The sequence below is a fragment of the Humulus lupulus genome, chromosome 9 (assembly GCF_963169125.1).
Source record: "Humulus lupulus chromosome 9, drHumLupu1.1, whole genome shotgun sequence".
Lineage (NCBI taxonomy): Eukaryota > Viridiplantae > Streptophyta > Magnoliopsida > Rosales > Cannabaceae > Humulus > Humulus lupulus.
Window position 1 is genome coordinate 144,169,292 of NC_084801.1, and position 72,089 is coordinate 144,241,380.

Consider the following 72,089-nt stretch of genomic DNA (forward strand, 5'->3'; position numbering starts at 1 on the left):
TATGACACCTCAGTGACACAGAGAAAAAGATTGCTTATGCACCATGTTGGTTAAAGGATCTGACCAGAACTAAAGTAGAATTTCTGGTGGGCCAAGTGGCCAGTTTTATGTTTGAGATTATTATTTTGGAAAGGATATAAAAAATAAGAGATGACTAAGTGAACCACAAATAGGAAAGATTGAGTGGGAAATCTTAGCTGGATTAGCTAAGGGTTTTGCAGTATCAGGTATGGGCTTAATGTGGTGTAAGGATCGGACTTGGGATCCGATGGACACTAAGATGAATTGGGAGATTCTGGATGAATCTCATGTTACTCTTTTAATTTCTTCGTTCAGGCATCATGGGAATGTGACAGGGTATGAAAGCTTCATAGTGATTGCCTGAGATGGAGAAGGGTGTAATGGTTTATGTGGTAAAGTTCTTAGCCTGTTAACAGGCCAAGTCAGAGTATCAGAATTTGGAGAGGCCATTGTAGCCTTTGAGTATTTGATAATGGAAATAAGATAGCATCGCGATGGGTTTTGCAGTGGGATTGCCCAAGTTAATGGGCCAGTATGAGTTGGCATTGAGACATTGTGGACCAATGTTTTAAGAGAGTTTATTTTTGTCAGCAAGGACGAATAACACAGCTGATCAGTACTCAGATCTCTTTGAGAGAGGAAGAGAGTTATCCAGTGTTGAAAAGGTACCTTTTGAAATAAGGTATGGTAGAGCCTGTTCGTCACCCATTCATTGGAATGAGATGGGTGAGATGTTATATCTGGATCATGAGATGGTTCGAGGGACCATTGAGACTATTAGAAGTTAGAGCTCACACAACTATTTAGTCCGAGAATTAACCCTTAAAAGAATCATTATTCGATCCGTTAGGAAATCATGGATTCATTTATTGTAAAATTATGTTCCCAGCCAGTCTTTGTAACACCCTGATTTCTCGATACATCACATTATGAAGTCCATTTAAAACAATAAATGATAAATACCTTTAAAACTCATTTATTGAAATAAATTGGGCGTGAGATCTCATTGTTTAAAACAAAACATTTTTAAACCTTAAACCATAAACAACAAAAATTGTTCAATATCTTTAGAATACTACCATAACCATTTTCAAGAAAACATAAATACTTTTAAAAACTCTAAAAAAATGTTGTGACCCTCCCACTAACATGTGAAATGCACGCCTCGAGCTTGCCATACTCACTATTTTGCCTTGGCTTTACCTGCAACAAAGATTATCCGTGTGCTAACACCCAGTAAGAAGAGCTATATAGGACACAACTCCCCCAACCAGATAATAACATATCATTATAAAAAGCCACATGCGATATAAACAAAATACCACAGTAAAAATCCAATGAGTGATGTATTCACACACATAAATCACAGTCTAGTATCACACATTGTACTCACATACGATAATCAACACACATCCATGTTGATTAGACATGAAATGTAAATTTTCCCTACCTTGTGCTATGCTTACACATGGCATTCACATGGGGCCTTTCTTTACCATGAATTGTACTCAACCATGATAATACATGCAAGTGTTGTGCTCACACAACCAACAAAAGAAAACATGCATAACATTCATACACCTCTAGCACTATACACATGCCATTTTCACTTAAATACACAAACATAACAAGGAGAACAAGGTTGTATGTCTCAACATACACCCTGCGCGCATGTATCCATTCTTCTTACCTAAGTTGATGCGAACTCCTTTTTGCTTTCTCCGTACTCCTTGCTGAGTTCCTTTGTTAAGGACAAGACCCCAAACACTCAACAATACAATGATGCACTAAAAATACATTCAACAACTGAGGTTTCAGACATACAAACCCTAGTCTCAAAGAAAAACCCTAGGCTGAAACATTATTCATACATATATTCCAACATAATAACCACTATCACACACAAGCTCAAGCATACGAATATATACCACACAAACTTTATTTTAATACAATTATACAAAATCACCAACTTTACATAAACACATTAATATGAAACTTTTTGACATATTCTAATATGTAAATAATTAGTTTTGAATCAATAAATTTATGCATGTGACCATAATAAATCCATAGCCCCTATGGTTATTTTATCCTTATAAACTCACATTAATGCTCAAATTTCACTTTAATTTTCTATTTGCAATAATTTACACTTTAACTAGACATAATTCACAAAATAAATAATATTCTATAAAATATATCAAGTCAATATCGAACATGTTTCTAAAATTACTTATACAGATTATAAAACATAACTCTTTATTTTAGAAACTATCACCAACTATTATAGTTATTTGCACATAATAAAATACAAAATAATTATCCATAAATTATAACACAACCTAATCATGTTTCTAAATCAGTTCTAAATAGTTTAACATTATTTCTAAATCATATAAACAGTACCCAAATTGAGAGCAATAATTTATTTTGTTTAATTTAATTTAAACCCATTTATTTCACAAGTATCAATAATCAAATTCTAAAAATTCCTTACTTTATAATGTAAGCTTCAAACTCAGTTCCAAATTACTTTATGTTGTACCCTGATTTTAGCACGAGTTCATTTACTCAGCTCGGGTACAACAGATAGATAAATACATGGAGAAATGACTAAGGGAAATAATATCCGCTTATTATCCACGTGGACTACTCGAGATTCATGGTGGTCATACGTGGTGTAAGGCGTCTTGAGTTTATCTCGAACAAATGATGCAATGGCTGTGAAGCACAAGCTTGAAGGAGATATCTAGCTCGTGGTAATTCTAGTATATTGCATACCCGCGGATCCCCAGAGACTCAGGATCCCTTTATACGTTTATTTATGACTAGACTGTGATATTTATTATCCGAGATAGCGGGAACCTGTTTTATTATCAAATCATATCCCAATATAAATGAGAATTATTTGTATTAAATGTAATTATTATATAAATGCGAGATTGACTCACGTGGTTACCCAAACTTGTCCATGGAATTCCCTTATAAATACTGGGAATATTGGACAAGAAAGGGGACCATTATTCTGTAAAACCAAAACTCTGCCAAAATAGATAGAGAAACAATAATAATATTAACTCGTGGACTAGGTAGATTTTAACCACTGAACCACGTAAAAGTTCTGTGTTCTTGAGTGAATTTATATTATTTTTCAATACGGTTTACTATTAAGCACTAATCTACCCTATTATTTCTTAATACACTGATGGCGAAAAACCGCGTCAAAATTTGGTGCTTTCATTGAGAGAAAATTAGTGCTTCATCAAAATCCTAGTCGATTCTCATCATGGTGCTCACTCGCTCAATGCACGATAATGAGATAGAATTGCCTGGTGCGCAAGAGGCCCATCATACCGCTATTTAGAACGAGCGTGGCCCTGAGATCCAGCAACGTCCAGGAAAACAACCGGTGGGTCATGGCGACATTGGGAGTTCAGCATCATTGCCACCGAATCCAAATCCATACTACCTAACTGTCGTTGAATTGGAAAACATGCAATTTAGAAGCCATCTTGCTAAGGTAAACAGGCAGATTGAGGAGGTTTTGGCTTGGTTACCCCCTTTTGCAACCAACATTAATGTTGGAAAGAGGCAAAGTGGGTCTCACAAGTCCCACAGGAATAATTGATCCAGGACAAAACGATAATTCAGAACTACCACCCCAAATTCTGTACCTACAGGGCAAGATTGCCAGAATGTTCAACCCAGTGGCCCTCATAGGGATCATCAGTATGCCAGTCGGTTAGTTAGAACTGCAACCCCAAGTTCGGTGCCTCCTTCAAAGGTCCCTAGAAATGCCCATGGCAATCCACGAGGAGGGGTTGGGACAAGCTCACAAAGATAATGTTCCAACAAACCCTCCTACGTCGCGATCGGGTCGTCAGGTGCAGAGAGCTAGAGACAATGGAGTGGAACATAGGCAGGCTACTTTAGTCTACCCTGATGGAACAAGGATTGCCTCACCAATAAGGCATCCCCCGTCACCTATAAGACATCCGACGCCACCTCATCCTACACGGGAAATTCCATCTTATAGAGACAGTAGGAGAAATCCTTCCCCATCTGCCAATACTTACATCCCACGGACACGTGTTGAAAATCCAGATCCTCGCCCTCAACCGTGAGTTGTAAGCTTCTCCAATGGGAGTTACTGGACCAAAATTCATCATAGTGGTAGGTTCGAGGGCGACCTAAGAAATACGTTGAGTTCAGCACAAAGCCCTCAGTACAATCCACACCCCGATTTGCACGATCGTCTGAATTCGTAAAGGAGGAATCCAGCTCGGAATGAAGATGTTAGTTATACTCGATAAGAGGGTGGTCCATCCATAGTAAGTGGTAATGGGAATAATGCCCCACAAAACCAAGCTTGAGCATGGAGGGACAATAACCCATCAAACATATACGATAGGATGGGAGCTGTTGAACAGCCCCCAGGTAACCTAGGGACTAGAGGCCAAACCCTAGAGAGACTAGCTCTGATGGAAGAGCAAATGAAGAGTCTTTTATCTGGAAAAGACAAAGATGATTGTGACTCAGAGGAAGAGCTCTAGCCTTTCGCTCCAAATATTGTAGCAGCCACATATCCGGTAGGCTTCAGAATGCCACACTTGTCAAAAGTTGATGGAGATGGAGATCTGTCAGAACACATCAGAATGTTTAACACCATGATGATTGCCCACAATGTCAGACTCGATCTAAGGTGTATTTTATTCCCGAAAACTCTGGTCGGGCCAGCCAGACAGTGGTTTAAGCAATATAAGTGGCATTCCATAAGCTCGTGGAAGAATTTTTCTTCTGTGTTCAAAAAAACATTCCAAGCTTCACACGCAGCTCGGGTTGATATCGATTCACTGGCCAATGTAAAGCAACAACCTGGTGAGACGTTGAAGGCATATCTAAGTAGGTTTGCTAATGTTGTTGCATGAGCTAGGGATGTTGATGACAGCTCCAAGCTCATGGCAATGAAGATGGGAATCCTTGTTCGGGGCGACCTGTGGCAAGAATTACAGAGAAAAGGAGTTAATAGTGTGGACGAATTCTTGGCCCAAACTCAAGAGTGGATTAACCTAGAGGAGGCGCGGGCTTCCGTAGCGGGAACCAGCCAGACCCATGTCCAGCCCGTTGGAGCGGTAACGGACATTGCAGCTATGGCTCAAACTGTTACCCAGAATAACCACGGGGGAAATAATAAGAGGAAGGGAAATAGCGAGGGCGACCAGATTGGGATAAATTAAAATAAGTCTGGGGAGAAATTCAAACCTATTTACACTACTTATACCGACCTAACGGACACTAGGGAGCGCATCTTCCTGGCAAATTCTACTCGCCTTCCATGGAAGAAGCCAGAGCCATTGAAGAACCAGAGGGTGAAGAGGGATTCTTCAAAGTTTTTTTGATTCCATAATGACACTGAGCATAACATTGATGACTGTCGACAGTTGAGGGAGGAGATTGAAACTCTCATTAGAGCAGGACCTTTGGCCCATGTAGAGTCCAAGAATTTTACTTAGCTAGTTAGATAGTAGTAGTAATAATGATAGTTAGTAGTAGTTATAGTATGTTTATTACTGTGGATTTTGGTTCAAGCCGAGACTTAGTTGGACACTCGTAGCAACACTTGTAGATTTTATAAGTTTAACCTATAGTTTAAGAATATTAATTATAACCTAAGGTTTGATTAATATGACTGATTATGAAGATGATATTTATTATACTATAAGGTTTAAATAGACCCAATAAGATAATGACATTTGTCATGTGCATGTTTAATGAGAAATTAAGTTTGTTTGAGGAATAGTTTATTAAGAGTGATATTTGAAAATCCCAGAGTTTTCCAGCAGCTTTGAAATTGTTATTAGACTCAGTCAAAGCTGTTTACTCAATTCAAATTAGGTTGAAAAAGTGTAATTACGTGTATAATATTTAAGCGTATGTCGATATATCGCAGCTCTAGAGGGCGATATATCACCACACAGGGATACAAAAAACACATAACTTCGCATGACAACTTCGACGAGCCTTGGGAATATCAGTCCAGGCGATATATCGGCTGCAGTACACGATTTTTGAATAATTTTGAAATCGAGCTCATTTTCATCCTTAACCTCTTGATTAGTCCAGAATCTTTTTGACCGAGTCTTCAGCCTCTGCTGAACGATTATTCAAATGTTTTTCAATTAAAAAGCCATTATTTTATTCAAGCTAAATGAAGATCTTTTAATTCTTGAACTTTATAAATAGGACATAGTACTCAACCATTTCTTCATTCTTCAAGTTGAGTTCAGAGCCTACAAGCTGCTAGGTTTACTTTAGAGTGTTAAACACTTGGGTTGGGGTTATAAGCTTTATCATTATAAGCTTATCAAACACTTGGGAAGTAAGGTTTATAGTGTATTTATATTTTGAGGTGTAGTTCGGTCATAAAAGTATTCAAAGGTATTCCTATTCTTAGTTCATTTTAGTATTGTTTCATTAGTTTTTATAGTATTTCTCTACTCAAACCCTAACTCAGTATTCTTTATTCTTGGTTAGGCATCTAAGTTCTTTGAACTTGAGGTTCTTGTTGGTAAATATCTTTTCGATAGTGTAGTTCATTCTTTTCATCTCTTTTCTTTAGAATACTCACCTCTCTATTAATGGTTTTTAAGAGTGTTCCAAAATCCCGACCTTGTTCTCATCATTCCAGTATTTTTGTAAGGTAAATAGGATAGTTCTTATGTGATATGTGCTATGTTTATATAAAAGTGTTATGATTATGCTATAGTATGATTTTATGTGTTATGATATATGCATGTTTTGGGGCTTATAGTTGTTATATAACAAACCCTAACACTTTTATGTTTTGGGCTTATAGTTGTTATATAGCAAACCCCAACATTTTTATGTTTTTGGGGCTTATAGTTGCTTAACTAGCAAACCTCATTATAGTTTGAGGCTTATAGTTGCTTAGTTAGCAAACCCCAATAGTTACCATGTGCATGGGTTAGAATTATGATATAGTATATGATATATGTTTATAGTTTATGTGTATGATTATGTTTCATGCTTGTAGTAGATTTTCCTTGCTGGGCATTAGGCTCATTCCTTTATGTTTTATATGTGCAGTTAAATAGTTATGGCGGCGGGAAGGTTCCTGGCAACTTGGAAATGTGTATTGAGGGAGAATGGAATCGGTGGACTGCGTGAACAATTCAAGGATGAAGTTGTTTCTAGTCATTTAAAATTATGCTTTACATGTATTTTCCACACTTTGTTTTGTAACGAATTTTAAGATTTAAGTCATGTTCTATTTTATTTTCAAAACAATGGGATCCCATATCCTACTATGAATTTTATGTTAACCTTTGTTTTACAATTTTAATAAAGTTATGGTTATTTCATATGTATGTTTTCTTAAGATTAGTGTCTATTTATAGTAGTAGTTTTTAATGGTCCAAGGTCTAGAATAGTTGGGTCGTTACAGCCCAGTACGCCCGAAATCGGGTGGTCGCTAATCAGCCTGCTGGACCAAACCCTATATCAATCCCCAAAGCTCTAGTAAGTCAAACAAGAGCTCAAGAAAATCAGGTCGACCCTCCTCCGAAAGTAGGGGGAGAGATAACTACAATTTTGGGAGGACCTCATTTGGCAGGCACGAGCAACGGGCCTAGAAGAAGTACATTACCGAATTGAAGTCCCATAATGGAGTGGAGTTCATCCCGGAGCAGAGGTTATCAAAATAGCAACGATTGGAAAAGCAACCAATCATTTTCACAAAAGAGGATGCTAGACACGTCCAATTCCCACATAATGATCCATTGGTCATAACCGTTTAGCTCGCCAACCGGAGAGTCCGAAGGACACTGGTAGATAACGAAAGTTCTGTGAATCTACTTTTCAGGTTCACCTTGGAAAAAATGGGGTTGTCTATAATAGATTTGAAGGTGACCTCAATGACTCTGTATGGGTTTTTTGGTGAATGGTCGGCAGCCATCAGAACAATCGGATTGGTAGCGGCATTGAGAGAAGACTCACGAACTGTTTCCAAGTTACTTGAGTTCGTGGTAATCAATTGTCCAGTTGCATACAATGCGATTTTGGGCCGACCTGCGCTGATGGCATTTGAAGCCATAACCTCTATCCGCCACCTAGCATTAAAGTTCTCCTCAGCTACGGGAATATGCACCGTCAGAGGTGATCAGTGTCACGGGCCGCCAACTTCAATAATCGAATTGACGGAATGTGCGACACTTGTTAGCACTCTTAGCTAGCAAGTCAGCCTAGAATTCACACCTGCAGCAAGCAAACTCAATGGTTAGCCACGTTACAAGTCTCACACAAGTAAGGGCAATTATGAAGCGGGAGCAAGCATGAGGCAAGCATTCCAGAGACAACACCCCACACCACAATCAGAGCGTACAACACAGTCAAGTGGCACGCAATGGCCCAACGAAGGTAACAAACAAGCAACACATAGACCGTAAAGAAAGCATACACAAAGGGACATGGAAAAGCATCGTTTTATTCATATAAGGTCTTGATAGGGCAAGGGAGTACACAGCTTAAGCCTCTGTCTGTTGGTGGCCATGGTGCTTCCTTAAGTCACCAGGTCACCCCCCCCCCCCCCCGAAGGAGCTTTCTAAGGAAATGAAGTCTTCCTAGGAATATATATGATTTTTGTCTGGGAGACATGCATAATTACAAAAGTGCCATTCCATACCCCTGTGGTTACTTGGTGCAAGACTTGACTAATGATCAAGCACCAAGGCATGCTCATACATACAAAATGGCACCCTGGAGATGTGTCATGACGCAGCACGTCACACTCTCCCCCACTTAAATCTTCGGCGTCCTCGACGAACCTGCCCCTTGCTGATCTTCAATCTTCTGCGTATGCTTGTGCAAGTCCTCCGCCCTTTCCCAACAAATTTCTTCATCTCCGAGCCCTTTCCACTTCACCAGAAACTCTTTCTTCTTCTTTCTGTCCACAACCACGGTCCTCTCTGCTAGGATTTCTTCAGGTTGTCTGCTGCTTCGTGGCTTGACGCTGACTCCTTCTCTGGTAGACTGGTTGAGCGCTGGATCTTCATGATACGGCTTGAGGTTGTTGACGTGCAAGATCGGGTGTATCTTCATCCATTCTGGTAAGCTGACTTTGTAGGAGGTCAGGCCCACTTTCGAGATGACTGGAACAGGACCCTCGTATTTACGGACGAGTCTGATGTCCTTATTCCCTCAGAATCTCAGTTGTTCGGGCCTCAGCTTGATCATCACTAAGTCGCCTGTTTTGAATTCCAGCGGTCGTCTATTCTGATCTGCCCACTTCTTCATTCTCTTTGATGCCTTCTCCAGATAGGCTCGGGCAATCTCGGTGGTTTTCTTCTAGTCTTTTGTGAAATTAAAGGCTCTCAGATTTCTTCCCCGACACTCATCCACTGTGTGGGGTAACAGCGGTTGCTGACCGTTAACAACTTCAAAAGCGCTCTTGTTTAAAGAAGAACTCTTCTGAGAGTTGAAACAAAATTGAGCTATGTCTAGTAGCTGTGGCCAATTCATTTGGTTGGCACTAACGAAATGCCGCAAATACTCTTCCCGCATCCCATTGAATCTTTCAGTCTGTTCGTCTGTCTGAGGATGGTAGCTCAAGGAAATATTTAGATGTGACCCCAAAAGGTTGAATAATTCGGACCAAAAGGTCCCTGTGAATCTTCCATCACTGTCACTAACTATGTTTTGGGGTACTCCCCAATACTTAACTACATACTTGAAGAAAAGTCTCGCTGTCTCTTCTGCCGAGCAATATTTCGACACCGGTATGAAGGATGCATACTTTGAAAATCTTTCCACGATCACCAAGATCACACTGATGTCTCCCGTCTTCGGTAAACTAGTAATGAAGTCAAGCGACACACTCTCCCATGGTCAGCTTGGGACTAACAAAGGTTCCAACAACCCTGGCGTCTTGTGTCTCTCTACTTTGTCTTGCTGGCAGGTGAGACAGGTCTTGGTGTACTCCACAATATCGTCGTGCATTTGTGGCCAGTAGTACCCCTACTTTAGTAGGGCATGAGTTCTCTGCCACCCTCGATGACCCACCCACAAGGTGTCATGACACTCACTCATTAGTGTCCTCCACAAATCTCTCGTCTTTGGAACATATAAGTGGCCACCTTTGGCCGACAAAAGATCGTCTTCTACCCAAAATTGGCGAGTCTTCCCCTCTTTTATGAGATTCATGATGGTCTTCACCACCGGGTCTTTCACCAGATTCTCCTTAATGCGCTCTCGGAGTGGAGTGGTCACCATGCTAGCTGACATATTTGCTAGCAATTTTAGAGCCGCTAACTCAGCTTTGCGACTTAGGGCATCAGCTGCCTGGTTTAGACGGCCCGCCTTGTGTTCGAAATGAAAGTCAAATTCTGCTATGAACTCCTGCCATCGTGCTTGTTTAGGGGTATGCTTTGGCTGGGTGAGGAAATGACTCACCGCGACATTATCTGTTTTCACCATAAACTTCGACCCCAACAAGTAGTGCCTCCACACACGTAGACAATGAATTACTACGAGAAGCTCCTTCTCTTGTGCAGTGAACCGCCTCTCCACCTCCGTGAGTTTGCAGCTTTCATAAGCTACGGGGTGGCCCTCTTGTACAAGCACCCCTCCCAAAGCATAATCAGACGCGTCTGTCTGCACCCCAAAGGGCCTACCAACATCTGGTAAGGCGAGGACAGGATCTCGCATCATGGCTTCCTTCAGACTCTTAAATGCTTCGACACACCTATCGGTCCACGTCCAAGTTACACCCTTCTTCAAAAACTCGGTCAAGGGTGCCACCCTTCTTGAATATCCCTCCACAAATCTTCGATAATAGTTGGCTAAGCCAAGGAAATAGCGTAATTCCTTCAAATTGGTGGGGGCCTTCGCCGATCCGACCACGTTCGACTATGTGGCCTAGGAACTTGATTCTCTCTTGTGTGAAGGAGCACTTCTCTCGCTTCACATAGAGTTGGTTCTCTCTCAATTTCTGAAACACTTGAGATAAGTGTCATTGATGTTCTTCTATTGTGGAGCTATAGACCACAATGTCATCCAAGTAGACTACCATGAACTTGTCTAGGTATTCCTGGAAAACTTGGTTCATCAACGTACAGAATGTGGCTGGTGTGTTTGTCAACCCAAACAGCATGACTCGGAACTCGTATGCTCCATATCGAGTCACACACGATGTCTTCGGCTCATCCCCTTCTGCTATCTACACTTGATAGTAGCCTGATCTCATGTCCAGTTTCGTAAAGAATTTCGCTCCACTCAACTGGTCGAATAAGTCGGCAATCAAGGGGATGGGGTACGTATTACGCACTGTCACCTTATTGAGAGATCGATAATCAATACATAGTCTCCAGCTCCCGTCGTGCTTTTTCTGAAATAGCACGGGTGCACCATATGGTGCCTTCGATGGTCTGATGAAGCCTGCCTCTAGTAAATCCTTCAACTGCTTCCTCAGTTCTGCTAGTTCAGGGGGTGCCATCCTATAGGCCGCCTTTGCAGGTGGTTTGGCTCCTGGCACTAGCTCAATCTGGTGATCAATCCCTCTTCTAGGTGGTATGGCTCTGGGGAGTTGGTCCGGCATAACATCCCCATACTTCTTCAAGTCCATTCAAATTTCTGGTGGGATGACTTCATCCACCGTATCCTCGTAAATTGTGGGTAGGATAATATACGTGGGCTCTTGTCTTCTCACGCCCTTGTTCAATTGTAAGGCTGACAACAACTTGGTTTCTGGGGGCTGTTCTACTTTAGCAGGCACCATTGCAGGTGTCTCCCCCATTATGAGTAAGCTTCCCGTAGCTGGGATGGGAATGGCTCCCTTTTCCGTAAGGAAGTCCATACCCAATATCACATCAAAGTCATCCATTCGCACGACCACCAAGTTAGTCTGCCCCTTCCACGAGCCGATCTTCATGTTCACCTTTTTAGCCACGCCGGTTGTGGCCAAGGCTTCTGAGTTAACCGCTTTCATGCGGCCATGGTCCTTCTCCCATTTCAGTCCCAGACGTTTAGCTTCGATCTCTGAAATGAAGTTGTGAGTGGCGCCCGTGTCGATCATCACACTTCTGGCCATCTTACCGTTTAGAGCGGCGTCCACATACATTAGTCCCTTTCCGGGGGTCTTCTTCACTTTTGCACCGTGTTTCTTGAGAGCATTCAGCATCCGGAGGGCACCCATGTGCGTATACTCCTCCTCCTCCTCTTCGTTGGTTTGTTCTCCTTGAGCAAATGTCGCCTGGAGGGCACTCATCTTGGATCTGTGAGGACACTCTGTCGACTTATGAGGTTCGGTACAGATCCAACATGTAAGAAGCTTCTTGAACGGGGGGTTACTACCTTTTCTAGGAGAGTTAGGCTCCACACTCCTTTTCTCTCCTCCCCCACTCTTGCTTTGCCAAGACTTCCCAAAACTTTTACTCCCAACATTACTTCTACTAGTCGACGGATCGGTCTTCTTGGATTGAATGTTCCCTAATGAGTAACCAGTCAGTCGTTCGGCAGCAGCTTGAGCAGTGGCTAGGTCAGCCACTCATTGTCTCTCGAGCTCTTGCTTTGCCCAAGGCTTCAGACCTTCTAAGAACGCGAAGAGTTTGTCCACTTCGGACATGTCCTTGATATCCAACATCAACCCAGAGAATTTATTCACGTATTCTCGGATTGTTCCGGTGTGCTTCAGCTCTCTCAAATGGCGTCGAGCTATGTAAGCAACATTCTCAGGGAGAAACTACATCTTCAACTCTCTCTTTAGATCTTCCCACGTTGTTATGGTGCATCTGCCATTCTGAATATCGTCGTACTTCGTCCTCCACCACACTTTGGCATCTGCATACAAGTACATCGTTGCCATGGCGACCTTGCCATCCTCTGATTCAGCTCTCACAACTCTAAAGTAATGCTCCATATCAAAGAGGAAGTTCTCTAAGTCCTTCACGTCTCTAGCCCCTCCATAGGGCCTCGACTCAGGGACTTTTGCTCTCCCATATTCCATGCCAATGGGTACAGTTGCAGCCTGATTCCCAACTACCCTCATGGTGAGGTTAAGCTTGGTGTTCATCTCCAACATTTCATCCTTCATTGCCTCAACTGAGCCCCGACAATTCTTTATGAGGTCATTTAATGCTTCTTGTACGTTCTTCACCGCTCGTTCCACTGCCTCAATACGTTCTTCCCTCGGAGGACTATTGGATGTGCTAGAAAGGTTTTCTCTCCGCTCGATTGCCGTTATGCAGGCTAGTAGATTGGTCATATCCCGCTCCAATGCAGCCACGCGGTTTAGTGCGTTAGTCATCTCCGGTTCTAGCCTGACAGAGCCAAGATCCCTGACTCTTTCGTCCATGCCATCTAGCTCTCCAACGCGCCTCTCCAGCGCTTCAATCCTTTGAGTGTTGCTCACCATCCTGCAGGGTCACCAAGATTTTTCAAACTTAGCTCTGATACCAACTGTCACGGGCCGTCAACTTCAATACTCGAATTGACGAAACGTGCGGCACTTGTTAGCGCTCTTAGCTAGCAAGTCAGCCTAGAATTCACACCTGCGGCAAGCAAACTCAATGGTTAGCCACGTTACAAGTCTCACACAAGTAAGGGCAATTATGAAGCGGGAGCAAGCACGAGGCAAGCATTCCAGAGACTATTAGATAAGCTTATACAGGATCTTTATTTATTTTCATGTATATCTAATATTAAACAAATTAATACGAGATAGCCTAAAACATGTTTCTAAAATTGAATTCAAAGAGAAACAAATACTATCATACTTACAGTATATGGAGCGGAATTAAAGAGTCCTTCCTTCAGTTTCTCTAACTCTTGTATCCTTTCTGTCGCAGAGTATTATCAAGAAACTGAACCGATCTTCTATTTTCTTCACGATCTTCCAGTGTATCCTTAGAACCACCTAGAATAGTGTGGGCAATTCTCAACACATGAGATAGATATATAGAGAAGAAGAGAAAATAACAAAGTGGCTTAGAAAAGGACTTGTGTTTAGAGAGAATATAAAACTATCAGAAAATCTGACTTGTGACTTATCTGTCGTCTCTGAAATCTTCTCTCTAAGCACTCCTTTTATAGACTCAATTAGGCCATTTAATTTAATTAAAAAATCAATAAAATAACAGCCATTTTGAAGCCCTAGGTCGAAATTATCATGGGCTATAGGCCCGTGAAATTTCCCATTTGATTATAAGCCCATTGGACTTAAAATCAAGGCTTGTATTATTTTTATTGATTTAATTAATTAAATAATTATTTAAATCCTTTATCAAATTAATTATTTATAATTTGAACCTTGATTTAAATTTATTTATTAATTTAGATACCAATTTATCTTAATTAATAAATCTGCCATAATTTCTCTTTTCTTCTCAAAATTACACAACTCTGTGAAACTATCCAAAATTGACCTGGTCAACTTTGATAATTCTAATTGATGATTAAATCAATTAATTGAGACTATCTAGATGATTTTATCCAAGGTACAATGGGGACCATGGGCCTATGAAATCAAGCTCTAATAAGTTATCATAAATCTAACAAATAAATTTACTAACTTATTAATTCCTCGTGACTCCACTATAGACTTGGAATTGCACTCTTGAATTCATAGAACACTCTATAACAAATATAGATACGCTATTAATTATCCATTGTTACAACCATAATTGTCACTCAATCCTCTATAGACGGTCTACAATGAGATAGGACTAAAATACTGTTTTACCCCTCATTGTATTTTATCCTTAAAACACTTAGTTCCTTGTAAATGATATTTCAGTAAACTAATTTAATTACTGAAATAAGATCTTTATCATTTAACACCTTGAACCAAACTAAAAGGAAACCATCATTTCACTTCTTCATCAGAAGCTATAGATGTTCATATCTATGATTAACACTCCCACTCAATTATACTACCGAGTTCCCAAGATGTAAGTATGGGCTAGTCCGTAGGGTAAGCTGGTAACGAACAAGTCAAAGAACTCAAATAATACAATCAGTTAGAATATTAACCACTCAGAATTGAGATTGAATTGACCTATGGTCAACTATATGATATGACTAGAATAGATAATAACGGCATGTTTACTTATCTTATCAACTGTCAATATCGGTCCTGTCCGATGTAACATATACATCCGATCTTATCTACTTTGCTAATGTTCTGGAAAGAACATAACACTGTAATGTGTAAGTAGATCATATCGTAGATTGGCAAGTCAGTGTAAATCCGGTGCACTGACTAATCTTAGGACTAACTTATTTTGAACATATAATCATATTTATATTCCACTGTGATTACGTCACTATAAATAAGATTAGCTATATGCTCGGGATTTAATAGAAGTTTATATTAAACAAATAATCATGAAAATAAAACATGTGAGCAAAGTGATTGACCAAGTCAAAAAATGATTTCTATTCTTTTATTGATAATAAAATGAGATTACAAAGAATTTGGGTTTTAATTAGGGCATAAAACCCCAACAGAGACAACATCCCACACCACAATCAGAGCATACAACACAGTCAAGTGGCACGCAATGGACCAATGAAGGTAACAAACAAGCAACACATAGACCGTAAAGAAAGCATACACAAAGGGACATGGCAAAGCATCGTTTTATTCATATAAGGTCTTAATAGGGCAAGGGAGAACACAGCTTAAGCCCCTATCTGCTGGTGGCCATGGTGCTTCCTTAAGTCACCAGGTCACCCCCCCCCCCCCCCTAAGGAGCTTTCTAAGGAAATGAAGTCTTCCCAGGAACATATATGATTTTTGTCTAGGAGACATATGCATAATTACAAAAGTGCCATTCCCTACCCCTGAGGTTACTTGGTGCAAGACTTGGCTAATGATCAAGCACCAAGGCATGCTCATACATACAAAATGGCCCCCTGGAGATGTGTCATGATGCAACACGTCACAATCAACTCACTGCCAAAGAATGCTATAACATTTCTATGAAGGGAAAATCACAACCCGGGTGGCAAGGGTGAGGAGTCCCAGGAAGTAGAAGTTACTTGTGGGACAAAAGAACCTCAACAAAAAGAGGATAATGACATCGTCCAGCGCGATGGCATTGATCCACAGATGGGTGAAGACAGGTAAAAACTCCAAGCCATAGAGGAGCTCGAGGAAGTAAACATTGACCCTAAAGATGCTTCAAGAGTCGTAAAGGTTGGGAAGAATCTTGATGATGAAAGGAAGAAGGAGGTGGTAAATTTCTTACAGGAGAATCTGGAAATTTTTGCTTGGTCACATGAAGATATGGTGGGAGTAAGTCCGAGTGTAATCATGCACAATCCCCAAAATGGAGACACTTGTGATTGATCCGAGCTGAAGCTCTTGAGGAAGAAGTAGCTCGACTATTAAAGTGCAGGTTTATCCGCGAGGCAAAATACTCGATCTGGGTCGCCAATCCCGTGCTAGTTGCAAAGCCAAATGGGAAATGGAGGACCAATATCGAATTCTCCGATTTGAATAAATCTTGTCCCAAAGATTGTTTCCCACTACCAAGGATTGATCAGTTGGTAGATGCCACGGCAGGTCATGAGCTCATGTCCCTCATGGATTCGTATTCTAGATATAATCAGATCGCAATGAATTATGCGGACTAGGAACATACTAGCTTCATGACCCAAAATAACGTATATTTTTATAAAGTTATGCCCTTCAGGATGAAGAATGACGGAGCAACATATCAGTGCTTGGTCAACAAGATGTTCGCTAATCAGATCAGGAGAAGTATGGAAGTGTATGTCGATGACATGCTTGTCAAATCAAAGACTGTCGATAACCATGTATCCAATCTAAAAGAATGTTTTGGAATATTGAGGAGGAATAACATGAAGGTGAATCCTGAGAAGTGCACTTTCGGAGTGGCATCTGGAAGATTTCTGGGGTTCATAGTCAACACGAGGGGGATAGAGGTGAATCCTGAGAAAGTCAGATCATTGTTAGAAATGCCCTCGCCTAGGTCGTGTAAAGAAGTTCAAAGCCAGACTAGAAGGGTACCAACTTTGAATCGTTTCATTTCGAAATCTACTAACAAGTGCCTGCCATTCTACAACTTGCTCAGAGGAAACAAAAATTTGAGTGGACTGACGAGTGCGAACAAGCATTCCTCGACCTAAAAATGCAACTGGCCGAGCCCCTAGTGTTATCTAAGCCTATATCTGGAGAACCTCTATTCCTTTATCTGTCTATGACAGAAAAAGCAGACAATGTCGTGTTAGTTCGAGAAGAAGAACGTGCTCAAAAACCAGTATATTATATAAGCGAGAGACTTCTCGGAGCTGAGTCACGATACCCACTGATAGAGAAACTGGCATTCTGTCTGATATTGGCTTCCAGGAAGCTCTGGCCATATTTCCAGTCCCATTCAATCAACGTCATGACTGACAAACCTTTAAGGCAGGTTTTGCAAAAGCCTGAAATGTTGGGGCATCTTTTAAAATGGGCTATCGAGCTTAGCTAGTTTGAGATATTATACGTACCATGGGCATTAATCAATAGTCAGGCCTTTGCTCATTTTATGGCTGAATGCACTGGATTTCAAGAGCTCTTGAAAGAGCTGATGTAGGATTTATGGAAAATCTTCATGGATGGATCATCAAACGAGAATGGATCGAGAGCTAGGATCATCTTAATTTCACCAGAAGGGCATCAATTTCATACAGCTCTGAGATTCGGATTTGATGCATCCAACAACGAAGCTGAATATGAGGCCTTACTAGTTGGGCTGAGAGTGGCAAGGGAGGTCAAGTCGAAAGCCATCTATGCTATAGTGATTCTTAGCTCATGGTCAGTCAGGTATTGGGAGAATATCAAGCTGGAGGTACCAAGATGGTGGCCTACCTAGATACGAGCATAATTCTAATGCTGACGCTTTGGCGCGACTTGCCACCACTAAAGAAGCTGAGGCATTGAATGTAGTTCCAGTGGAGTTCTTGGATATCCTGAGTGTAACAGAAGAAATGATAGAGGTTGAAATGATCAACACAAGACCGAACTGGATGACTCCCATAATGGAATACCTCACAACAGGAAGGCTACCTGACGACATAAAGGACGCAAGAAAAATACTTTATCAAGCTCCGCCGTGGATGGAACCTTGTATCAACGTGGTCATTCGTTGCCTCTCCTATGATGCGTACTGCCCGAGGAAGCCAAAACCATTTTATGAGAAATACACGAAGGCTTTTGTGGAGATCATGCTGGGGGCAAAATCTAGCACTGAAGATATTGAGGCAGGGCTATTTTTGGCCCACTTTAATGAAAGACTCAATCTCGTATGTTCATAAGTGTGACAAATGCTAGCGTTTCACTATGATTGCCCGATTTGCTTCGGTCGAGCTAATGATGATTTCATCCCCATGGCCATTTGCGGTATGGGGAGTCGACCTAATAGGCTCCCTACCTATGGGAAAGGGGGGATTTTGTTACGTGGTGGTGGCGATTGACTATTTCATGAAGTGGGTAGAAGCCGAGCCTCTGGCAACCATCATTTGAAAAAGAGGCCTGGACTTTGTGGTGGAGAGTATTATATGTCGGTTTGGGCTTCCTAAAAAGATCGTGTCAAACAATGGGACACAGTTCGACAACGATCTCTTCGCTGACTTTTGTGGAAAATATGGTATCACTAACAGCTGCTCCTCAAGAGCATATCCGCAGGCCAACGGGCAGGTCGAGACTGTAAACAAAACCCTTAAGGCAAGCCGGAAGAAGAGGTTAGATGAATCCAAAGGATTATGGCCCGAGTAGCTCCCGCAAGTACTTTGGGCCTACCGACCCGAACTTCACACAGAACCTCCACGGGGCATACTCCTTTTTCCCTGACTTTCGGAAGCGAGGCCATGCTTCAAATTAAAGAAATGGTAACTACTCACAGGCAAAGAATGTTTGATCAAGAACATAATAATGGATTACTTAATGCATCCCTCGATCTGATCGAAGAAAAATGAGAGGAATCACAACTACAACTCACCCATTATCAACAAAAGATCACTTGCTATTTCAATTCAAATGTCAAAAGTCGTAGACTAGGGTTAGGCGACCTAGTTCTCCGAAGGGTCTTTTTGGAAAATAAAGATCCCAAGGACGGTGTATTAGGCCCGAACTAGGAGGGATCATATCAGGTCGTTGAGGTTTTCCATGAAGGAACTTTCAAGATAGCTCGGCTGAATGGGTAAGTAGTCCTGCGGACCTTGAATGCCCTACATTTGAAAAAGTATTATCAGTAGTACCCCCATCAATGTAAGGCTTATTTATAAAACCCAATTGATTAAATAATAGATGGATTATTAAATATATTTTTTAAGGTTATATTAGTTCGTGTTCTAATATTTGTAAAAGCAACCAAGAAAGTTTCTACTTTCTTGGTTACTTAGGGGGGCACATAACCCGAGGTTCAAAAAATTAAGTCTGCTTGATAAGATTAAGAAACTTAGAAGCTTGGAAAAATTGATTATTCAACGACTTTTTAAAGCTCGAGTTTTCAATAAACCCAGCACGAACAAAGTTTAAGTCATTTAAAACACTGGACGTAACCAGGTCCAAAACTTAGAAGCTTGGAAAAATTGAGTATTCAACGACTTTTTAAAGCTCGAGTGTTCAATAATCCTAGCGCGAACTAAGTTTCAATCATTAAAACCCTTGACAGAACAAGGTAAAAAACGTGGAAATTTGGGGAAATTGATTATTCAAGGGCTTTTTAAAGCTCGAGTTTTCAATGAACCTAAACTGAACTAAGTTTAAATCATTAAAAAAACCCTGGATATAACTAGGTTCGAGGCCTGATTCTTAACAGGTATGATGCAAATAATCAAACAAAAACTTGGATATAACCAAGCTCGATAAAATCTATTCCGATCTAAAAATCGATTCCAAAAATCTCGAATGTACAATTCTATGGATTCATAAGCATGAGAGATAATAAAGGAAAGATAAATGGATCAAAAGTTAGATATATATTAAAATAGGACAAATCTTAAATTGAGCTCGAAGGAAATTATTTAATATCCAAGAAACTAATAAACAATTACAAAGAAAAACAAATACAAAGGTGATATCATTGGGCTCCATTAGCTCGCCCCGAAGATGTTACCTCCTCGCCATCTCCCTCCGCCATTCTGGATGCATCACCAGTCTCTGATGGTTCTTGCAAGAGCCGAGCCTTGAATTTGGTAAGGTGTGGATCCCACAGCCCGGGTTCCATGAAAGAGAAGTTCCCATCCGGGTTGAAGGCCTAGCAATGGGACAACATCTCCTCCATGGTCGATGATGACGCCGTCTTTTCTTCTTTGGCTGTGAATTTGGCCTCGAGCAGTTTTGCTTTGACCTCATCAATCTCGACCTGAAGTTGTGCAGTTTGAGCTTGGGAGGCAGACAATGCATTCTTTGCCGCCTGCTCTTTTTCTTGGGTTGAGGCGAAATCCACTTTGGCATCATGCTCATTCTTCTGAGCAGCTGTCAAGGCAGCTTTGGCGGCCTGCTCACCTTCTTGAGCAGCAATCAGGGCGGTTTTGGCAGTGTTCAGCTAAGCCTAGAGCTCCTCATTTCTGGCCCTTGCACGAGCTCTGCTGCGGTACTGAGCCAGGGCAAACTACAAAATAACAAAACAAGTCAGAGATGTACACCTAGTCACATAATTTTTTTTTCACCAAGTAAGGAGAGAGAACTCACTGTGAGATTCATCCCCATGGGGAATTCCATAACATTCTCCAGGCTGTGTTCCTTGATGGTCCTCAGGTCCCTCACGTTGGCTTTATAGGAGTACCCCACCATATGGTCGCAGTCTCATAGATGATACCCTGAAAGGCTTCAGTGATCTTCTCAAGGTCCTAAGGATCTACTGGTATCCAAACGATGGGGGCCTCGGCTTGAATGACTTTGGGAGGAGGAAGCTTCCCAACAGCGACATTGGCCACCAAAGCTGGCTCCATAGTCGAGCTTGTGTCCTTATTGTTGGCAGGGGACTTTGAAGTGTTCCCTGTTGCAGGGGTGGTCTTCTTCACCACCCTGAGCCTCTTCACGATGGGGCTCGCGCTTACTTTCTTAGCCTGGAAAGCAGTTCAGAGGTCGAGAGTTCCTGGTTATTCCATCTCTTCGCCTAAAAAGAACAAAAAGAATTAGTTCACAAAAATAATGTTTCGAAAAGCATTTATAAAGAAAGAACTAAAACAAAGATCCTACCCTCCGGGCTCGGGGAGGAGTCTATTATCACCAGCTCAGATGTTTTGACCTGGATAGGCACGACCTCCGGCCTTGGAACTAATGGAGGAGAAGGGGATTCTACAGTTAATACTTCTTGGATTCTAAAGGGTTTAGGTTCTTCCTCGGTGCTGGAGTCATCTACATATTGTTTGAATCTAGGGGAAAATGCACACTAGAGCAGTGAAGGCCAGGTCCTACAGTTGGTCCCATATTCCTCAAAAATGGCGGATCTAAAATTTAGGGTGTTGTCAACTACGATTGTTCCCCTAGGATAACTATTGTCATGGCCTACCACTAGGTGGTCTACGCACTGGAGCATGGTTATATTTAGATCCGGGTTGGAAGGATGACGGTGGACAAGTTGATTCGAATTATACCGAACTAACCTAAAATCGGCAACAACCCTATCTAATTCCCTAAAGGGGTATGGGTTACCTTGGCCAGAGGGGCCGACTGCTGCCCCTGACGCAAATAGATCTGGATTGGGTTCCCTAACAGCCTCGGGAGCCCGTATTTTTTGCACAAGAGGCACCTCGACCTCTTCCTCCTCCCTATCCTCATGGACCGATAAGGCCTCTTGAGGAGCAGGAAGCTCGGGGATGGTTGGGAACGGAGCCCGGATCCTCAGAGCTAATGTCTGTCCTTCTCCAATTATCTTTAATGCCAACATGGTGGCATCGTTCACGACCCCCTAGGGTCACAGTCTTTTCCATCCTCATAAATATGGCTACACGAGAAACAAATTCAATCAAGACATGTATAAAAAAACAAATACATCTTAAAGGAACAAAAATTCACGAGCTGAATTTACAAGGATGGAAGAGTTATGAGGTCGGTTGAAGTAATGGTGTTCGCAGTTTCTGAAGCCATTCGACATAAAGAATAAATCTTTATAATAGGTTGGATGGCTGGGGAGCTCAATGATGGAGGCAGAGTTAGGAAATCGTGTGAGGTAGTAGAATCTGTCACCGCATCCCCTTTGGTCGGGGCTTGCCTTGAGGCTGAAGAAGTGCAATATATCTGCTGGGGTGGGGACCTCCCACTCGTGTTTCAGGAACATGTACTTCAGCCCCACCAAAAGTCTATACAAATTTGGGGGGAGATGGAATGGAGCGAGCTTCAAGTAATTCAAGAAATCTGCAAAGTATTGGTCCAGGGGAAGGAAGGCCCCAGCCTTCAGGTGCTCATCACTCCAAGTCGCGTAGTCATCTTTGAGAGGGGAACAACTCCTTTCTGCTTCGAAAGTAGGTCGGGCAAGAAGAGTTCCAGCTCCGACCTCTATGTTGTGGCTCAACATAATCTTATTCACTCTCCCTTGAGTCGTTATCTTGGAGATGATATGCTCAGCCTCAAAATATGTGTTGGGATCGACCACGAGCTCCATCTCCACCACCGGACCAAAGTGGGGGATGGGAGATTCGGGGGCGACCTGCTTCCCCTTGTTCTTCTGATGAGAAGACGAGCTCGAGGCATTCTTCTTCGAAGCGTTCTTCTTTTGAGGAGCCATCAGATCGCCTAACAAAAAAACGACCTAGTTAGTAGGCGACCTAAGATGATCTAAAACTATGACGCGAGAGTATGAAGAACGAAACAGTTATTTTGGTTATCGGAGCTAAAGTTAGCCTCAGCCCCATCGCGTGATGCCATGCGATGTCCTAGGCTACGCGCCTTGGTTTCTTAACAGTCCCCTGATATTTAGGGATCCGTGTGTCAAAAACGACATGCCACTTCTTTCCTCTGAAAAGCAGTTTAGTGCAAAACCACTTGAGGAATCGTAACCCTTAATCTACCTGGTTTTAAACCTAGAAACCTTACGAATTTTTATGCCCCAAACATGTATTTCCTAAACTTATTTGAGATTAGAATTACCCCAGATTGACCCAGAAAATTACCCAGTTTTATGAATACCTTCATATTTGTTTTTACTTATGGAGTTTAAAATCAAAACCTATTCCCTATGAACATTTAGAAATAGCCTTCTAGTAACTACAATAAGTGTTGCAGATGAACATGGTTAAGAACAGAGATTCCAATGGATAAAAAAAGAAGAAGGAAAAAACTCTTCAAACCAAAGAATGAGATACTTACACGAAAGTGACTGGCTCGGACGTTCATAGACACCATCGGGGCATGTTACTGCCCGAGGCCTCTAGTCGGAGCAAGGGTCCTCCTAGGTGAGACTTTTCCTTTGACAGTGGGTCGTGGCCACCTTAGTAGATTACTTCCCGAGGTTCCTCCACGAAGCTGGAGTTTCTCCAGCTCAGGCAATTAAGGCGAAGGCTCTCGTCCCCCAGTTGTCTCCCAAGTCTGAGGTTTTGGTTCTCAAACCTAAGATAAGGTGCAGCGTGTCATCAAATACGGGTTTTCAGAGCCATATGATCGTCTGACAACCTTTATGGGCGATCCATCAACAATGTTGTTGAGTGTATGACTCGACAATTCACACACCCACTACGCCGCCTGACATGGAGGTACTTACAGCATGCTCTGACAGTACCTGGGGCATGTTCCCTATAAAGTAGATGCTTTTCTGCAGCGGGCCCCACAAATCTCGCTTGGGCCGTGGTTTCTATTCAATGCAGCCCAATGCATTGAATTGGTATTAATCCCCCAATAATGGGAAGAATGTGTATTAATTACTTATGATTAGTTTAATGACCCCAGTCTCTATAAAGAGGGCTGGGAGTCTCATTGTAAAGGATTCGATTTTTTATAGAGAAAAAGACCTTGTACTCAGAGCAAACTAAATAATGCATGAGAATACTCCATTGAAGCTTACCGTCACAAGCTTCCAAACCTTTTAATACCAGAGACTCGTGTACTATGGTTCTTTTATAACCTGAACCACATAAAAATCCTTGTAAAATATTTGTTTATTTCTTTAATCTCTCTTCTTAGGGTTGATTGCAAAAACGGCATTCAACTCCTATAAATCCCCAACTAATCCCAACATACCCAAATAATCGCTAAATAGCTACAAGTTACCCGGTAACCCCGAACCTACTATGTTCCCAAAATACCCTTAGGCTCACCCCGAGCCGGGTATTCGACCCTGTTGTGACTATTCCGCTATTCTGCTCTCTAGGACCGTCTCGGACCACATATCACAGATATATCTCCACAATAATGTGGTCTTAAGCACAACACACACATAATCACATTTATGCCCTCAATGGGAAAAATTACAAATATGCCCTTATTAACAAGAATGGGCCTACATTCATATTTAATTCACCTAAACATGCATATCTAGTCATATAATCATTTAATTCAAGTAATCACGTACTGATACACATATATCACAATTAATCACATAATAACACAATTAAATCAATTATTTCCCTCCCAGCATGCTAATCAAGGCACTAAGCCTTATTAACATATTTGGGACGTTACAGTTTTCTAATATTGTTAATTATTTAGCCACTAAAGAGTTCCCAGGAGACCTTACACAAGCTCAAAAGAACAAGATTAAGCATGATGCTAAGTTCTACATTTGGGATAAGCCTTATTTATGGAAACATTGCGCTGATCAAGTCATTCGAAGGTGTGTTCCTGATTATGAATTTTAATCTATCCTTGCTTTCTCCCATTCTCATGCCTATGGAGGTCATTTTGGACCCAAAAGAATAGCCCATAAAGTACTTGACAATGGTTTTTATTGGCCTACAATCTTTAAAGATTCATATGCATATTGCAAGGCGTGTGACCGTTGTCAACAAGTTGGTAATATTACTGCTAGGGATCAAATGCCCCAAACTCCCATTCTTATTATCGAGATTTTTTATGTATGGGCCATTGATTTTATGGGACCATTTCCATCGTCATTTGGTTTTCAGTATATTGTTTTAGCGATGGATTATGTGTCTAAGTGGGTGGAAGCAAAAGAAACTAAAGTGGATAATTCTAAAACAGTGGTTGAGTTCATTAGATCGAATATCTTTGTGAGATTTGGCACTCCAAGGGTAATAATTAGTGACTGAGGTACTCATCTCTTAAATAAAACTATTGAAGCTTTATTTCCATGCTATCAAGTGACTCATAGAGTAACCACTGCCTACCATCCACAAGAAAATGGCCAAGCCGAAGTATTGAATAGAAAAGTCAAGTTTATTCTTGAAAAGACAGTGAATACAAATAGGAAGGATTGGAGTGTAAGACTAGATGATGCTCTATGGGCATATCGCACGGTTAGTATGTTGTCATATCGGTTGGTGTATGGAAAGCCTTGTCATTTACCGGTTGAATTAGAGCATAAAGCTTGGTGGGCTGTGAAAAAGTGCAACATGGAGATGGACAATGCAAGCCAACAAAGAATGTTGCAATTACAAAAGCTTAAGGAAATTTGTAATGATGATTATGAGAGCTCTAAGATTTACAAAGAAAAGACCAAGGCCTTTCATGATCGAAATAGAATTATTCGGAAAATGTTTGATACGGGACAAAAAGTATTATTGTATCATTCTCGTCTTCAACTCTTTCTGGGTAAGTTGAAATCTCAATGGGATGGACCATTCATAGTGGTACACCATTATCCTCATGGAGCGGTAGAAATTTCAAGTCCATAAACGGGAAAAATACTCAAGGTTAATGGCCAGAGATTGAAGCCTTATTATGAGTCTTTCGAGGAGGAACAAGCTACTATGATACACCTCTTCGATCCGAAATATATTGATGAGGTATGAAAAGGTTTTACGTTGAGCTAGCGACGTTAAAATTAGCTAAAGTTTATTTGACAATGTTGAATATAAAATATTTGGACATTCATTAAAATCATAAAAGTTATACATTTGGGATCCCAAAACAATGTTTCGAAAATGTATTACAACTCAAAAATGTAGATACAGTCGACCTAAGTGACAAAATCAAATGTTACAACATATCCCACAAAACAACCCCGGCTGTGGCAGCCGGGTAGGCCGAACATGTTTGATTGACCTTTCACTTGCCCTTACTTGCACCATAGAGCACTCATGAGCTGAAGCCCAGCAAGAAAAATCATCGCATAACATATCACAATTTAATCCAATAATATACAGCATACACAGTCAACAGATTAAACATATAGCAGCCTGTGGCAACCCAGGTGCTTTACCAGGCACTGGGTTTGCGGTCTTCACTGCAGGGTGGAAACAGTACCCTAGAGGGTCTCGCCCTAGCGGCCTGCACTCAATGTGCTTAACACCGATCCTGGCCTTTGCCGTTCATTCATGAGTATGCACAACATAGCATAATATTTACAACTATACACACATAAATTAAACACAAATATAAGGAATATGCCCTGAAACGCAAATAATAAGGCCATGCTCTTCTCTACAGGAACCAACCGTTTTCTTACCTGTGTCCCGAGCTGACATATTAACGCTATCCTTAGCACATTCCCCTAAACCCGAGCTTTGACATAAAACCTAGTTGCAATGCCATAATAAATAGATATCCATCAATTCCTAACCAAGTAAGAACTTTGGATTAAAATACTAGCCTTCAGGTCCTCGAATCCTACCAAACCGGGTAGCAGGATCCTTCCCGAGCCTTAACATTTGGGTTCCTGAGCTTAAAACCTTCAATTGGCCTTTTCCCCTAATTTGAGTTGTGGCCCGCCCCCTATGGTGGCGGTCAGCTGCAGGTCAGAGAGCACGACTCTCTCTGCTGGAAGACACGGGCCGAGGCGAGGCGCGCCTTGCCTGCACCGCGACGCGACGCCTAGGCAAACTCAGAGGCTTCCCAAGCCTCTTTGTACACATGGGTTGCGGTGCCTGAAGAACAGGGTCCCAGGGCAAGCCCCAAAAACCTAGAAATCCATGCATTTTTCCCAACCAAACCTATAAGTCCTCACCCAATTCAACCCTTATACTCATAATTAAACCTAGAATTCATATCACAATAGCATAACTAACCTAAATACCCCAAAACTTACTCCACCAACTCATCAAAACTCAAAGATAACATCCTATAGTTTAACCCCATAAAACCTCAAAACAATTATTGAAAACTAAGTAAAATCTTCAGAATTTTGTACCTCAGCTAGCAATTCGACCTGAGCTAACTCCAACCTCCACAAGATTTAAATTTCTCCAAGCTTCGGACAACTTTCCAAAGAGTTCCTGAAAATTCACCAAGCTTCTCAAGCACCAAAGAAATGGAGAGAGAGACGAGAGAGAGAAGGAGGAATAGGCTGAGAGTTTCTATTTGTTTCTCCTTAGTTCTTGTATATTGGTTTAACTCTATCCTTAATTGCCTAAGTTCCAAAAATCCCCCAAATTTAACCATAATTCCTTAATGCCACCAAGGGAAATCCTGTCATTTTCCACATCCCGCTAATTCCTCGAGTATTCCAATGATTCCCCATTTAATCCCTGACATACTCAAACAATAACTAAATCGCTACTCGTTACCCGGCAATCCCGAACTCAAACTATGTACCCATAATTTCCCCTAGGCTCACCCAGACCCGGGTACTCGACCACGTTGTGGCCATTTTGCTATTCCACTCCCTAGAACCATCTTGAATCACACATCACAAATATATCACCACAATCTTGTGGTATCAATCATAACATACATATAATTCACATTTATGCCCTCAACGGGCCAAAATTACAATTACGCCCCCATTAACTTAAATGGGCCCACATGCATATTTAATTCTCCTAAACATGCATTACTAATCACATAATCATTTAGTCCACGTATTAACATAATTAAATAAGTTATTGCCCTCTCGGAACGCTAATCAAGGCATTATGCCTTATTAGCAAATTCGGGACATTACAACTATCCCCTCCTTATAGAAATTTCCCTAAATAGCTCGGGATATCTATCCTGCATATCAGTCTCAAGCTCCTAAGTTGCACCTTCAATTTTTTTGTTCCTCCACAGAAATTTTACTAAGGCAATGGTCTTGTTCCGAAAGAATTTATATTTCCTGTCTAGAATCTGAACCTACTTTTCCTTATAAGACAAAACTTGATCCAGCTCCAGGTTCTCATAGCTCAGCACATGCGTAGAATCCGATATGTACTTCCGGAGCATGGACACATGAAATACGTTGGAAACCCCTGATAAGGCTGGAGGCATAGCCAATCTGTAAGCTACCTCCACAACCCATTTTAGAATCTCAAAGAGGCCAACAAACCTCGGGCTTAACTTGCCTCTCACTCCAAATCGTTTCACCCCCCTCAAGGGAGAAACACTAAGAAATACATGATCACCGACTTGAAACTCTACGCATCTGCGTCTCAAGTTTGAGTAACTCTTCTGTCGACTCTGGGAAGCGAGCCTTCAAGCTCTAATCTTCTCAATCACCTCATTAGTCCTCTGAACAACCTCAAGACCTGAATACTTTCTCTCACCCATCTCATCCCAATGGATGGGCAATCTACACTTCCTCCCACATAGCATTTCATACAGAGCCACTCCAATAGTTGCATGATAGCTGTTATTATACAAAAATTCAATCAAATAAAGATATTTACTCCTAGATCCCCCAAATCCTAGCACACAGGCTAGCAGCATATCCTCCAACATTTGAATTGTAGTGTCCCAGAATTTTACTTAGCTAGATAGCAGTAGTAGTTAGTATTAGTTTGTAGTATGTTAGATTCTGTGGATTTTGATTCAAGAAGGGACTTAGTTGGAAACTCATCGCAACAGTAATGGATTTTATAAGTTTAACCTATAGTTTAGAAATATTAATTATAACCTAAGGTTTAGATAGAATTAATAAGAGCATGACACTTGTCATAATGATGTTTATTAAGGATTTAAGTATTTTTTATGGATAGTTTAAATAAAAGAAAGATCTAGAACCTCCCAAAAACTGTTAGGATCATGTTTAGACTCAGTCAAAGCTGTTTTATCAATACAAAATATGCTGAAAAAGTGCAAATACATGTTTGATTTACCAAAAAATGTCGATATATCGCAGCTATAGGGGCCGATGTATCGCCTATGGGAGACACGAAAAACACGTCGACTTTGCACGAATGGACGAACAGGGCTCGGGAAAGTGGTCTAAGCGATATATCACCCTTGGTGATGCAGTTTTAAATCTTGAGGATTTTTAAATTTAAAAACAGCCTTAACCACTTGGACCTGCCTTTGAACGATTTTGACCGAGTTCTGGGCATCTGTTGAACAAAAGTTCAAATCTTTATCATTTTAAATTCATTTATTTATTCAAATTAAAAGGGGTTAGTTTCACTCCTTGAACTCTATAAATAGGACCTAGTACTCAACCATTTTCTTCATTCTTTAAGCATTTATTCAGAGCCTCCAAGTTGCTAAGATTACTATAAAGAGAAACACTTGGGTTTTTGGGTAAAAAGCTTTATCATTCTAAGCCTTTCTAAACACTTGGGAAGTGAGATATAGTGAGATTTCAGTATCGAGGTTTAGATTAAGTCATAAGATTTTTCAAGGTATTCTTATTCTTAAGTTCAAATCTTTATGGTTCCTTAGTTTTTTTTTATTTTCTTTCAGATCCTAACTCTTGTTTATGATTCTTGATTAGGTATTTAAGTTTCTTGAAAACTTATGGTTCTTTTTGGTAAGTTTCTTCTTGATGGTTTAGTTCTCTTTCTATCTCCTTTCTTTAGAAATACTCATGGTTTTTACTATTGGTTTTAGGAGTGTTCCAATCCCGTTCTTGTCTCCATATCCCAGCTTTTGGAAAGGAAAATATGATAGAATTTATGTGTTTATATGTTTATGTTATGATATGTTTTATGCTATGTATATATGTATAAATATGTTTTGTAGTCAATTGGGGCTTATAGTTGCTTAGATAGCAAACCCCAAGAATTTTTATCATTTTCATAGTTTAGAATTATGATTTACCCTACCTCGATTAGTAGACAGAGGATCTAGATGGGTTATCATATACTACCTTGTGATCTAACCTACCTCAATTATTAGACAGAGGACCTAGATGGTTTATCACATGCCATATTAATGATTTAATGGCCATTATTATTGTAGTCCTATATGATATATGTTTTTATAGTATATGTTTATGATATAGTCTTATGTTATAATTCATGATATATGTTGCTGGTAGATTTTCCTTGCTGGGCATTAGGCTCACTCCTTTATTTTTTTTAGCTTGATGCAGGAAAATGAATGTGGAAGGCGGAAAGATTCTTAGTTGCTTGGCTTGTGTGTTAAAAGGATGAACGGATTGAATAGATTGCGTGTCGATCGAGGATGACATTATTTTTTAGTCTTTTAAATTATGTTTTGATGTAATTCCGCAATTAGTATTTTAATAATTAAAGTTTATGTTTTATAACAATGGGATCCCATACCATATTTTATATTCTTATATTATTTTGTATTTGATACAATATTTTGGGTTCTAAATAAAGTTATGTTATTTATTATGTTTGTATCAAATTAGTAGCTATGTCTTAGTAATTTTAATGGTCTGGGGTCTTAGAAATAGTCGGGGCATTACAGTTGGTAACAAAGCAACAATTTATATGCATGAAGTTCTCCTTGATACACATGCACAAGCTCCGAATCTAACCACCAATGTACGTGTTTATGTTATAGTTATTATGTTTATATTTATAGCTAACGTTTTAGCCCTTATGTTTTTAGTTAAGAATGGATGGAGCCTTGACCTATGAGGATATCCGAGCCATTAAGGCATTGAAAAGGATTAGAGAGCCAAGTAAGACAGTAGGAGTGTTAGAAAGAATCACTCAGCGATTAATCTTATTCCACAAGGAGATAGTTCATCTTCAGACTAATAAGCAAATTATGATGAGAGCTACGGAGCAATATGTCTTAGTAATTAGGCTTTTTAAAGATTTTCCTTCTGTAATTTCAACTTTAGAAGGAATATGGGAAACTATAGATGATGAAGATGATTTACCGGTAGCCATGAGATATTATTTTCTCATACTTAGGTTCACCTCTAAGTTGGAATTTCAATTCACTAATGAACAAAAACATAGAATCTTTATGAATCTTCCCCGAGGAAATTTTGAGGCTCAAGATAATGATGAGTATGAAGAGAAAGATGAAGATATGTTAGATGAAGGGTCAGATGTAGAAGATCTTGATTTTTAGATTCACCCTAGTTATGTTAGTTTATTTCTTTCTTTATTTATTATTTTTTGCATTTATGATTGTGCTTAGTGAAAACCTTTTTCCAAATTAATATTATTGTTATTTTTTTTATAACATGTATGAGTTTTTTTTTTTAAAAAAATCATAATAAATAATGACCAAGTTCGGTGGGGGTGTATACAAATCAATGGACCGGGTTCTATATTGAGAGTTAGGGGGCCATAGTAGTGGCAACGATTTTACTGATCCCAGCCCTCCCTCAATATGGTTAACTTTGGAACGACGACGAGTTTCGAGCCTGAGAATTAAGTCATATAGGATGATTAGAAACAGACTTAGAAAATAATAAAGATGGTTGATTTTCTAAGTATAGAAACACACCCTAATTATAAAGAATGCTTACATAATTCTTCATAAGAATTCATAACTAGTAGGTCCGAGTTATGTTTGCTTAGATTAAATTTTTTCCTTAGAGCCTATTAGGGTAAGTTCTTACATATTTTTCTCGACTATTAGAACTGTACTGAAGATGTCTCTCAGAAGGTCTGCACGTAGAAATGCCAATGCCTCCAGCACCACCCATGAGACTAATGAAGCTCCTCCAGTTCGCAAAAGGGGAGCGTATGCTACCAATGTTGCTGCTAACAGAAGTGCACCGCCGCCTCCGGTCGACAACACCGCAGAAATTGTCAGGCTACGACAACAAGTGGAAGATCTGTTGCAGCAACAATGACAACAGGCTCAGCCGCAGCCACAGACTCAGCCTCAGCCTCAGCCTCAGCCGCAACCGCAACCGCAGCCTCAGCAAATAGCTCAAGCACCCCAACAAGTAGGTCCTTATGGGGGATGGCCAATGGCGAACTATGCACCTTACCCAACTCAGTACATGGAGCCAATCTATGAGCGGTTTCGTAAGCAACACGCTCCAAACTTTGAAGGGACAATGGACCCCTTCAAGGCAGAAGAATGGCTCAAGAATGTAGAGCCGATGCTAGCGCACATGAACCTCGGCAACGCTGACCGCATATCATGTGTTTCGTCTCTTCTAAAGAAGGATGCTAGAATCTGGTGGGATTTAGTTCAAAAGACTCATGACGTCGCCACCATGACATGGACTAGATTTGTGGAGCTATTCCACAAGAAATATTATAACTGAGCAGTCATCGCTACAAGGGTCGAAGAGTTCACCACTCTGAAGCAGGGTAACTTAACGGTAGCAGAGTATGCTCGATAGTTCGACCAACTAGCCAAATTTGCACCAGAGTTGGTTCCAACTGACTTTTTGAGGGTCACCAATTTTGTAAGAGGACTCAAACCAAAGATTAAGTTAGGAGTCAAGCTAGAAAATCCTGGAACCACTACTTATGCTGATGCTCTAGAAACGGCTATAGAGGTGGAACGACTTTAGGCGAATGTTAGTAAGGAGGAGGCCAATAAGCCTGAACCTAAACAGCAGAATAAACCTCAGAACAGTCGGAACCACAACAACAACCATTAGCATAGCAGTAATAATGGTCAGAAGAGAAGGCATCCTGACAACAAGCAATCCGACAATGACAAAAGAGCATGGACAAATAATGGAGGCAATAGGCCAGGTTATGTAGAATACCCACAGTGCTTCAAATGCCAAAAGAAACATCCTGGTGAGTTTCGTGAAAACACTAAGGGATGCTATAATTTTGGCCAAGAAGGTCATCGGAAGAAAGAATGTCCATAGCTCAAGCAAGAAGAGAAAAGGGACAACAAGATGGTTCCTGCCAGAGTCCTTTGCCTTGACCCAGGGAGAAGCTGAAGATAGTAACAAAGTGGTCATAGGTCAGATTCCTATCCTCGATAATATATGTTTGGTATTATTTGATTCGGGAGATACACACTCGTATATCTCGTTAGGAATGATAGAGAAATCAAGCAAACCTTGTGAAAGATTTAGAACTAGGTTTGTGACAGAATTGCCTTCGGGCGAAGTAGTCCATTCATCACGGTTAGTACGAGGCGTACCGATCAATATTGAGGATGTAGAACTAGAAGAAGACCTAATAGAGTTAGAGATCAAAGACTTCGACGTAATATTGGGCATGGATTGGCAAGCAAGGCATGGCGCAACCATCGACTGTAGATGCAAGCAAGTGACATTCGAGACTCCTGACGATCAGAGACTATGTTTTATGGGGAAGGTTTCAAGACTACGAACACCTCTTATTTCATCCCTCAAAGTGCAGAGGGTGATAGAAAAAGGATGTCACACATTCTTAGCCAGCATCACGGACGTGGTAAAGGAAACACCACTAAAGGTTGGAGACGCCCGCATCATAAAAGAATTCCCAGAAGTATTTCCTGATGACTTACTAGGATTACTGCCGACTCGGGAAATTAACTTCACAATCGAACTAGTACCGGGCACTGAGCCTTTCTCAAAGGCACCATACTAGATGGCACCTACTGAACTCAAGGAGCTAAAGACGCAGCTACAAGAACTCTTAGACTTGGGTTTCATTAGACCGAGCCATTCGCCATGGGGAGCACCAGTTCTATTTGTAAAGAAGAAGGACGGAAACATGCGGATGTGTATAGATTACCGCGAGCAGAATAAGGTGACAATTAAGAATAAGTACCCGCTACCCCAGATTGACGAATTGTTTGATCAACTCCGAGGAGTGACCATGTTTTCAAAGATTGATATACGGTCCGGGTATCACCAACTTAAGGTATGGGAAAAGGATATTTCCAAGACAGCTTTTACCAACGCTCCAGCCGCATTTATGGATTTAATGAATCAGGTCTTCAAGGATTACTTGGACAAATTCATCTTAGTGTACATTGAAGATATTTTGGTTTACTCAAAAGATGAAGTCGAGCACGAGTAACATTTAAGAATGACCATGTTGCGACTGAAAGAGCATCAACTTTATGCCAAGTTCAAGAAGTGCAAATTTTGGCTTTTGCAAATAGCGTTCCTCAGCCACATAGTATCCAAGGATGGAGTTGATGTAGACCCAACTAAGATAGAGGCTTTGAAGGATTGGCCAAGACCTAAGAATGCGTCAGAGGTTAGAAGTTTTCTTGGGCTAGCAGGCTACTATTGGAGGTTTGTAGAAGGCTTTTCTACGATAGCCACTTCGCTTACCAACCTAACCCAGAATTAGCAGAAGTTCAACTGGACAGATAGATGTGAAGAGAGGTTCCAGTTGCTCAAGGATAAGCTATGCTTAGCACCAGTACTTTGTGTACTGATACCCAATGACAAGTTTGTAGTCTACTGTGATGCATCAAAGCAAAGTTTGGGTTGTGTGCTGATGCAGAATGACAAAGTAATAGCATATGCCTCAAGGCAGCTGAAGGAATATGAGCAATGCTATCCAATGCATGATATGGAGTTGGCAGCGGTGGTCTTTGCATTGAAAATCTGGCGCCATTATCTTTATGGAGAACTGTGTGAGATTTATACGAACCACAAGAGTTTAAAGTATTTCTTAACACAAAAGGAGCTCAACATGAGGCAGCGCAGGTGGTTAGAATTAGTAAAGGATTATGACTGCGAAATCCCATACCACCTGGGAAAAGCAAATGTAGTTGCTGATGTGCTAAGCAGGAAGAGTTATGGAAATCTAGTAGCATTAGCCGGAATAGAAAAGCCGCTTCAGCAAGAGCTGACCAATGCTGGAATAGAAGTAGTCATTGGTAAACTAGTTAACTTGTCCATCTAGTGAAGTCTGTTAGAAGATATACGGATCGGACAAGGGCATGATGACACATTAGTATCTCACATAGCTGCAGTTAAAGAAGGCAAGGCTACATATATCTCGATATCAAGACAGGGGTTCTTGAGATATAAGGATCGGGTACGCATGCCAAATGATCATGGGATTAAGATGAACATTTTAGAAGAAGCGCACAATACCCCATACTCAGTTAACCTAGGGTCGACCAAGATGACTCACGACCTTAAAGCATTGTATTGGTGGAAAGGAATGAGGAAAGACGTAGCAGAATATGTGTCTAAATGCTTAGTATGCCAGCAAGTGAAGGCAGAACACTTGCGACCAGCAGGTTTATTGCAACCGCTTAGTATTCCAGAATGGAAGTGGGACAATATAGCCATGGTCTTTGTGACAGGATTGCCACGAACAAATAAGCAGCACGACTCAGCTTGGGTAGTAATAGATAGACTAACCAAGTTTGCTCACTTCCTGCCTGTAAGGACTACATACACAGCAGATCAATACGCAGATGTTTATATTCGAGAAATAGTACAACTGCATGGAATCCCTAAGACATTAGTATCTGATAGAGGATCGGTGTTTGCATCGAGATTTCGGGGAAGCTTGCAGCAAGCCATGGGTACCAAGTTAAGTCTTAGTACGGCATTTCATCCTCAGACCGATGGTTAGTCTGAGCATACCATACAGATTTTAGAAGATATGTTGCACGCTTGTGTACTCGACTTCAAAGGATCGTGGGGTAAGTATTTGCCACTAATAGAGTTCTCCTACAACAATAGCTACCAATCAATGATTGGGATGGCACCCTATGAGTTACTTTATGGAATGAGGTGTCGATCACTGTTACATTGGAACCAAGTAGGAGAAAGGAAAATTCTTGGACCTGAAGCTGTTAGAGAAGCTCAGGATGCAATAGCGCTGATTAGAAAGCGTATGCTCGCTGCTCAAAGTCGTCAGAAAAGTTATGCGAATGCCAAGCGGCGTGATGAGGAATTCAAAGTCAGAGATCTAGTCTTTTTAAATATATCTCCTATGATAGGTGTGAAACAGTTATGGAAGTCCTCGGTATATAGGTCATTTTGAGATATTGGACAAGGTGGGGACAGTTGCATATAGATTAACCCTACCGCCAGCTCTAGCAGATAGCCACAATGTGTTCCACATATCGATGTTGTGTAGATATGTGTCAGACCCATCCCACGTCCTCAAGTACGATACAATAGCACTCCAGAAAGTCTTGAGTTACGAGGAACGACCGATTAGCATCCTAGATAGAGGGATGAAGGAATTACAGTCTAAGAGTATTTTGATAGTCAAGGTCCTATGGAGTAATAGTTCTGAATGGGAGACAACGTGGGATTTGGAGGAAGACATGTTAGCACGGTATCCGAAATTGTTTGGTAAGTAAATTTTGGGGATGAAATTCTTTTAAGTAGGGGAAAATTGTAGACCCAGAATTTTACTTAGCTAGATAGCAGTAGTAGTTAGTATTAGTTTGTAGTATGTTAAATTACGTGGATTTTGATTCAAGTCGGGACTTAGTTGAAAACTCATAGCAACAGTTATGGATTTTATAAGTTTAACCTATAGTTTAGAAATATTAATTATAACATAAGGTTTGATTAATATTGCTTGTCCTATAAATATTATTATTTGTAACCTAAGGTTTAGATAGAATTAATAAGAGCATGACACTTGTCATAATGATGTTTGTTAAGGATTTAAGTATTTTTTATGGATAGTGTAAATAAAAGAAAGATCTAGAAGCTCTAGAACCTCCCAGAAACTGTTAGGATCACGTTTAGACTCAGTCAAAGTTGTTTTATCAATTCAAAATATGCTGAAAAAGTGCAAATACGTGTTTGATATATCAACGTATGCCGATATATCGCAGCTATAGGAGTCGATATATCGCCTACGGGAGAAACGGAAAACACGTCGACTTTGCACGAATGGACGAACGGGGCTCGGGAAAGTGGTCTAGGTGATATATTGCCCAGGGTAGGCAATATATCGCCTCTGGTGATGCATTTTTGAATCTTGAGGATTTTTAAATTTAAAAACAGCCTTAACCACTTGGACCTGCCTTTGAACGATTTTGACCGAGTTCTGGGCATCTGTTGAACGAAAATTCAAATCTTTATCATTTTAAATTCATTTATTTTTTCAAATTAAAAAGGGTTAGTTTTGCTCCTTGAACTATATAAATAGGACCTAGTACTCAGCCATTTTCTTCATTCTTCAAGCATTTGTTCAAAGCCTCCAAGTTGCTAAGATTACTATAGAGAGAAACACTTGGGTTTTTGGGTTAAAAGCTTTATCATTCTAAGATTTTCTAAACACTTGGGAAGTGAGATATAGTGAGATTTCGGCATCAAGGTTAAGTTCAGATCTTTATGGTTCCTTAGTCTTCTTTTATTTTCTTTCAGTTCCTAACTCTTGTTTATAATTCTTGATTAGGTATTTAAGTTTCTTTAAAACTTAAGGTTCTTTTTGGTAAGTTTCTTCTTGATGGTTTAGTTCTCTTTCCATCTCCTTTCTTTAGAAATACTCATGGTTTTTACTGTTGGTTTTAGTTCTTGTCTCCATATCCCGGCTTTTGGTAAGGAAAATATGATAGAATTTATGTATTTATATGTTTATGTTATGATATTTTTTATGCTATGTATATATGTATAAATATGTTTTGTAGTCACTTGGGGCTTATAGTTGCTTAGATAGGAAACCCCAAGAATTTTTATCATTTTCATGGTTTAGAATTATGATTTACCCTACCTCGATTAGTAGACAGAGGACCAGATGGGTTATCATATACTACCATGTGATCTAACCTACCTCGATTAGTAGACAGAGGACCTAGATGGTTTATCACATGCCATGTTAATGAGTTAATGGCCATTAATACTGTAGTCCTATATGATATATGTTTTTATAGTCATATGTTTTATAGTATATGTTTATGATATAGTCTTATGTTATAATTCATGATATATGTTGTTAGTAGATTTTCCTTGCTGGGCATTAGGCTCACTCCTTTATTTTTTTTAGCTTGATGCAAGAAAATGAATGTGGAAGGCAGAAAGATTCTTGGTTGCTTGGCTTGTGTGTTAAAAGGATGAACGGATTGAATGGATTGCGTGTCGATCGAGGATGACATTATTTTTTAGTCTTTTAAATTATGTTTTGATGTAATTCCGCAATTAGTATTTAAACAATTAAAGTTTATGATTTATAACAATGGGATCCCATACCATATTTTATATTCATATATTATTCTGTATTTGATACAATATTTTGGGTTTTAAATAAAGTTATGTTATTTCTTATGTTTGTATCAAATTAGTAGCTATGTCTTAGTAGTTTTAATGATCCGAGGTCTTCGAAATAGTTGGGGCATTACATGAGTCGTCCTCTCAGACTGTCCATCCGTTTGAGGATGTTAGGCAGTACTAAACCGCAACTGTGTGCCCATAGCCTTCTACAGGCTCTCCCAAAACTTGGAGGTGAAGGTGGGGTCCCTGTCGAATACTATCGACCTCGGAGCCCCATGTAGTCGCACAATTTCCTTCACATACAATTCAACATACTGCTCCACTGTATAAGTTGTCTTAACAGGCAAAAAGTGGGCTGATTTGGTGTATCTATCCATAATCACCCACACGGAATCATATTGTCCTACAGTCATTGGTAATCCAACAACGATGTCCACTGCGATGTCCTTCCACTTCCACTCCGGAATCCCTAAAGGCTGCAGCATCCCCACTAGCCTCTGATGTTCAACCTTTACCTACTAGTAGGCCAAACACTTGGCCACATAATCCACTACGTCGCTCTTCATCCATGGCCACCAATACAAGGTTCTTAAGTCTTGGTACATCTTCGTCATACCCGGATGTAAGGAATAGAGAGTGGTATGAGACTCATCTAAAACCTCTTGCCGGATACTGGAATCCATTAGAACGCAAATTCGACCCTTAAACCTCAATAAACCTGCCTCTGAAATAGAAAAGCCCTTAGCCACTCTGGCTAAGACATCCTTTGTGTGCTTCTTCAACCATGAATCCTCCTTCTGCGCTTCCTTGACCAACTACCAATTCAATTCATGCTCGGATCATCTCCTTAGCCAACTTTTCTGATATCTACCTCGAACTGAATAACTACCCTGGACCCTTTCGACTCAATGCATCGACCACCACATTGGCCTTCCCAGGATGGTATAGAATGTCCCAGTCGTAGTCCTTTACCAATTCCAGCCAACACCTTTGTAGCATATTCAGATCCTTCTGAGTAAAGAAATACTTCAGACTTTTATGGTCGGTGTATGTTTGCACTTCTCTCCATACAGATAATGCCTCCAAACCTTCAGTACAAATAGCACCGCTTCCAGTTCAAGATCATGAGTGGGATACCTCTGCTCATACTCCTTCAGCTGTCTTGATGCATAGGTTATCACCTTCTTATCTTGCATCAATACACACCCCAAACCCTGCCTCGAAGCATCGCAGCAGACTACAAACTTCTCATTATCTGACGGTAGACTCAATACTGGAGTGGTGATCAGTCGCCGCATCAACTCCTTGAAACTAGTCTCACATCTATCTGTCCAGCCATACTTGATTTTCTTAGGCGTCAACTCAGTCAACATTGTAGCTATTCTGGAGAATCCTTCAACGAACTGATGATAGTACCCTACTAAGGCCAAGAAACTCCTAACCTTTGGTACACTGCTCGGCCTGGGCCAATATCTCACTGCCTCAATCTTGCCTTGGTCCACCAGAATTCCCTCCTTGCTAACAATATATCCCAGAAATGTTACTTGGGGTAACCAAAACTCACACTTGCTGAACTTAGCATATAACCTATGCTCTTTCAACTGCGGTAGTACCAAGCGAAGATGCTACTCATGCTCTGTCTATGACTGGGAGTACACCAGTATATCACCGATGCATATGATCACAAACTTGTCCAAATAATCCCTACAGACCCTATTCTGCAAGACCATAAAGGTTGTTGGGGCACTGGTTAATCCAAAGGACATGACCAGGAATTCATAATGTCCATACCTCGTACAGAATGCGGTCTTTGGTATGTCCTCCTCTCTAACCCTTAACTGGTTGTAGCCGGACCGAAGGTCAATCTTGGAGAATAATGTCTTCCCTTATAGTTGGTCAAACAATTCATCGATCCTAGGTAGTGGGTACTTATTCTTAATGATCAACTTATTCAACTACATGTAGTCGATGCACATCCTTAAGGATCCATCCTTCTTCTCGGTGAACAACATTGGAGCACCCCATGGCAAAAAACTAGGTCTGATGAATCCTAGATCTAGTAACTCTTGCAAATGAATATTTAGTTCCTTCAACTCCACCAGAGTCATTCTATAAGGTGTTCTAGATACTGGCTCCGCCCCTGGCCAACTCTATGATGACTCAATCTCTCGGTGTGGTGGCAACCCTGACAAGTCTGCTGGGAACACATCAGGAAACTCGCGTACTAATCTGGTCTCATCCAGTCCAACTGAAACAACCCTAGAGGTATCCACTATGTTTTCTAGGAATCCTATGCAACCTTCTTGCATTAGGTCTCTAGCCTTTAATGTCGAGATTTAAGGTACTCGTGGTCCACTCCCTGTCCCCACAAATACAAAGGGTACCTCTCCTTCTGGTTCAAATGTCACCATCCTTCGCTTGCAATATATCGTTGCCTCGTACTTTGATATCCAAACCATCCCCATGATCATATCAAAGTCATCCATCGTTAATTCAATCAGGTCCACAGACAACTCCCTACTGTCTATCTCTACTGGTAATGCTCTAACCCATCTCTTAGAGACTACCAGTTTCCCAGTTGGCAACAAAGTCTTGAATCCCCTAACATACATATCATAAGGCATACATAGACGATCTATCTCTCTAGTAAATACAAACGAATGAGTAGATTCTGAATCAATCAATGTAGACTGAGGGACTTGCCTCAGCCTCAGTTTGGGTCAAGGTGAGTACTTTGGCTGGAGTGAGGTTGTCGCTCTTCTTCGGCTCTTATTTTCTGTCTTGTGGGTAGTCCTTCCTCAGATGACTAACACTCCCACAAGTAAAGTAGGCTCTGACTCTGGACTCTCCCTGATGTTGTCGTCTGCATAGAGGACACTCTGGGAAACTCCTCCAGTTGTCTCCCTTGCCCTGACGGCTACTAAAAGCACCCCGTCCCCTCCTATCTGAACCAGAAGGAACAAAAGAATCTGGGGCCTTTCTCTTTTGCTCACTGGGGCCACTACCCTGGCTAGAACCAGTAATAGGAGATACCGTCCTCTAATCATTGCGCCTAGTGACGCCCTCTCGCCATGTCTGATCCTTGGCCACCTCAGCTGTAGGGGTCTTCTCCACTACCTATGCATAGGTGGTAATCCTCGAGTCTAGTGTTATCTTCACGTCACAAGCTATCATGACGTTCAGGCCCCGTACAAACCAATCCCTCCGTGCCCTATCAGTTGGCACCAAGCCCGGCGCAAACTTCACCACCAGATGCGGGCATCTTCTCTCAACATGGAGCTGGTGCAGACCAATCTCTCTTTCCATTCCACCCTCATGAAATCTAGGATGGAAGAAATCATGCTCAAAGGTGGGAGGGTGCTACTTCTTGAATCTTTCATATAAAGGCTCCCACCAGTTCTCCATCATAGGCCAGGCTGGTACTGGTGCCACAGCCAGTGGAATCTGTACAAGGAGGCTCCTATTGCCTCAACTCTAGAAGTTCATCTTCCATCCGTTGACGTCTGGCTTCCATTTCGAAAAAAAATGTTGCCAATTATGTGGGGTAGGTGGAGGATCCTGACCCTGGTTGTCATCCTCGGCCACATTGTCATGGAGTCTAATCGATCGCTGAGGCATAGCTGTAATATGCTTGAAGTCAATGACGTCGCACATCAGTCATGATAACAACAACAACATCCAAAAACCACCTCCTAGTCCCATCAATCCAATACAAACATCAATCAACACAACCCACACAACATATAGCATATCGCAATCAAGGGGCTGTGCCCTGGCATTATACATATATAAACACATTCATCAGGCTCTATCTATATCATTCAAGCAAACAGGGCAACTTAAACAAGCAGTTAAGCACATAATTCATTTAATACCGACCAACCCTGAGTCGAGCTTGTCTCTGGCAGCAAGCATACATGTTCGATCGATCTTAAAGAACCATAAATCTTAGCACGCTCTGATACCAAGTTGTAACGCCATACTACCTTAGAGTCATTACCATGTGATTTATAAATGTGCCATTAGCTCGCTAATCGAGATTTTAGATTAAAACTTGTGATTAAATTGAAATAAAGACTCATTTGACGATGTTGAATTTAAAAGATTTGGACATTCATTAAAATCATAAAAGTTATGTATTTGGGATCCCAAAACACTGTTTCGAAAATGTATTACAACTCAAAAATGTAGATGCAGTCGACCTAAGCGACAAAATAAATTGTGACAACATATCCCGCAAACACAACCCCGGTCGTGGCAGCCAGGTTGGCCGAACATGTACACGCCGCTCCATGCTCTCCAACTTATGGTTGATCGACATTTCCCTTTCCCTTACCTACACCATAGAGCACCTGTGAGCTGAAGCCCAGCAAGAAAACTCATCGCATAACATATCATAATTTAATCCAATAATATACAACATAAACAGTTAATAGATTAAACATATAGCGGCTTGTGCTGACCCAGGTACTTTACCAGGCACTGGGTTCGCGGTCTTCACCGAGCGGGTGGAAACAGCACCCTAGAGGGTCTTGCCCTGGTGGCCTACGCTCAGCATGCTTAACGTCGATCCCGTCCTTTTTTGTTTTCGACCTTCGCTGTTCTCGGGCATTTTTCGTTCTCAGCCTTCATCGTTCATTCATAAGGATGCACAACATAGCATAATATTTACAAGTATTCACGCATACATTAAACACAAATATAGGGGCCATGCCTTGAAACATAAATAATAGGGTCATGCCCTACTCTACGAGCACCAACAGTTTGTGTAACGCCTTACTACCTTAGAGTCGTTACCATGTGAGTTATAAATGTGCCATTAGCTCACTAATCGAGGTTTTCGGTTAAAAAGCGTGACTAAATTGAATTAAAGACTTATTTGACAATGTTGGATATCAGTATTTGGACATTCATTAAAATCATAAAATTTCTACATTTGGAATCCCAAAATACTATTTAGAAAATGTATTACAACTCAAAAATGTAATTACGATCGACCCAAGCGACAAAGCAACTCATTACATTACATTTTCCCAAAATAACACTGGTCGTGGCAACCAGGTAGGCCAAACATGTACCCGTCACCCCACACTCTCCAACTCATGGTTGGTCAACCTCTCCCTTTCCCTTACCTGAACCATAAAGGACCCATGAGCTGAAGCCCAACAAGAAAACTCAACGCATAACAAATCACACATATTAACCCACAATATACAACAAAACAGTCAACAGCCTAAACACATAGCGGCCTACACCAACCCAGGTGCTTTACCAGGCCCTGGGTTCGCGGTCTTCACTGAACAGGTAGATACCTCACCCTTGGAGGGTGTTGCCCTAGATGCCTGCACTCAACGTGCTTAACACCGATCCCAGCCACTTGTTGTACCCAGCCTTAGCCATTTTCAGCCTTCGCCGTTCCTGGCCCTCGTCGTTCCCAACCTTCACTGCTCATTCATAGATATTGACATGTATATTAAACACAAACAACAGGGCCACAACCTGAAACACAAACAATAGGGCCATGCCCTACTCTATGGGTGGAAACAGTTTTCTTACCTATGTCCTAAGCTGATTGATTACCGTGATCATGAGCACGATCCCCTAAGCCGAGCTTTGATGTAAACCTAGTCACAACGTATCCATAATAACAATCCATCAAGCCCTAAACCAAATAATAACTTTGGATTATTATTCTAAACTCCGGGACCTTGAACTCTACTAAATTGGGTAGTAGAATCTTTCCCGAGCCTTAACATTTAGGTTCCTGAGCTTAAAACCCATAAATAACCAATCTTTTCCATTTGAGTCACGGCCCAGCCCTTAAGGGCCGCAGCACGATCAAGTCAAAAAGCATGGCTCTCTTTGCTGAAGGACATGGGCCACGGTACACCATGCTCTGTGCTGCGATGCTTAGGCAAACTTTCGAGGCCCCCAGGGCTCAGTATTCAAGCAGGTCACTGCACCTGATGACAGGGTCGCAGCTCAAGCCTCAAAATCAATAAATCCCACCCTTTTCTCTGCATTTTTCCCCGAGCCTAAACCACTAATTCACACCTCAAACATCATTTAAACCCAAAATTGAGTCTAGATTCCTTAACCACACAACCCAAACATCATAACAACCCCAGATATGATTTCATATCCTCATCAAAACTCAAAATCAAACTAAAGTTCAACTCTCATGCAACTTCCAATTCATAGCAGAATTAAATAGAAAACAAATCAAATTTAAACCCTTACCTCTGAGATATGTTCAACCTTGAGCTAATCTCTGAGCACATCCAGTCTCTAGTCCTTCAATTCCTTAGCTTAGAGTCCTCAAAGCTTCATCAACTTCAAACCACCAAAGGGAGGGAGAGAGCCAAGTGAGAGAGAGAGAGAGTGCTGAGAGTTCTGTTTTGTTTTCTTTTGGGTACCAAAAGTGTGTTGGCTAAGTCCCAAAATACCTAAAATGCCCTCAAGTCTATCCTAACCCTTTAGTGACATCAAGGGAAATCTCGTCATTTGCCACATTCCGCTAAATCCTCGAGTCTTCCTCTAAATCCCCATTTAATTCTAACATGCCCAATTAATCGCTAAATTACTACCCGCTACCCGGTAAATCTCGAACACCAACTATGTTCCCAAAATACCCCTGGGCTCCTCCCGAGTCGGGTATTCGACTCCGTTGGGACTATTTAGCTAATCCGCTCCCTAGGATCGTCTCGGATCGCACTTAACAATAATATCACCACAATCTCGTGGTATCAATCACAACACACATATATATTGCATTTATGCCCTCAACGGGAAAAAAATTACAAATATGCCCCTAATAACCAAATTGGGCCCACATGCTTCTTTAATTCACCTAAACATGCATTTCTAATCACATAATCATTTAATTCACATATTAACATAATTAAATCAATTATTGCCCTCCTAGCATGCTAATCAGGCCCTAAGCCTTATTAGCAAATTTAGGATGCTACAACTATCCCGTCCTTACAGAATTTTCATCCTCGAAATTTACCTAAATAACTCGGGATATCGATCCCACATATCAGACTCAAGCTCTCAAGTTGTCTCTTCCACTTTGTTGTTCCTCCACAAAACTTTCACTAAGGTGATGGTCTTGTTCCGCAAGACTTAGTCTTTTCGGTCTAGAATCTGAATCAGCTTCTCCTCATAATATAAACCTTGATCCAGCTCCAGGTTCTCATAACTTAGCACGTGCATAGAATCTGATACATACTTCTGAAGCATGGACACATGGAATACATTTTGAACCCCTGATAGAGCTGGGGGCATCACCAATCTGTAAACTTCCTCACCAACCCGTTCTAGAATATCAAAGGGGCCAACAAACCTAGGGCTCAACTTTCCCCTCACTCCAAATCATTTCACCCCTCTCAAGGGGGAACTCTGAAAAACACATGATCACCGACTTAAAACTCTATGCTCTTGCATCTCAAATCTGAGTAAATCTTCTGTCGACTCTGGGAGGCGAGCATTCGAGCTCTGATCTTCTCAATCGCCTCATTGGTCCTCTAAATAACCTCAAGATCTAAATACTTCATCTTACCCGTCTCATCCTAATGGATGGTTGATCTGCACTTCCTCCCATAAAGAATCTCATACAGAGCCACTTCGACAGTCGCCTGATAACTGTTATTGTATGAAAACTCATTCAAAGAGAGATATCTACTCCAAGATCCCCCAAAATCCAGCACGCGGACTCATAACATATCCTCCAGTATCTGAATCGTCCTCTCAAACTGTCCAACCGTCTAACGATGATAGGCAGTACTAAACTGCAATTGTGTACCCATAGCCTTCTGCATGCTCTCCCAAAACTTGGAGGTGAAGGTGGGGTCCTTGTTGGATACTATCGACCTCAAAGCCCCATGTAGTCACAATTTCCTTCACAGACAATTCAGCACATTGCTCCACTATATAAGTTGTCCTAACAGGAAAAAAGTGGGCTAATTTGGTGTACCTATCCACAATCATCCACACGGAATTGTACTATCCCACAGTCTTCAGTAATCCAACCACTAAGTCCATGGTGATATCCTCCCACTTCCCTAAAGGCTACAGCAACCCCACTGGCCTCTGATGTTCAACCTTTTCCTGCTAACAAGTCAAACACTTGGCCACAAAATCCACCAAATCCCTCTTCATTCCCGGCCACCAATACAAGGATCTCAAGTCTTGGTACATCTTCGTCGTACCCGGATGTAAGGAATAGAGAGTGGCATGAGACTCATCTAAAATCTCTCGCCGTTTACCAGAATCCATCGGATCAAAAATCCAACCTTTATACCTCAGTAAACCCACCTATGAAATAAAGAAGTCCTTAGCCGCTCTGGCTAAGACGTCCTCTGTGTGCTCCCTCAACTGGGGATCCTTACCTTTTGCTTCCTTGATCTTCTTCAGGAGCATGGACTGAAGAGTGATGTTGGCTAGCTGACCAACTACCAACTCAATTCCTGCTCTAGTCATCTCTTCAGTCAACCTATCTTATATCTGCCTCGAACTGAATAAATGTCCTGTCCCTTTTTGACTCAATGTGTTGGCCACCACATTGGCCATCCCATGATGGTGTAGAATATCGCAGTCGTAAACCTTTACCGATTCTAGCCAATGTCTCTGGCGCGTATTTAGATCCTTCTGAGTAAATAAATACTTTAGACTCTTATGGTTGATGTATATTTCACACTTCTCCCCATACAAATAATGCATCCAAACCTTTAGTGCAAATACCACCACTGACAATTACAGTTCATGAGTGGGATACCTTTGCTCATACTCCTTCAGCTGTCTCGATGTGTAAGCTATCACCTTTCCAGCTTGCATCAATACACACCCCTAACCCTGCCTTGAAGCATCGCGGTAGACTACAAACTTCTCACTGTCTAATGGCAAACTTAATACTGGAGTGGTGATCAGTCGCTGCTTCAACTCCTTGAAATTGTTCTTACATCTATCTGTCCAAACATACTTGGTCTTCTTACATGTCAGTTCAATCAATGGGGTAGCTATTCTGGAGAATCCCTCAATGAACCGCCGATAGTACCCTGCTAATCCTAAGAAACTCCTAACCTCTGGTACATTGCTCGGCCTGGGTCGATCCCTCACTGCCTCAATATTGCTTGAGTCCACCAAAATCCGCTTCTTGCTGACAATATGACCTAAAAATGTTACTTGGGGTAACCAAAAGTCACACTTGCTAAACTTATCATATAACCTATGCTTTCTCAACTGCTGTAGTACCAGGCAAAGATGTTGCTCATGTTCTATCTCTGACTTAGAGTACACCAGTATGTCATCGATGAATACGTTCACAAACTTGTCTAAATAATTCCTAAAGACCTTATTCATCAAGTCCATAAAAATTGCTGGTGCATTGGTTAATCCAAAGGACATGACCAGGAATCTCGTGAGGAATGTAGTATTTGGTATGTCCTCCTCTCTAATCCTTAACTAGTGGTAGCCTAACCGAATTTCAATCTTGAAGAACACTGTCTTCCCCTGTAGCTGGTCAAACAAGTCACCGATCCTAAGTTTTGGGTACTTGCTCTTAATGGTCAACTTGTTCAGCTCTCTGTAATCAATACACATCCTTAAGGATCCATCCTTCTTCTTGATGAACAACACTGGAGTACCTCATGGTGAAACACTCAGTCTGATGAATCCCAAATCCAGTAACTCCTGCAATTGAATCTTCAGTTCCTTTAAATCTACCAGAGCCATTCTATAAGGTTTCCTAGATACTGGCTTCGCCCCTTGTGCCAACTCTATGACGAACTCGATCTCTCGGTGTGGTGGCAACCCTGGCAAGTCTGCTAAAAATACATCATAAAACTCGCATATTAATCTGGTCTCGTCTGGTCCAACCAAAACAACCCTAGAGGTATCCACAATATTCGCTAGGAATCCTATGCGACTCTCTTGCATTAGGTCTCTAGACTTTAGTGCCGAAATCATAGGTACTCGTGGTCCACTAACTGACCCCATAAATACAAAGGGTACCTCCCCTTCTGGTTCAAAGGTCACCATCCTGCGCTTGCAGTGAATCGTCACCCCGTACTTTGATAACCATTCCATCCCCAGAATCATATCAAAGTCATCCATCACCAGCTCAATCAGATCCACATATAACTCTCTACTGTTTATCTCTACTGGCAATGCTCTAACCCATCTCTTAGAGACCACCAGTTCCCCATGTGGCAACAAAGTCCTAAATCCCCTAGCATACATATCACAAGGCCTACACAGACGGTTTATCACTTTAGCAGAGACAAACAAATGAGTAGCTCTTGAATCAATCAATGCAGTAAATGAAAAATCAACACTAGAAATATGAACTGTCACAATCAAGGGACTAGCCTCAGTCTGGGTCAAGGTGAATACTCTGGCTTGTGGGCAGTCCATCCTCAGATGACTAACACTCCCACAAGTAAAGCAAGCTCTGACTCTGCACTCTCCTTGATGTTGTCGCCTGCACCGAAGACACTCTGGGAAACTCCTCCAGTTGTCTCCCCCGCCCTGACGGCCACTGAAAGCACCCTGTGCCCTCCTATCTGAGTCAGGAGGAACAAAAGAATCTGGGGCCTTTCTCTTCTGCTCACTGGGGCCACTACCCCTGCTAGATCCAGTAAAAGGAGGCAACGTCCTCTGAGCATCGCACCTAGCAACGCCATCTCTCCATAACTGATCCTTGGCCCCCTCAGCTGTAAGGGCCTTCTCCACTTCCTATGCATTGGCGGTAGTCCCCGGGTCTATTGTTGTCTTGACATCACGGGCGATCTTAATATTCGATCCCCGCACAAACCGATCCCTCCGTGCCATATCAGTAGGCACCAAGTCCGACGCGAACTTTGCTAACTGGTCAAACTTCAAAGCATACTCTTTAACCATCATCCGATTCTAAGTGAGATTAATGAACTCATCCACCTTTGCAGCTCGAACTGCAACACTGTAATATTTCTCTTTGAACATGTTCCTGAATTCTTCCAAAGTAATAACTGCTACATCCCTCCTCTGGGACACAACATCCCACCAGATGCGGGCGTCTTCTCTCAACATGTAGCTAGCGCAGGCCAATTTCTCATTCCCTTCCACCCTCATTAAATCTAGGATGGAAGAAATTATATTCATCCACTGCTCTACCCGCAGTGGGTCTAGGCCACCCTTAAAGGTGGGAGGATACTGCTTCTTGAACCTCTCGTACAAGGGTTCCCACCTATTTTCCATTGCAGGCTGGGCTGGCACTGGTGCCACAACCTATGGAACCTATAACCCAGTGCCCCGAGGAGGGGCATGTTGCCTCAACTCTCGAAGCTCATCTTCTGTTCGATGAAGTCTAGCTTCCATTTTGGCAAACAATTGTTGCCAGTTCGGTGGGGCAGGTGGAAGGTCCTGACCCTGATTGTCATCCTTGGCCTTGTTGTCGTGGAGTCTAGTCGATCACTGAGGCATAATTGCAATATGCCCGCAATCAATGATGTCGCACATCAGGCATGATAACAACATCCAAAACCACCTCCCATTCCCACCAATAAGCCACAACCAATAGATCAACACATCGCACATAACATATAACAATCAAGGGGGGACATGTCCTAGCATCATGCATGTATAAACACATCCATCATGCTCTATCTATATATTCATGGAAACAAGGCAACCTAAACAAGCAGTTAAGCATATAGTTCGTTAAATACCAACCAACCCTAAGTCGAGCATGTCACTGGCAGCAAGCGTACATGTTCGGTCGATCTCCAAGAACCATAAAACTTGGCATGCTCTGATACCAAGTTATAACTCCCTACTAGCTTAGAGTCGTTACCATGTGATTATAAATGTGCCATTAGCTCGCTAATCAAGGTTTTAGGTTAAAAAGTGTGACTAAATTTAATTAAAGACTTATTTGACAATGTTGGATATAAATATTTGGGCATTCAATAAAATCATGAAAGTTATACATTTGGGATCCCAAAATACTGTTTAGAAAATGTATTACAACTCAAAAATATAATTACGGTCGACCTAAGCAACAAAGCAATTCATTACATTACATTACATTTTCCCAAAATATTCCAGACCGTGGCAGCCAGGTAGGTCGAACATGTACCCATCGCCCCACGCTCTCCAACTCAAGGTTGGTCGACATTTCCCTTTCCCTTACCTGCATCATAGAGAACCCGTGAGCCAAAGCCCAGCAAAAAAACTCAACGTATAACAAATCACACATATCAACCCACATTATACAGCAAAACAGTCAACAGACTAAATACATAGCGGCCTACGCCGACCCAGGAGCTTTATTATGCACTGGGTTCACAGTCTTCACCGAGCGGGTGGATACATCACCCTTGGAGGGTCTTGCCCCATCGGCCTGCACTCATCGTGCTTAACACTGATCCCGACCACTTGTCATACCTGGCCTTCACCATTCTTGACCTTTGCCATTCCCGGCCCTCACCGTTCTCAACCTTCTCTTCTCGGCCTTCGTCGTTCATTCATAAATATGCATAACATAGTATAGCATTCATAGATATTCACACGTGTATTAAACACAAATAATAGGGTCATATCCTGAAACACAAACAATTGGGCCATGCTCTGCTCTAGAGGTGCAAACAGTTTCTCAAGCACCAAGCTTCAACCAACTTTCCAAAGAGTTCCTCAAAATTCACCAAGCTTCTCAAGCACAAAAGAAAGGGAGAGAGAGCTGAGAGAGAAAGAAGGAAGAATAGGTTGAGAGATTTTGTTTGTTTTTCCTTAGTTCTAGTATATTGGTTTAACTTTATCCTTAATTGCCTAAGTTCCAAAAATGCCCCCCAAGTGTAACCTTAATCCCTTATTGCCACCAAGGGCAATCTCATCATTTGCCACATCCCGCTAATTCCTCGAGTGTTCCTATGATTCCCCATTTAATCCCCGACATACTCAAACAATCACTAAATCACTACCCATTACCTGACAATCTCGAACTCACTCTATGTACCCATAATTTCCCCTAGGCTCACCCCGAGCCGGGTATTCGACCCCGTTGTGGCCATTTCGCTATTCCACTCCCTAGGATCGTCTCGGATCGCACATCACAAATATATCACCACAATTGCAGTATCAAGCATAACATACATATAATTCATATTTATGTCCTCAATAGGCCAAATTTACAATTACGCCCCTATTAATCGAAATGGGCCCACATGAATATTTAATTCGCCTAAACATGCATTTCTAATCACATAACCATTTAATCCACGTATTAACATAATTAAATCAGTTATTTCCCTCCTGGTACGCTAATCAAGGCACTAAGCCTTATTACCAAATTCAGAATGTTACATAAGACATTTTCATTTAATTTATTTTTCCATGTAATTTTTTCTTTTTGAACTTATTTTTTATTTTTTTTCTTTATTTTAGAACTGTGAAAATATTGAGAAAAAAATTGGGGCCAAATGGCTTGTGCCTGCGGCTAGCCCTATTCTAGGTCGCGGCCTGGAGAACAGAAAGTAATGGTTGCGGCCACCAATAACCCCAGGTCACGGCCACTAGGCGATTTCAGCCATTTTTTTAAAAATAAATAAAAAAAACTCATTTCATTTATTTTCCACTTCCCACAAAAACAAAGACCCCCAAACTAAAAATACTCTCCAATTTTCACCAAATCTATCATTTCTAACCCATTTTCACTCAAAAAAAATTCCCCAAAATCATCACAATTCCAATCATCAATCTTCATTTTCTACAATATTTCATGTATTCTCACCAAAATCCTCATCTCCTCCAACATTTCCCTTTCAAAACCCAAAGCCCCATGATTCCAAATTTGACAATTAAGGTTCTCCAAGTAGTTTCAAGTGATTCATTGGCACAATCAAGCTTCCAAGACTTTCTATTGCCAATCACAAGTAAGTAGTTTCTCTTCATTATTTTATTTTTGGGTTTTGAGTATTGAAGAACAAGAATTGGGGTATTTTGGATTATATAATTTTTGGTGGATGAATTACTTATATATTGTGATCATTGGCTTGGATTAAGTGTCTTTGTTGTTGTATTAGTGATAATCTTAATTTCGGGGAGATTGGATTAGTACTACAGAATTTTCAACTCTTGGATTAGCTTATGCCTACTAAGTGTTTGATAAAGTTCTAAGAGAAGTGTGATTGAGTTTTAAGGGGAATTGGTTGAATATTTTTGAAGAGGAAGTATTTACCTGCTTAGTTGATATTTGGTTGGTGTAATTAGAGGAGTCTGAATTGATATTTTTGGGGTATCTTGAATTATTCTCTTAGTGCTTGATTATTTTTGTTAAAGGAAGCTTGTCACTGAGTTTTGAAGAAGAATGGCAAGAGATTTAGAAAGAATACCAAAGGTGCTTCTTCATCTGAGGTTCAGTTTGATGCCAACAAATTTATTTCTGATTAGGCATTTAAACGCTATCAAGATGCGGTAGTGAAACAGAAAATGATGATTTAAGAGAGTGAGTTTGATATGGAATTTCGTCATGGGTATCCATCCATTGCGGAGCAGATTGAGAAAATAAATTAGAAGAAAATTTGTTCACAACCTGATGTTGCAATAATCCTATAGTAAGAGATTTTTATGCCAATTATCACGTCACAGCTATGGCTACAGTGAGAGGGGTCTGTGAATTTTTCAAGTGCAGCAATAAATCAATTTTATGGGCTTCCTAGCATAGACAATGATGAGTATAGCCAAATAGTTGACAATCCCGACTTTGATGCGATTATCCAATTTCTGTGCAAACCGAACACCCAATGGATCTTAACTGAAACATGTCATCCTATTAAGTTTAAGCAAGAGGTGGTGGGGGTTATTGAAAAAACATGGTATAAGTTTATCAATTCGAAGTTATTTCCAACTAAACATGTCAGTGATGTGAATGTTGATATTGCCATACTTTTATATGCCATCTTGAAGGGGAAAACAATTGATGGGGGGCGCATAATCAAGTCCTCCATTCAGAATAGCTTCAGACATGTTTCTAAGGGGTTCCATCATCCCCATATCATTTCCGCTATGTGTGCTCAAGCTGGTGTGAAATGGGATCCTTTTGAGCCTTTGTTGTAGCCCATACATATACTGAATAGATCATCCATCACTCGCTTCAAGGTCACTAACACTGCAAGGGCAAGCTCATCTTCTCAAACTCAGGCTAGGCCACCGCAATCAACCAAAAATATGACCTTGGCGGACTGTATGACACTTATGGAGAAATCTCTGTACAATACCTCTCAAGAGATGCATGCTAACCGTACTGAGTTCCAAACACCATCGGTGCATGACTGAGTGGGCCAGCTACCAAGATGTTTGTTTCAGGATGAATACCACGCACCATGGTATGGATATGGTGAACTATCCACCTGCACCACAGTGGTTTCAATCGTATCCACCACCTATTCCCATGATGCAAGATGACGAGAATGAGGAGGAAGCTGATGGTGATCAGACCGATATGCCTAATGAATGAGCATTTACTTCAGTTGAGGGAGTTTTTCTTTTTCTTGTTCTTTTTCTTTTTCTTTCTCTTTTCTTTTATTTTTCATTCAGGACAATGTACTGTTTAAGTGTGGGGGAAGGGAACAACTGAAACTGAACTGCTTTGTTTGCTTGTATTATGTTGTGTTGTTTTTATGTTTTTATGTCATTTTTTTTTCATTTTTAGTTTGTTTAGGTTGTCATACACATGGTTGTGTTGAAAGTTGTCTCTCAATGATAAAACTTCTGATAAAGATGAGACTACTCCTAGAAAATTGATGAATTTTGCATGAATTGTGTGCTTAACTCTTGTGTGGTTGTTACTTAAGCTTGATCTTAGATTTTTAAACAAAATTTGTGTACAATTAGATTACGTTTTCATTATTGTTTGGAGATATTTATGCATGCTATCATCTTATATATAGTCTCCACCACTCTAGAAATCATTAATTAATTGTTTGAGGCGAAATCCTAATTACACATGATTAGGAAGATGATTAAGGCATGTTCTTTAGATCTTGAGCCTTTCAATCTTACCTATGAAATTGAATATCCTAGTTTCCCATTTTTGAGCCATAATGAATAATCTTTTTCTTTTACAAGCCAATATCTAAGCCTTTTGCAACTTAAATTTTTTATCCTTTTTGTGACCCATTACACCATAGTTTTATATATGATTTTTTGGTTTGGTGGGTTGAGTTGGGTTGGGTTGAGTTATGGATTGTAAGAAGGGGAAGTTGTATTGGTTAGTTTTTTGGATTATATTGTGAAAGTATATGATCTACTATTTCTCTCAATGAGTTTAATTGAAAAAAAAACAGAGAAAAAAATATGCATAGAGAAATATTGAAAAAAATGCAAAAAGTTTAAGTGTGGGGAAAATAGTAAGATCAATGTGAAAAGAAGGAAAGGGAGTGATTATGTTTTTTTTTTTTTTTTTGAATTGTGTGGGAAGATCTAGAGAATGGAAAAAAACTATATAGGCTATGGTGTGATTTAAGCTTAAATATTCATTTTTTATCTACCTTCAACCTTAGCCTTACATTACAAGATTTTAAAGACCTTTTGATTCTTGATTATGTGTGTTTACATTAGTGGAGAAAAATTGGTTAATGTCTATGGAGTGGATGTTTTCATGAAAATATTATTATATATGAGACTGTAAAACATATTATGGCATGTATAATTTGATTCAAATGTTATGTTTTGGTAGGTTTAATTGTGCATAATCATCAATAGATCGAATTAAGTGGTGACTAAACATTGAGTTGAAATTCTGAGGAATGTGGAATTCGAATTTTTCTAATAACGTATTTGGTTGATCTATCTTTGAGACAACTAATGCTTTTGACAAAACCATTGCTTGTGTTTTTATTTGTTTAGTTTTTAGTTTTTATTAGTTGTTTTGCTAAGGGACTAGCAAAGTCTAAGTGTGGGGGAATTTGATAAGGGTATTTTGGATATTATATTTTTTATCCTTTCGCATTTAGATAATGTTAATTTTAAGTGTTTTAAAGTGTTCTTAGCTTTGTTTTACGAGTCTTTGATTTTTATGCCACAAAATATTTTATAAGGTATTATTGATAAATTTAATATATTTTTGAGGTTATGAATGGATGTGAAATGATAGGACTCGAGAAAATGAAGTTTGGGACACGTTTGAAGTGTTTTAGAAGTCCCTAAACCTGAGGTTCGAGCTTAAAGTTGAAGATTACGAAAAAAAGCACGCAAGCAGATTTTGGGTTGTCGTCGCAGCCACCAACATTTACTAGCTGCAGCCTGGGAGTCAGAGAATAGTGGTCGTGGCCACCACAATCTCCTGACCGCGGGCGCCGTGCAAAACATGCCCAGAAACATCCAGTGGCCACGACCACCAGGAATCAGTGGTCGTGGCCGGCGATAGCATTTTTCTTAAAATTTAAAATTCTAAATGTAATTTTTAATGGGCTATAAAAGGGATTAGGGTTAACTTTGAATACAACTTTGGATTGCGAATTTCAGAGGCTAGAGCAACAAAGGAGGACAAAAGACATCAGCAAAAACACTCTTCAATCTAGTTTTTCTTTCTTCTCAAAACTCCTTTATTTTCATTGAATATTTATGTTTATGAATGTGATTATGGAGTAGTTTTCTTTATAGTTGAGGGTTGTTTCAAAACCCTAGACATGAGATCTTGAATGCATCGATCAATTTTATTTCTTCTATTCCCTTATATTAAATTGCTTCTATTTTTCTATTTGAATGTTATGAATCTTGTAAAATCTTGTTTAGATGGCCACTAATTAGGGTTTTTCATTGTTCTACTGTCATCTTAGGATCGCAATTCACCTAATAGTTTACGATTCTAAGTTGAGTGATTAATTACAATTAGGATATTGTGACGGGTATTTTGATTGTGATGAAAAATATAACCTAGATTAAATGAATTGCATGCTTGATGAATTTGTTGCCTAGATTAACCTATTTCCATAGAGTGCAATGCTTTTACTAGGTTAAATAGATCGAATGCTTACTAAGTTTATTGTTGGGTGAAAAGGATTGATTAAGAGCACTTAGCTTTAATTAAGTATAATAGGGAAACTGGGATAATTGATTGCTTAAGTGTTTTCTGTGGGGTTAATAGTTTAATTGGGAATAGGGAATATTATTCGTCATTGTTGATAGATTGATTGTCGAAGGAGGAGAGTAATTCTTGATTATTTCTTTAATATTGTTCTATCCTTAGTTATTCAATCTTTGATCTTTCTTTCATTTTATGTTTTCACTTTTTAAAACTAAAATCTCTTTCTAATTTCAGTTTAGTTCTTATTTTGAATAATAATTTGATCATAGTCCTCGTGGGTTCGACCTTTATTTACCGCTATACTGAAGTAGCTGGTATAAGTGAATAAAAATATATATTTAAATTTGATACGGCATACAACACCCATTAATAGAGCAGCCTCTAGTCCTCCCAAACACTCCAAATCCTCTAGAAACTCTCCCCAATTCAAGCCTTGATTAGCTTATATTTTGTGTTTTTGGAAAAGTCTTTGAAAATGACCAAGAGTGAGTAATGTTTTTCCAAAACGTGATTGCACTAGTAATGCCCTACTAATCTAGGACCATTACACAGTGTGTTTAAAAATAGTACTTAACTTGTTAAGCGAGTCATTTGGACTCAAAAGTGTAATTAGCATTGAACAGTGGTTTAGGTATTAAAAATTTTGGTCAAAGGATTTAAACTTTTCATTAAGTCTTTAAATATTTACATGGGATCCCAAAAAGGGTCTGTCCAAGTAGAGTTACATTTAGAGTTTACAAAAATAGTCGACCTAAGCGACAAAATTGGACTTACACCCTAAGTCCCTCCAAATTCCTCGACCGTGGCGGCCGAGCAGGCCGAACATATAAGCATCGCTTTAAATCCCTCCAACTCATGACTGGTTAACTTTCCCCTTGCCCTTACTTGCACCATAGAGCACCTATGAGCCATGGCCCAACAAGAAAAGTTCCATAGTACATACATAATAACACATCATGAATATATAACAATTTATATAAGTAACAATTCTCATAACTCATAGTTCATGGCCACATATCTAATCAATAATCATGTAAGCGTTGAATATCAACTACACCAAGTAGTTTGCATCACCAGTACTGTGTGTACGGCCGATGCTTAGTAAAGTGCGTCTCTCGGCACTAAGATTATGGTAATAACTGCATACTTCGCATCACCAAAACACCATATGTACAATCGATTCCTAGTAAAGTGCATCTCTCAGCACTAAGATTACGGAAATAACCACATACTTCGTATCACCAGCAATATATGTATGGTCGATGCCTAGTAAAGTGCATCTCCCAGCACTAAGATTACGGTGATAACCGCATACTCACAATCAATCAATTATTAAAAAGCGCAAGAAACAAGGTATACAATGACAATGCACAATCCATCTCATTCATTTTATACGATCATAATTATTTCTAGATACGATAGGGCATATGCCCGCTCTATGTGCAATGCCAACTTTTCTTACCTCAAGTTCTGTACGGAAGATGAAACGACCCTGAGTGCGATCCCTATCTCGAGCCTCACAAAAACCCTAGTCACATCAGAAATGATACTCTTATTAGGGATTAAAGTCAAATCCGGAGTTCCAATCTAAACTCTAGCTCTTGGAACTAATATCCCCAGTCAACGGGGTGGCTGGAACGTCCCTCGAGCCCCCAAGTGGGCCCCCAAGACAGAATTTCGAAAACTCGAGCCTTATTTCCAAAATTCATAAAACCACCAATTCGAAGCAACTGGCGAGGTCGCGCCTACCCTTGGCACGATTGCACCCACAGAAACTTTAGGATTTCTAGAGCACTGGCGTGGTCGCACTACTAGCTCTGAAACCTCGAATCACATACCAAATTTCTTACTTTTTGGAACACTAGCATGGTTGCGCCACAACCTAGCACGATCGCGATATGTTGCCAGAAACCCAAAATTAACCAGAAATCATAGTGTTCTTCCCCAAATCGTAAGTTACAACTTCCCTTGCACAACCAGACCCAAAAATCAACACAAACAGGTATTTCCAAGAAACTTTTGACCACAAAACACTTCAAAAAACTTAAACAAACTGTAACCAACATCAAAATACCACAAAAATGCACAAAAACCAACCCAACCAACAAATTCAACCTTTGAGTCTTAAACTCAAGCTTTGACCTTCAAATTCTGAAAATCCCAACTTGAATCCACAAAACCAACTGCAATTGAACTTTTAAATAGATTGTAAATGATTTTTAAATCCTCAAAACATCATCTAATTCCCATAATCGCCCAAAGCCAAGATTCAAAAACCAAAATCTCCAAAAACTCAAGAACACCCAAAGAATATGATAAACTTAAGAGAAGGAGGAATGAACTTACTAAATTGCGAAATCCTTGACTATTTTGAAGTCTCCAACAGCTCATAATCCTTCAAGAAATGTCAAGTCTCCTTCAAACTCCTCAAAATCAAAGATTACTTCAGCTTGGTGACTTGAACACTTAGTGAACAAAAGAGAACCAACTAGAAGAAAGCTTAGGACGAAAACGTGAATGGTAGGCTGCTCCAAACACTCAGCTTATTTTTCCCATTCTCCTTGTCAAAAGACCATTTTGCACTTATTCTCACCTCTACTCAAGACTAGTCCCTGTAACGACCCAAAATCGCTAATAAGGCTTAAGGGCCTTGATTAGTGTGCCAGGAGGGCATGTTGGGATTTATGTATGATTTTATGAGTTAAATGTATGGTTATGATTTAAAGCATGTTATTTGGCTATTTGTTTGACTGAGATGCATGACTATGTTTACTAGTATGCATGTAGGCCCGGATCGTGTTAGAAGGGCGTAATTGTAATTTTGGCCATGTTGGGCATAACTGTGTTGGTATGTGATAATTGTATTCTGTGAATTGTACCACATGGGTGTGATTTTATTATTGTGATGCACGTGCCGAGACAGTCCTAGAGAGCTAGTTAACTTAAGAGTCACAACGGGATTTCTATACCCGGCTCGGGAGGAGCCTAGGGGTACCTCGGGAATTTTATGGTTAAGTTGAGATTTAGCGGGTAATGGTTATTGGAGATTTAGTAACCTGGGTAACCATTAGTTACTGCTGAGAGTAACAAGTTTTAGAAAGAAAATGGTAGAAATGAAATAGAAATGAAAGGACTTAAGTGCCCTTGAGGTTTAGGTAGGAAAGGATAGGCAAGGAGGGGCAAAATGGTCATTTGGTTGGGAATTAGATAAATGGCAGCTGGGTTATATGGGGTACACGGTTTGGGGCTTAGTTATTTTGGTCATTTATTTGTTTTGTTAAAAATAAAGAGAAGAAAAGTTAGGGCAATGAGAAGAAGAAGAAGAGAAGAAGAAGAGGAAGAAGGAGCTGAAATTTGGAGACTTAGGAGATGAATCAAGGGAGCTTAGGATGGGATTCTCTACTTAAGGTAAGGATTTATGCATATTTAAGTTTGATTATGTTTAGATTTGTGGAACTTAAAGCTTGAGTTAAGTTTTTTAAAGTTTGAGTTTGAAGTTGCTTATTTTTGCAATCTAAGGGTGGATTGTTGGATATGTTTGTGTTTTGAGCTTGAATCTAGTGTTTATGGGTTGTTAGATGGTCCATTTGAAGTCTTAAATTGATTTTGGGGTTTGGGTATTGGTTTGGTATGATTTGGGAAGGTTTTAGCTCGGAGAAAACGCAAGAGAAAACCCAGAAATCTGGGTTTGCGTATGAGCGCCGCGGCCCTGTTCTTGGGCGCCGCGGCGCGAGGTTGCATCAGGAGGAGGCCAAGCCGCTGGGCGCCGCGGCCCTAGGCCAATTTTGACACCCAAAATTCTGGTTTTTAGGGCTTTTGCCCGGGGACTCGGGGGTTGGTTCTGATGTATCGTTTTAGGGAAATAGAGGTCCCGGGAGTGCGGGATTGGTCCCGGGAAGTGGTCTTGGGCTTGGTTAGTATTGAAAAGGGTTTTATGTGTGTTGTGACTAGGCTTGGTGAGGCTCGTGCTTGAGGACCGTGCTCGCGGCTTCAGTGCATCAGGAGGCTCGGAATGCAGGTAAGAAAACCGTAACACCCGAGATTTGGGCATGGCCCCACTGTGTGATTGTAGGGCATGGCCCCGGATTGTATTACGTGCAAATGCTTAATCATAAATTAACAGTGATGTGTGTGAATGTTTATTTTGAATGTACTATATGTGTGATTATGATGAATTGCACGGCAAGGGCCGAGTACGGCATAGGCCAGGGCGGCCGTGGGGCCGAATACGGCGTAGGCCGGGGCGGCCGTGGGGCCGAAAGTAACACACAGCACATGGGATGCTTATATTCAGGGTGGGACCCAAGGGATACATGAGTTATCCTCGCGGTGAGAACCGAAACTCCAGGCTTTGGTAAGGCCTTGGGGGCGGCATGGCCGTACTTGTTTATTATGATGGTTTTTCCTATGTGTCAGTGAATTATGCCAGCTATTTGATTTGCATATGTTATGTGTTATTTGGGTTTTCTTGCTGGGCTTCGGCTCACGGGTGCTCCGTGTGGCAGGTAGTTGCAAGGACTGAGTCAACCAACCATGAGTACGGAGAGCGTGAAGCGACGCGTACATGTTTGGCCTGCCCGACTGCTTTGGTTGGGGGTTTATTCGAAAATGGCTGTAATAATCTATGATTTTTATGATTTCTTAACTGTAACCTTATTTCAAGATGTAATTAGTTTTCAAACCTTATTCTAGGATCCCACATGTTTAATGATAGAAGTTTTAATGAAACGACGCATTTTCAAAGATTACAGCCTTATCTTTTAATTAGTCACACTTTTGTTCAAAACCTCGGTTAGCGAGTTCATTGCACACTGTTTTGTCTTAAAAACTCACTTAGTAACGGCTCTAAGGAATTAGGGCGTTACAGTCCCCAGGGCACTTTGGTCATTTAAAATTAAATTCCCCACTAACCTCAAATTATACCTTAAATTCTCAATTAATCCACTAATAATCTTCGTTGTGACTTTTCTGCTAAATTGCTCAAAAGGATTGACTCATGATGAATATCACCAATATCTCCACATAATAATGTGGTCTCTAGCACGTAGCATACAAAATTGCAATTATACCCTCAACGGGTCAAAATTACGAAAATGCACCTTTTTAACAAAAATGGGTCTTTAAACATATGTAATACACATAATCATGCATACTCATTCGTATAAACATATAAATCACATAATTCAATTAAATCAATCAATTATTATATAATTTCCCCACGTGTCCTGGTACTCTAATTCGTACACTTAATTCTATTAGAAGTTTCGGAACGTTACAGTCCTATACTTAGCCAATATTCCTATCAAATAGGTCAAATGACCATTTTGCCCCTCGATCAAACTACCCTCCAATAAATCCTCCAAGGGAATTTTGGTCATTTAGCCTAATTTCCCACTAAACCTCAAATTATACATGTTGACGATGAGAACTAGTCAACGATGTTAGGTCAGAAAACTCAAAGCTTAGTAAGAAAATGACTTAGATAGAACTTAGAATGGACTTGAGGAAAAAGAAGTGCATAAAAACAATGGAGTAAAAGCTCATATATTGCATAATATCCTGAGTATACAATGAATTTTCCAACCCTTTTGCTGGAGGGCTGAATATTTATTTATAGTGGAGTTGTAATGGCTCCTGATACATTGTGGTCCCAGGGGACAGGAGTGTAAATAGGTACATTGTCAGGGTAGTGGTGCAGAAGGTTGTGAGTCAACCCTGGTACATGGTCAGGGGTGCTCAAGTAGTGCCTCCACTCTTCGTACTGATTTGTACCACCACTACTTGTCTAATACAGATGTCAGAGTCACGCCTTTGTCTTCCTCAGAATCGTACATCACGTACCTGTACGTGTGCCTCTTACCTGTTGGTCCTTCTCAAATTTCCAAGATACATCTTTTCTCCAAGTTTCCTTACATTTTGCTAAGTGTATGAAAGCTTGCGAGTTATCATAAGTAACATACTCAGATGTCTTTACCAATTCTAGCTTGACACAAAATGATGATTAAGTCTTTCCTATCTCTCCTCATACGTATATTCAAGAAGCTTTGGACTCTTCATCTTATGAGAAGTCACAATGAGGATGTGCCCCACTAGTGGCACCTACTTCAGGAGGGGAAGTAGAGCCTCTTCAACGAGGCACGGGCTGTATGTGACGAGGCAAGGTGCCTCTCATGGGTCATCTGGCTGGTGAGATATGGGGTCTCGCGTGGACCCTTGGGCATCGTACAAGGCATCTCATGTGTTAGGCCTCGCATAGTGAGGCCTTCGTCATTTGGTGCATCGTAGCTTCAGCAAAGCACTTTCAGCACACGGTTCCAGACAGGAGTGGTGAGATACAGGGACTCACACGAACCCGTGGGCAGAAGACATGGCACCTCTCAGGCTTGGCCTCGCATATTGAGTCCCTCATCATCACGTGTTTCACATCTTTGGCGCAAGGGGCTCTTGGCATATGGCTTAATGCGTGAGTCATTCGAGCAGACCGAGCCTCGCTATGCGAGGCCCTCTTCTTCATGCGACTCGGCATACGACTGGCTGAGCCTCGCATAGCAAGGCCCTCTTCCTTAGATGCCTTACACCTTTACCAATCTCGGCATAAGGCTGGGTGAGGCCCTCTTGTTCAAGCACCTTGCCTTTTTAGCAATATTGGAATAAGGTTGGTTGAACCTCGCTATGCGAGGCCCTCTTCCTTAGGCGCCTTGTGCCTTTAGCAATCTCAGCATAAGGGATATCATGTGGGTGCAACTCTTGCAACTTTCGACTGCCACATGCGACCCTAGCCTTATATGAAGAGACCCTTGAGAAATGTAGGTCAACATGGGGGTGTTTTTATCAAGCTTTGTAGGGATGGCTTGCAGAGAATGCCTTGAGTATGTACGCGTATGGCCCTTTGGGTAGGGCTCTTACTTTAAATACTTCATCGGGAAACATTGTCCGTTTACACTTGTATACTTTCAAGGATCCTTGTAGACTCCCTAATATGCTTCTCTTGTGACATGTACGACATTGGTTCCTTGTCTTGCTTCATGTGAAGAAATATGGAAGGCTCAAGATTGGTGTGTTGCCTTGAAAGGTTGTCTTCGCATTTCCAAAGGTCCACCCTTACATACCCTAGGATTCATCTTTGCACATCCAGAGGCCCACCCTCGTATATCCAAGGATTCAACTTTGTACATCCAAAGGCCCACCCTCGCATATCCAAGGACTTGCCTACGCACATCTAGGTACACTTTTCTTTGCTGATGACCCATGGAGTGCTTTTCTTTGCTTTTATACGAGGGTATACATAGGACATACATGGAGTCTTCTAGGGGATTGACGAAGTCAGTTGCTCACAAACCACACATTTGGTTTGTATCCAGGTACCGAATATGCGAAGGAGGTCCCCCGACAATTTTGAGATTATGGACATCGAACCCACCATGACGCAAACCAAGCTTTCAAACATGTTGAAAGCCCATCAACTATCATCAAACATCAACTACATTATCTAGACCTGTGATTGTCATCCGTATAACCCGCTGGAGGGGCTTGTAGCTTTTAGTGATTCTCTTATCAGATATGGGGGGTCTTGCCACTCCATCCCTTCTTTGTGAAGGTACTTAACTACTTCAAACGGTTGACTCTCTAGTTTTCCCCTAACTCATGGGTCATGTTGAGTTGTTTATATATTTTGTACAAGCAAGTGCACCAGCGTGGACCCTCGATGAAGGAGATCCATCATCTATCTACTTTGAGGGTGAACCCATCGGCCCTTAGCTCCAAAAGTCTGTGGCCTTCGTAGGGTACCCCCTCGTGGAGGGTTCTTGTAATGCCCTGAATTCTTCGATGTGGTTTAATGGTGGGATTAGTAGGCCGGGAGGGCCATACTTGTTTAATTATGCCATTAAATGATGATATGCATGTATATGTGGATTATATTATAATATGATGTTAAATGTATGCATGTGGGTCCGCATTTTAATTACAGGGGAGTGATGGTAGTTTGGCCCGTTGAGGGCATAATTGTATATTTGTATGCGTGTTGATGATATATGTTGAGACCACATTATAATGTGGGTTTGTTCGAGCTATTCGGCATGAGACGATCTTGGAATATTGATTAGCGGTCTAGTCACAACAGGTTCAAGTTCGGGGCTCGGGATGAGTCCCGGGGTGATTTTAATAATTAGAGCGTTACTGGGAATTAAAGGGTAACGGGGCATGAATTATTGGTGTTTGAGATTATTGAGAATAGCAGGAATTGGATAGCGTTAATTATGATTAACGAGATAGGTGGAAAATACCAATTTTGCCCTTGAGAGCCTTTAGAAACCTTAAGTTAGCCTAGGGTTATTATGGTCATTTCACCCCTATGATAGATATAACCATTTTTTTAGGCTGTGAAGTAATGAGAAAAACAGAGTAAGTTCAAGAGCCTTCCCGTATCTATTTCTCCTTCAATTTCCTTTGTGATTTTTGAACCATTCTTGAGGATTCAAGCTTGGGAAGTAAGCCTTGGGAGTTTGGGAGTGTGTTCCTCCATTGAAGAGCATCATAAGCTGAGCTTTGGGTAATTTCCTAACCATTGAATTCTCTGGTTTGCCCTGTTTTAGTTCTGTTTTGCATCTGAGATTTCTAGGTTGAGATCTTGGTTTTGTTGGGAGTTTTGGCTAGGGTTCCTATGGTTGTGATGTTTGGGATATGTTAGGATGGTTTTTGGGTTCTTTTGGCACCAAAAATGGGATTTGGAAGCATTGGAAACAGGTTAGAATCGAAGGAGATGAAGAAGGAGGTTTCAGGGGGTTCCTGGTCTGGAGGTAGCGCTATAGCGCCCACCTTAGGGAGCTACAGCGCTACTCAGGGGGCATTTGGGCATGTTGGGGGTTTTGAGAATAGCGCTGGTATAACGCCCTAACCTCCAGGGACCGTTACACTGTGCCTTGTAAACAGTGCTAAACTCGCTAATCGAGTCATTTAGCCAAAATCGTGTAACTAAGTATGATTAGCGGTTTAGGGATTTAAAATTTTTGGATAAGATATAACGTTTCATTAGAACGTACAATATATAAGCTGGGATCCCAAAATTATAATTTCAGAGTGTACTATAAGAAAATATTTACAATAGGCCATACTATGCGGCAAAACAGGGTTTAACCCTAGTTCCTCTTCAACCTCGGCCGTGGTGGACGAGCAGCTGCATATGTACACATCATCACCTAAGCTCTCCAACTCAAGGATGGTCCAACTTTCTTTTGCCTTTACCTGCACCACATAGCACCCGTGAGCCGAAGCTCAGCAAGAAAACTTAATATGCTCATGAACAGTTATAACATGTCATCGAAATATAAGTCACACCCCTAGCACATATAGCCCTAGCCAAGCAGGCAAGAAAACCACGTAGCAATGGGTATCTAGGATAAAGAATCCTACCCTCCTGAATGGACGACTATCAAGTCAGTCTCAATCAGATAAATGATTTAACACTTGTGGTTCCGATAACCATATCGGCCTGATAGCCCTGGATAAAAGATAGATGACTAATAAGTCTATCTCGGTCAGATGACTGATAAGTCTATCCCGGTCAGATGACTGATAAGTCCATCTTGGAGGTCCCATACCCTCCTAGCCATGTGACAAACAGTCACTGGGGCCATATGCCCTGGCTCTAAATAACTAGTCTTAGACTAGGCAAGCGCTTATAATTTTCATCGACCTTCAAGTCGGTCCAGCATTAATACCCCATATGAGTCATTCAACGCTGATATCGATTAGATCTAATCTTCATTTGGCTCGGCGTTCATGCGCTATGCCATTGCTGACTCTTAGGTCAGTAAAACACGACCAGTGTTCAACCCATTGTGAACTTGACTAGTAAATCACAACTTCACAGATGGATCTAACACCATTGCCGATTCTGACTAATAAGTCAGTGCCACACACAAGTAAGCCATGCCACCAAACATATATCACATATCCAATATCCATTTACAAGGCATTCAACATGCTTTCTTAACAAGTACTGGTACAATTAGGACCATGCACGAACACAAAGGCTCAAGATCTGAACAATATCATACTCAGTATACAAAGAATGCCCTAATCACATGTTTCTCGTGCATCATATGCATTATATTTAACAATCCAACATGCACCAAGGATAGCCATGCATGTCACATATACACAGGGTGCAGTTTTCTTACCTCGGATTCGAGCTAGAACCAATATGAGAACGACCCTTGAGAACGATCAACCTTTAAGCCCTTAGCGGTCACCTAGTCATAACCAAATATGGGACACCATCAATAAAAATGATCAACATAGGTTACCAAACCAAAATCTAGCCTCTTTGACATCCATCCAAACTAATCCAAGTAGTAGGAACACTCTCAAGGTCTATAGCTAAGTTCCCGGGGTCAAGACGAGCAAACGGGGTGAAAACAGGGCAAGGGCTGCAGCCCTGGCACCTTGGGCCACGGCCCCCATAATTTCCTGAAGCAAGCACCGCGGCGCCCAACCCCAAGGGCCGCAACGCCCAGTAAGGTCAGAACCCCTCTCCTTCTTCATCGAGCTAGGGCCACGGTGCCCAAGAACAGGGCCGCGGCCCCCAACCCTGCGCCATTCCCAAACGTATTTCCAACTTCTAAAAGCTTCCAAAATCATACCCAAACATTCCCCAATCATCAAAACAAAGTTCCCAAACTTCCCAAAGCTCCATAACCCTCAAAACCCAAGGTTCAAACCAACCAAAAACTCAACAATTCACAAAGTCCAATTCTAAGCTTAAAAACTTTAGAAACTCAGAACTTCAAACTTAGATTACCTTTGATTGGGTTGTTTTTCCGTAAAATACTTCGATTAAGAAGCATCTAATCTTTCCTAGGATCTCTATGCCTCGACCCTTGCTTGATTCCGACTCCTAGAACTCGAAATTCCTTCAAGAAAGCTTCGAACAATAAAATAAGCTATCGGGAAGGGAGAGAGAGATTTTCTAACGTACGTTCTTATCTGACAAGCTACTTCAAGCTTAAGTAACCTCAAATAAAACCTAGGGCTCGGGGTCCCGAAAACACCCTCGGGGACATTATAGTCAAAACTTCCAGAATCCCATCCTGATCTCAACTACTCCCAATTTATTATTAAATAAACATTTCTATTACCCAATAATTGACCTCGTTATGACAAAACCGCTAACTCATAATCTAGGATCGTCTCATGCCGAATAGCTCGAATATATCTCCATAATAATAAAATCTCATTCACAAATTACGATATGCACCCAATTTACAAATATGCCCTCAACAGGTCAAATTACCAAAATGCCCTTATAATTATAAATACACCCATATGCATGCATTTATCATCATATAATAATATAATTTACATTAACATGCATATGATCATTTAATACCATGATAAATCAATTATGGCCCTCCCGGCCTCCTAATCAAGGTCCTAAACCCTATTAGGAAATTTGGGGCATTATAGCTGGGGCGCTAGGGGTCAGCGCTGTAGCGCTACTCTGTTCCTTCAAAGTCCCGTTTTGGGTGTTTTTAAGGGTTTTTGACTTGGGGTTTCAATCCTTAAGGCCCAAGATCGAATCTACTCACTGTGTGGGCATGTTTCGAGGTCCCGAGAGTGGTGCTTAGGTCAAGACCCTATCCATGTTTATTTTCATTAATGGAGGTTACAATTGGTTGTGATTAGGTAACTGCTAAGAAACTAAAAGATCGATCATTCTCAGGGGTCGTCCTTATAATATTTCTCACTCGAACTTGAGGTAAGAAAACTGCACCCTGTGTATATATGACATGCATAATTGTTATTGAGGCATGTTTATTGATAAATGTGTACATGGATTGCATATTAAATGCTAGCGAATATTGTTTATTTGTATATGGCACTGACTAGTCTGGGATACTGACCTAAGAGTCATAAATGGCATAGCGTCATGAACGCAGGGCCAAATGAAGATTAGATCTAATCGATATCAGCATTGAATGGCTCTAAGGCATTAGTGCTGGACCGACCCTAAGTTCGATGAAACTTATAAGCGCTTGGCTAGTCTAAGACTAGTTACTCAGAGCTAGGGCCTAAGGCCCAGGTGACCGCTTGTCACATGGCTAGGGAACGATGTTCCAGGGTTATGACTCTATGGTCATGAGGAAGGTTATGTTGGTGACCAATCACCATGCACCTATCCTGGTTAAGTTAATGAAAGGTTCACTTACCTGTTAAGCCCCGGTGACCCTATCGTCACAAGGCTGAAGGGAGCTATTCCCTATTTAGTGACTTTTGCGACTGTCACCTATCTGTTTTGGACTGATAGTCCTGAATGATTATTATGATCATTGTTGATATTATATCATGCTATATTGTGTTTTCTTGCTGGGCCTTGGCTCATGGGTGCTATGTGGGGCAGGTAAAGGGAAAGAAAAGCTCACCCAACCTTGAGTGGAGAGCATAGGTGGTGATGTGTACATATGCGGCCGCTTGACCACCACGGCCAAGGAGTTCTCAAAGGAACTAGGGGGTTTACCCTATTTTTTCCGCTTAGGTCGGCGGGGTTGTAAATTTAAAAACAGTAGTGACCTTTTTATATTGTAAATAACGTGTAAATGTTTTGATGAGCTCATGAACAGTTTTAATAAAATATATCCTTTCCTTTTTATTGGTTTCCCACCTTAACCTGTTAATAACATTTAGAACACGTTTTTAACCAAAGGACTCAGGTAGCGGGTCAAATTTCTGGTTCATCGATCACCGTAACTGTTCTGAGGTAACCAGGGCGTTACAGTTCTATCTCCCACCTAGGTTCGTGGAAGAGTAACTTTTTGTTTACCACTAATGTGTCTACACAACATACCCATTTTAACCAGTCAAGTAGGCTTGTTGTTTTCTACCCTTTCTTTTTAACCTTTATCCTTATCCTAGGACTTTCCTTATTGAACTCTTGCCTTTCTTTTGTTTTCAGGTCGTGAAGGGGTAGTTAGTCCTGTCTTCAGTCCTGAGGCATCTGAGCATGTAACAAGGATCCTGACCGTGCTATCCACATGCAAGCATGCCAATAGTCTTTTCACTAAGGGAAACCTCCATTCATATAGTTTTTTGTCTCCTGATCAGGCGATTTTTGTGTGTTCTGTCTCATCCACACTTTCTGATCAGGGAGGGTGCAAATTATGTTGACTACAATAATGAAGACTACCACTATTCTGATGACGATGTGATGGATACAGAGGATGAAGTTGAGGCTGATTCATAGAATTACTCATGCTTAAGGTCCTTGACTAATAGGGACAAGGAGGGTGCAGATGATGAATGCAATGATGATGTTACTTCTTAAATTTTGTCATTGGAAATAGGTGACGAGTTTATCCTCGTCGCTCCTCCTCCTTCTTCCTCTGCTCCGAAGAGGAACTTCATCTTGCCCTCTTTTGACGATGTTCTTCCACCCTTGGGAGTGCACTTGGGATAGAGACCCTCGAGTACTTCTGTGACAGTCAGTATTTCGTGATCCATAGAGGGAAAGACCGGGTAAAGCTGTGCAATCCCACATCGCCTGGGGAAGATCAAGTGTGATGATTCTAAGACTGTGTAGGTATGGGACTACACAGTTGAAGAGGGCTTAAATGGATTGATGGGTACTACCTATATCAACAACATGCATCTTCTTTTCGGTAGCCCATCACTTGAGAACTCAAAATTTAAGCGTGCTTGATTTGGAGTAATCTCAAGATGGGTGACCTCCTGGGAAGTTTTCCCAGGAAGCGTGTGAGTGAGGACAAAGCACGCTGGAAAGACTCGTGTTGGTTTATAGGGCCAGTCGTCATTCCAGGAAGCAGCCATAGTGATGGGGGATGTTACAAATGGTATCAGAGCCTTGACCAGCCGGAAGTGTGGCCGACGGGGACATCGGACTCCTAAGGGGGTGATTGTGACAATCATTATCTCGTGATTCGTAGTGGGAAAGACCGGGTAAAGCTGTGCAATCCCACATCGCCTGGGGAAGGTCAAGTGTGATGATTCTAAGACTGTGTAGGTATGGGACTACACAGTTGAAGATGGCTTAAATGGATTGATGGGTACTATCTATATCAACAAGATGCATCTTCTTTTCGGTAGCCCATCACTTGAGAAATCCAAAGTTAAGTGTGCTTGACTTGGAGTAATCTCAAGATGGGTGACCTCCTGGGAAGTTTTCCCAGGAAGCGTGCGAGGGAGGACAAAGCACGATGGAAAGAATCGTGATGGTTTGTAAGGCCAATCGTCATTCCAGGAAGCATCCATAGTGACGTGGGACGTTACAACTTCTGTGACAGTCAATATCCCATGATCCATAGGGGGAAAGACCTGGTAAAGTTGTGCAATCCCACACCGCCTAGGGAAGATCAAGTGTGATGATTCTTAGACTGTGTAGGTATGGGACTATACTGTTGAAGAAGGCTTAAATTGATTGATGGGTACTACCTATATCAACAAGATGCATCTTCTTTTTGGTAGCCCATCACTTGAGAACTCCGAAGCTAAGCGTGCTTGACCTAGAGTAATCTCAAGATGGGTGACCTCCTGGGAAGTTTTCCCAGGAAGCATGCGAGTGAGGACAAAGCACACTGGAAAGACTCGTGTTGGTTTGTAGGGCCAGCCGTCATTCGAGGAAGCAACCATAGTGAGGTGGGGCGTTACAAATGGTATCTAAGCCTTGTCCCAGTCGAAAGTGTGGCCGACGGGGACGTCGGACTCCTAAGGGGGGTGATTGTGACAGTCAGCATCCCTTGATTCGTACGGGGAAAGATTGGGTAAAGCTGTGCAATCCCACACTGCCTGGGGAAGGTCTAGTGTGATGATTCTTAGACTGTGTAGGTATGGGACTACACTGTTGAAGAAGGCTTATATAGATTGATGGGTACTACCTATATCAACAAGATGAATCTTCTTTTTGGTAGCCCATCACTTGAGAACTCCAAAGTTAAGCGTGCTTGACCTGGAGTAATCTTAAGATGGGTGACCTCCTAGGAAGTTTTCCCAGGAAGCGTGCGAGAGAGGACAAAGCACACTAGAAAGACTCATGTTGGTTGGTAGGGCCAATCGTCATTCGAGGAAGCAGCCATAGTGATGTGGGGCGTTACAACTTCACTCCTCAAGGAGGTGACTTCTCGCTTCTCTGCTCCCCATGCTTCTATTGATAGGTCAAGACCCTCCCGGTCCCCTTCTCCATCTAGGCAAGTGTCCACAGGTGCACGTGCTCTGCCTAATCAAGCCTATACCTCTACTTCTTAGGGGCATCCTCTAGAGGCCCAGTATGGAGAGGCCATGAGCCATCACATGGGGAGGATCCTTGAGGCTGAATGGACATCGATGTATGATGTTTCAGACACTGATTTGGGTGATGCTTATTTACGAGCCTCTATTCAGGTATGCATCAAGACACTAACTATATGCCTTTCAACTCCATTAGCGCCCTATTGTTGACATTTTGTTTCATTTTCTTACTTTTACTTAGGCTTCCATCTTGGGACACCGTTTTTTCGCCTCAAGTTCTTCATCAACACAGAGCTTGCAGTCCGAGCTCGAGGTGGTGATGAAGGACCTTTCCTTGGAGAAGACAAAGAAGGATGAGTTAACCGCATGGGTTAGTGATTTGGAGGGTCAGCTTGCTAAGGTTGTTCACAGGAGGGATGCTACAATATCCAAGGCTGCATCAACTTCTCGAT